The 70,332-nt window shown below is 52.3% G+C and overlaps 1 protein-coding gene and 2 long non-coding RNA genes across 3 annotated transcripts; 2 read left to right on the top strand and 1 right to left on the bottom strand.

The window, feature by feature from the left end:
- Positions 1-3,776: 3,776 nt before the first annotated feature.
- On the bottom strand, positions 3,777-9,274 carry LOC115893957. The gene is made up of 5 exons (XR_004054004.1): positions 7,412-9,274; positions 6,895-7,022; positions 6,570-6,730; positions 4,896-5,099; positions 3,777-4,068 (listed from the first exon to the last, which is right to left on the bottom strand). It is a non-coding gene; the product is annotated as an uncharacterized LOC115893957 (long non-coding RNA).
- Positions 9,275-11,044: 1,770 nt separating this feature from the next.
- Positions 11,045-12,533, top strand: CUNH9orf106 (chromosome unknown C9orf106 homolog). The gene is given in 1 exon segment (XM_010360925.2): positions 11,045-12,533. A coding segment is annotated over 1 exon segment (705 nt). The 5' UTR covers positions 11,045-11,828.
- Positions 12,534-46,265: 33,732 nt separating this feature from the next.
- LOC115893870 lies at positions 46,266-54,487 on the top strand. Its single transcript, XR_004053894.1, has 3 exons — positions 46,266-46,393; positions 50,742-50,865; positions 54,217-54,487. It is a non-coding gene; the product is annotated as an uncharacterized LOC115893870 (long non-coding RNA).
- The last annotated feature ends 15,845 nt before the right edge of the window (positions 54,488-70,332 follow it).

The following is a 70,332-nucleotide window of genomic DNA, read 5'->3' on the forward strand; positions in this document are numbered from 1 at the left end:
CAAAAAAAAAAAAGAAAAAAAAAAAAAAGAACCTTATCACAGCTGGTCCTGAGCCTGCTTTTCCACACCCTAGTCCCCTGTACCTGGTATAGTGTCGAGGCCACAGCAAGTGCACAGTTGTTTCTTGAATGAATGAAATGGCTTGTGAATCATTATTTCACTGCCTGCCTCTCCTGTTGGTCTCCAAGGACACTTCTACTGGGAATACCTCACTCAGCTCTCAGGAATCCATCCCTGGCCAATCCCCCACATGCCTGCTAGTACTCCATTCATTTGTTTACAAGTCTCTCTCTCTCACACACGCACACCCATCACTATATTCATCTACTGCTACATAACAAATAATCCCCAAACATAGAGGCTTAAAACAACAGGAAACATTTATTATCTCATTGTTCCTGTGGGTCAGAAATTCAGAAGCAGCTTAGCTGAGTGGTTCCGGCTCCGAGTCTCCTCTGAGAGTGCAGTCAGGGGCCGCAGTCATCCGAAGGTTCGACTGAGGCTGGGGGATCTGCATGCTCAGGGAAAGTGTGAAGGCAGGTAGGTGATTTGTTTCATTCCATCAGCCCAGCCCCAGTGAGTCTTTTGGGGCCAAAGGAGGGTTGGTGATGGTTTTGGAGATTTGGGGAGGAGTGGTGGCTGTGCCCAACCCTTTAGGCACTGATGAGAAAGAATATAACAATTAAAAGCTTCGGGGGAGTGCATGAAATTAATGAATAAATAAATAGACTGGGCACAGTGGCTAACACCTGTAATCCCAACACTTTGGGAGGCCAAGGCAGGAGGATCACCTGAGATCGGGAGTTCAAGACCAGCCTGATCAACATGGAGAAACCCCATCTCTACTAAAAATACAAATTTAGCCTGGCATGATGGTGCATGCCTGTAATCTCAGCTACTCAGGAAGCTGAAGCAGGAGAATCGCTTGAACCTGGGAGGCAGAGGTTGCAGTGAGCTGAGATCACGCCACTGTACTCCAGCCTGGGCAACAAGAGTGAAACTCTGTCTTAAATAAATAAGTAAATAAATAACAAATGAATGAATGAATGAATGAATGAATGAATGAATGAGAGATCTTGAGGAATTCCTTGCTTTACAGTGAAATTCTGTCTCCTTTGTGTCTTGTGTCCCAAGATGGTCTTGGGCAAACAGCATGGGACAGAGCCACTGCAGCCGTGTGCAGGGAAGCCTGGGGTGAGTGAGGTAATGACAGGTGAATTCTCCCACTGGGGGAAGTGCTCAGAAAGTGTGGGCGGGACCCACAGGCTTCTATGTCACCTGCAGGGATTTTCTATGGACTGGAACATCTTCCTGTGGCTGCGGTGGCTGCTGTTGGTGAGCGGGGTGTGTGTGGGAGGGGGCAGCCTCTCTGCTTTACCTGTGGCTCTCCAGCTGCCTTTTCTGGGGCCTGGGGGGCTCCCTCCCCCACAGCCTGGGGTCCTCACTCCCCTAGGAGAATGTAAATATCATTTTACACAATCTGAGCTCCAGGGAAACTGCCCAGACTCAGTTAATCCCTGCTTTCCTTGCTTTAAGCAACCCCGGTTTATGGAAGTCTCTGGGATTACAGTTAAGGTAAAAACACTGTTTAGCCTCCGGGTCTGCCCTGTGCATTGAGCCAACACCAGCATTGCTCAAGGCAGCCTCCTGTTTCTTCTGGTAGCATTGTGAGGTTTTGGGCAGAACGTGGCTGCACTGTGCATGGGGTGAAGTAACAGAGGGGGCCCTGAAGACACTCGAAGAACAGTGGGGGTCCTTTCAAGTGCCAGTGCTGAGCCCAGACAGATGGAAGACCTTGGACAAATTGCCCGGCACCCCTGAGCCTCAGTTTCCTCATCTGGAAAGTGGGGTGGTGATGACAGCACATCTCAGAGGGCTGGGAGGACGAAGCCGCCAAGTGACAGCTGTGATGCATCCACAGCGATGGCACAGGGGCAGCCGACCAACCCAAGAGCCGCAAAGCCATGGTGGGCCCAGCCCCTTCCTGCTCCCCAGGCAGCCAGTGAGAAGCCCTGCTGCTGAAGGGGATGGCTACGGGGACAGATCAGTCACACCATAGTGTGAGGTCTCTGTGCCTTCCAAACTCCATTCCGAGTGTTTATTGCCTCAATAATGAAGGGTGGGAACCCCAAAGACCAAACAAACAGCGGGTGAGAGAGACAGACAGGGAGACAAAAAGAGAGACAGAGAAACAGAGAGAGAGAGAGAAAGAATGGGTCTGCACCGCGGCCTGTGCTATAACGGAGACAGAGGGACCCTCTTGACTGGGGTCTCTGGCTGAGAGTGGGGAGGCCCCCTGGGGAGGTCTGTTCCAAGGTCTGAGGAAGGAGGAGAGGTGGATGGGGGCTTGGGATTAGGGAGATGGGGCAGGGCCACCATGTGTTGGCTGTGGGGCCTTGGGCAAGGAGTTAACCTCTCTGTGCCTCAGTCTTCTCCTGTATAAAATGGGTATGACAGAGAGGAATAGTCCCTCCACCCCCAAAGGGTTGCGAGGATTAAAGAAGTGAACAATTGTCGGTGCTTGTAGCAAAGCCTGGCTCTGGCAGTGGGTTTTGTATTCATGTTTGGTCAGTATATAAGAGTAAATGCTCAAGACCAGCTGGGGCACCACAGCGAGGTCCCACCTCCACAAATAATCATAATAAAAAAAAAATAAGCCGGACATGGTAACATGTGCTTGTGGTCCCAGCTACTGGGGAGGCAGGAGGATGGCTTGAGCCTCAGGAGGCTGCAGTGAGCCATGATCGCACCACTGCACTCCAGCCTGGGCGACAGAGTGAAGCACCATCTTTAGAAAAAAAAAAAGAGTAAATGTCCTCGCTACCCACAGGCTTCCCACCCATAGGCCTGCAGGCCCAGCTGCTTGTTGGAGCCGGCCTGAGGTGGAGTCAGGGGTCTTCACTTTCTTTTTTTTTTTTGAGACGGAGTCTCGCTGTGTCGCCCAGGCTGGAGTGCAGTGGCGCGATCTCAGCTCACTGCAAGCTCCGCCTCCCGGGTTCCCGCCATTCTCCCGCCTCAGCCTCCGAGTAGCTGGGACTACAGGCGCCCGCCACCGCGCCCGGCTATTTTTTTGTATTTTTAGTAGAGACGGGGTTTCACCGTGTTAGCCAGGAGGGTCTCGATCTCCTGACCTCGTGATCCACCCGCCTCGGCCTCCCAAAGTGCTGGGATTACAGGCTTGAGCCACCGCACCCGGCCACTTTCTTTATCTTCTTTCCTTCCACCCCCACCCCAGCTCCTGTTGCTCCTCCCCTTGTCCCAGAGGAAAAGGACACTGAGTGGCACCTCACCACACTTCCCCTGAGGTCCCAACACAGGTGGGTGGTGGACGCTTCCTAAGCCTCTGCTGTGCCTCCTGCTGACATGGTGAGGATGGGGCCAGGAGGCTGGGGAGAGATTTTAGGAGGCCTGAAGTCTCTGGAGATCCTTGATCTTGGGCGAGGGAGGCTGACGGTGATGGAGTCTCTTCCCCAGCAGGCCCCTCACCTCCCCTGAGGACGATCAGCCAGATCTGGGGTGTGTGTCTGCCCTCATGGGTCAGGACAGAGCCCCTGGAAGCCATCCTTCCACCAGGTTAGCTCAGACCTGACCTGGCCATATCACTGTTGGGGGTCTGATGGTCACATGGGCACCTTAGCCTCATTGAGAGAGGTGGGGTTCAAAGAGCTCTGGGACTATCTCAACCCCCAGACAAGTGAGCAAGTCTGGACCTCAGTCTCTTTTGCCCAATGTTCTGCAGATTCAGAGAAATAACAAGCATCAAGTCTATGCAGGCCAGAGTTTAATGGATGTGTCGGCCACTCAAGGGGGTGATGTTGAGGGGATAGGGGACAGTTGTACACCACTGTGCCAGGCCTGCCCTGGAGTTCCGAGCCATCTTGCTGAACACCAGCACCCACGGCTGCACGGCCCCTGCGGGTGGTGCTGTCCTTGCTTCCCAGCTTTGTGAGGGGCAGGACCTAGTTATTGCTTGTTTGTGCAGGTGTGATGCTCCTACTTAGAGAGGGTCCTCAGAACTTCCCAGTCCACTTCTCCACTGTCCTCCTGCCGGCCGTGCTGGTCAGGGTTCTGCTAGAGAAACGGAAGCAGTCAGAGGTCTATAGTAGGAGATTTATTGCAAACAATTGACTCATGTGATTGTGGGGGCTGGAGAAGCATGTCTGAAATCTGGAGGGCAGCCTGTTGGAAAGTGCAGCCAGAAATCTCCACCTGGGCACACGCTGCCGTCCACAGGCAGTGAAGCCCAGTCCTGTTCTTAAGACTTTTCACCAGACTGAATCAGGCCCACCCAGAGTATCTGAGACAACCTCCCTTTCTTTCTTTTTTATTTTGAGATGGAGTCTCGCTCTGTTGCCCAGGCTGGAGTGCAGTGGCGCGATCTTGGCTCACTGTAAGCTCCACCTCCCGGGTTCACGCCATTCTCCTGTCTCAGCCTCCCGAGTAGCTGGGACTACAGGTGCCCGCCACCTCACCTGGCTAATTTTTTGTATTTTTAGTAGAAACGGGGTTTCACCGTGTTAGCCAGGATGGTCTCGATCTCCTGACCTCGTGATCTGCCCGCCTCGGCCTCCCAAAGTGCTGGGATTACAGGCGTGAGCCACTGCACCTGGCCGACAATCTCCCTTTCTTAAAGTCAACCAATCATGGACTATTTATTTATTTTGAGACAGGGTCTTGCTCAGTCACCCAGTCTGGAGTGCAATGACGCCATCTCAGCTCACTGGAACCTCCGTCTCCAGGGTTCAAGTGATTCTCGTGCCTCAGCCTCCCGAGTAGCTGGGATTAACAGGCATGGGCCACTGTGTCTAGCAAATTTTTGTATTTTTAGTAGAGATGGGGTTTCACCATGTTGGCCAGGCTGGTCTCGAACTCCTGACCTCAAGTGATTCACCCACCTCAGCCTCCCAAAGTGCTGGGATTACAGGCGTGAGCCACCACCCCTGGCTGGAAGTCATGGACTTCAGTCGCATCTGCAGAATACCTTCCTGGCAACACAGAGATTCGTGTTTGATTCAAGGGGTGGGGACTGCAGTCTCCCCTGAGTGGACACAGGAAACTGACCGTCGCACCGTCCCTCCTCTCTCTCTGGTTTCTCGCTCCTGCCAGAATGAACACTGAGTATCAGCCACTGGCCCCACGGAGCCGGGGTAGGGGCAGGGTGGGGAGGTGAGGAGTGAAACCAGCACTGAGCTCCTGAGTCAGGCCCTACTGGACCCTCTGGACTTTCTCCCAGCTCCACCTCCCAGCCCTCTGGGATAAATTCCACCTGGGCCCCCAGCCCTCGGCCCCAGCTCCTCCTTCAGCGTGAATCCCTGGCTTGTGAAATCACAGACTGGCCTGAGCGAACCCCACGTGAGCCCAGCTTGGAGTGGGGCCAGCAGCCTCCCTTACTGCCCTCAGGGAGCTGCCAGTCTCCTGGGGGAGCTGCAGAGCCTGGAACTCAGGTCCCAGGTTTGCAGAGCGAGCTTGCAGAGACCCTCTGTTTTCCCTGATTCTTGGCTGTGCTCTGGGCCGGACTCACCGGTCAGGCCACAGCTCTTGGCTGCAGGAAACCAGCCCTGTGGTTGTTTTGTTTTGATTGCACAACCCCAGTGCAGGAGGCCAGGGTGGACATCTGCTGTTTTGGCCAGCCCAGCACCCAAGCCCCCCTTTTCTGGCAAGAGCCCCCCAGTTGCCTCATGGGGACCTCCCCCCATGTGTGCAGCCTGGGGAGTGGGCTGTCAGCCCAGATGCTCCTGTCCTGCCTGGCCAAGGGATGGGGCTTGTCTTTGTCTGTTTTCTGTTGCTTATAACAGAATACCTGAAACTGGGTAATGTATAAAGAAAAGGAATGTATTTCTTACAGTTGTGGCAGCTGAGAAGTCCCAGGTTGAGGGGCCACATTTGGTGACACCCTTCTTGCTGGTGGGAATCTGTGCAGAGTTTCCAGGTGGTGCCGGGCATCACATGGCAAGGGGGCAGAGTGGCCCATGAGCTGGCTCAGGCCTCTCTTCTTCTTCTAATAAAGCTACCAGTTTCCCTCCCATGATGACCCATTAATCCATTAACCCATTAATCCATGAATGCATTAACCCATTCCTGAGGGCAGAACCCTCATGCTCCAATCACATCTTAAAGCTCCCACCTCTCAATACTGCCCCATTGGAGACTAAGTTCTCCACGACACATGACATTTGGGGGACACGGCCGGGCGCGGTGGCTCAAGCCTGTAATCCCAGCACTTTGGGAGGCCAAGACGGGCGGATCACGAAGTCAGGAGATCGAGACCATCCTGGCTAACACCGTGAAACTCCGTCTCTACTAAAAAAATACAAAAAACTAGCCGGGCGTGGTGGCGGGCGCCTGTAGTCCCAGCTACTCTGGAGGCTGAGGCAGGAGAATGGCGTAAACCCGGGAGGCAGAGCTTGCAGTGAGCTGAGATCCGGCCATTGCACTCCAGCCTGGGCGACAGAGCGAGACTCTGTCTCAAAAAAAAAAAAAAAAGAAATTTGGGGGACACATTCAAACCACAGCAGGCCTGGTGCCCCATCTTGGTCGCCAGTCCTCCGTCCCTGAAGATAGATGCTCACCTGGCTTCATCTTGATGGCCAACCCCTGGGGTGGTCACTGAGTCTTTCCTTGCTCTGGAAGATGCCCTGGTTTCATCCCATCCTCATCGAGGCCCGCCTGGATCTTCGGCCTTTGCTTCCATTCTCTGAGCTCCCTCTTGATCTCATGATAAAGCCCCTTCCTGCTCAAGTCAAACAAAGTCAGTTTCTCTTGCTTATAACCACAGAAACCTGACTGGTTAGCCACTGAATGCCACCCCTGACTCTGCCCTAACTCACTGCATGACCCTGAGCAAGATGGCCCCTCTCTGGGCCTCAGTTTCTCCATCTGCATGGCTGAACTCACCTTCCATGCTGATGCCCCATGGCCCTGTGGCTGCTTTGGTCATCGTGGCTGACTTGGACTGGTGTGTTTGCTGCTGAGGATCGGTGGGAGCCTTCTCTGCCCTGACCCTGGAGGTCTATGGGGCGTATCTGGTTGGGGAGAGGGGATGACAACGGGGGAATCCTCAGCTTCTGTATAGTTGGGCTCGTAAGGACCAATGTCCTGCTACCAAGGCTGTTGCTTTAATAAGCAGTGGTCCACTTTTCTTTAAGCCCTTGTGCTTCAAATTTTTGGGAATCTGATAAAGGCTTTAGCTGCTTTTCCTTAGGCCAAAAAACCTTCCTCTACTCCCCTTGTTCCTTCTCTGCACACTTCATTTTCACTTTTATTATTTTTTGAGGCAGGACTTTGCTCTCTCACCCAGGCTGGAGTGCAGTGGCGTGATCACAGCCCCCTGCAGTCTTGACCTCCTGGGCTCAAGCGATTCTCCCATCTCAGCCTCCCGAGTAGCTGGGACTATAGGTGCCAGCCACCATACCTGCTAATTTTTGTTGTTGTGGTGTTTTAATAGAGACGAGGTCTCGCCATGTTGCCCAGGCTGGCATGCTTGAAGGTACAGTTTCCAGAGGAGGTGTAGGAGCAGCCTTCAGAGGCCTGTCCTGACCCTAAGATGACCAGCCTCTGGGTTTCCAGATCACAGCTTTGGCACACAGGTCAGAGGCCAGGTACACTGGGCACTTTGTTAGTGTCGCTTCATGTCAACTCATCCACCTGAAGAGAACAGCATTTGAGGTAGGGATTGCTATGTTTTCACCAAACCCTGGTTCATTGGCTTCCTCCTGGGCATGCAGCTGAACTGCATTTCCCAGCCTCCTTTGCAGTTAGGAGTGGCCACATGACCCAGCTCTGGCCTGTGCAATGGGAGCTGAAATGATGTGGCTCCTCTGCCCCTGGTTTAGCTTGGTCCACAAGCATCCTTCCATGCTATCCTCCACGCTCCCTCTTTCTTCTCCCACATGGTTACGGAGTGGAGGATAAGGCCTTAGGTGATGACAGGGTCACGGGGTGAAGGGGCCTGGGCCCCTGAGTGACCACATGGAGCAGAGCCCTTGCCCCTCCCTCCACCAGCCCCCAGGAGACTATAATGCAAGCAAGAAATAAACTTTTCTTCGGGAGCTGTTTCTTAACATTTGTTATGACTAAGTCAACGTTTTCATCATCCCCATCCAGGGGAGGTCCTTTTCCACTGAAAAGGAATCCATCTTAGGGCTCCTTTAAAATAGAGAGTTCCTCCAGTGCCTTTGGCCTAGGATCCCTGAAGCTGGAGAGTGTCTGCCTCTGGCCCCGAGCCTAGTGCCTGCCTGAACCTCAGGGCATCTTCTCTGGGGCTCTGATTTACGGTGACTCTGGGCTTCACCCCTTGCCCTCAGGTTCCCACCCCTGCTTTCCTCCTTCCTCGGGTCTGTAGTCTGTGGCCTTCCTCTTCCATCCTGTGGCCTCCCATTTACTTTGACCATTGTCTGGGGTTGAAAGACCAAGGTTCAGGGGTCAGGCGTATCTATTTTTTTCCCTTCTTCCTGACAAATTGCTCCCTGTGGGCAGGGCCCGGGCTGGCTCACTGTGAAGTTCCTCCTGCACAGTAGAGGGTTGAGCACACAGGGGCCACTCCTGGAATGCTAAGTTCTTTGCAGTTCCACAGCGTGCAAGGCCCTGAGGGAGTTGCTCCCAGGATCCCATGTTCCCTGGGGCACTTGGATTCCAGAGAGAGAAGCCGGCCTCTGCTTCCGGCTCATTTCCTAAGTGAGCCACTGCAGGTCTCCAGGAAGGTGGAGCCCAGGAGTCACAGGCAGCTGGCTCTGGCCTCTTTTCCCAGCTGCACACAGCATTCTGGTCCCTGTCCTCAGCCCCTCCACGGTTGGGAGACCAAGAGACAGGTCTAATGCCCTGCCCAACCTATCCCCACTGTGGGAAACTCCATCACCCTTCCTCCCAGGGAGGACCACTGTCCACCTTTTAAATAATTAAATTGGTCTCCAAACCACCAGTTACCAAACCCTTCTGTCCTTGGTAATCTTCCAAAAAATTTACAACAACGCTCCTTGCTGTGTGCCAGGCCCCACGCTAAGCCACTTATACCCTAGACACCAATCCCTGAGGATGGATGTCGTCAGTATCCCCATTTTACAGATGAGGAAGGTGAGGTTCAAAGGCCTCCTGCACCCCGTCGCCCCCACCCTGTACCAGCTTCGAATGCAGTGGCAGGGGGCCATGATCTTATGCCCAGGCCTGGTTCTCCCACCCCCCCCCCCCAGCAGTGGGAGACAATGCTGGGGAGGGGGCACGAGGCCGCTCCCTCCCCAGGGGGCTCCCACAGCTCCCAAGCTCACTGACACTTGGATTTCCTTCCTCTCCTCTGGCCCTCCCCTGGCTCCCCTCTGCTGTACCCCCAGCTTGTCCCACCCACCCTTGAGCTCGACCCATCTCCCTCCCCGGTTCCCACCGTCAAAAGCACCTGCTGCGGGGCTTGGCTCTGTTTGGTTTCTCCAGAGCCTGCCCAGGGAGCTCTGCCTCTCGGAGGTTGTGTGCTCACTTTGCAAAACAGCAGAAATTTATAGCCCAAGTAATTGATCACGGCGCTTCTGCCTCCCTCCATCTCTCTCGGGCTCCTAATTCCCTTCTCCCGCTCTTCTCTTTTTTCTCAGCGCGCCATCTGTGGTGTCAGGGAAAAGGAAGCCAAAAGTAGGGGGGGTGTTTCTAGTCCCAGTTCTGCCAATTATAAGTCACATGAACCTCAGTTTCCCCATCCGCAAAACGGAGAAGCTAATAATACCTGCTCACAAGTGTGCCGGGCCTGTGGATGCTGGGGCCAGGAGCAGCACCCAGACAGAGTGACTTCTGGCCCCGAGCCACCCTGTGGGGTGCGGGGTGGGGTGGGGGCCCACCTTCCCAATGGGGACACTGGGGCCAAGAGAGCTCAAGCCATTCACTCAGGGTCACAGATCTGGTAAAGAGCAGCTCTGGAGCTTGAACCAGGTGAGTTGTGCCTCGAAGCTGGAACCATTAGGTGACACTCCCCCGACGCCAGCCCCAGGGCCCATCAGAAAACAGGTGAGGCTCACCAGGCCTCCCAGACCCCTATTTCACTCCATTCTGGAGCTAACTATGGGGCAGAAGCAGAGGCCACTGGGGCAAAGCGAACACTTTGCAAACTAGAGAGCTGCGAGGATGGAAGGAAACTTCACAATCATTCCCATGGCTCTTCAGTGCCGGCCCCGCTGGATCAGACCCCTCCATTGTCTGCGAGACTCACTGGGACCTAAGAGCTTCCCTGGCCCTCAGTCGCTGCCTCTCCCTCCAGAGAAGCTGTATGACTAGGGGCCTCCCCTCTGCCAGGCCCCTACACCTGCCAGCCTCCAGGAAGGCCCACAGAACCTTCCAGAACAACTCGCAAATGATCCTGAAGAGCACTTCACTCGGCCTTCAGTGGTAGATGAGGCACCAGGCCTGGGAGGGGCGGCCCAGGTTCCTGGCCTGAGCCCTGGGGGACCCGGGGCTGGAAACTCCCCGCTGAGCCCCACTCCGGGGCGGGGCTGAGGCCACTCCTGCTCTCTTCTGTTCCGGGGGATGGGGGACGAATGCTTCCAGTGGGGAACGTGCTTGTCTTTTTCCCCTCCTCCCTCAGTCTAGCTTGTCTCTGCCTGTGCACGTCTCTCCGTCTCTCGCTGTCTCTGTGTGTGTCTTTCTCTCCAAGCCCCCAGCCCGCAGGTACGAGCTTGCTTCCTCCCATGCGGGGCCCCCAAGACCGAGCACAGCATCCAAGGTGCCCGCAGCGCCCCGGCCTCCTCCCTTCCCTGGGGGCTGCTCTGGGCAGGGCGGTCCGCAGCGGGGGCGGCGGGCACGTTCTGTTCCCCGCTTTCGGGCGGGGACCGCAGGCTCCAGCCCCGGCGGCTGCCTGCTCCCGCCTGGCTGGCGGAGATGAGAGCCGGCTGCAGGGCTGGAAGCGAGGCAGCAGCACACAGAACAAACAGAATTTTTTTTTGCAACTAGAGGGGGAAGCACAGAGCTAAAAATAAAACGAAAAGATCAGTATCTGTCAGTCTGACAGCTGATTGGCTGCTCGGAGATGCATATAATTACCAGCAACTGGCGCTGGGTAGGCAAAGCCGGGAGAAACTGCTGAGACGAGGTTAGGATTTAACCTTTAAATTCTGGAGCCATCGGAAACCGAGGGGAGGACGACGGGTGTCGGTGCTAATGAGGCTGGGGGCGGGCGGTGGGCGGTGGGCCTCCGAGTCCGGGGCAGGTCTCGGGGGCTCCCCGGGAAAGGCCCTGCGAGCCCTTGGCCCTGGCGGCCTCCGCCATCAGACTGGGAATGTCTCTGATTGGGTGGCCAGGAGGCGGTGGCCCTCCTCCCCGCCCACCTGAGGGGTGTCGTCTTCCGCGAAGTTAGGGTCTTACCTGGGAGGCAGGGAGGGAGGGGGCTGCCTGAGGCCCTGGGCCCCTCCGGGACCGGCGCACCCCGTCTCACCCACATTCCTTCGCCTTTCCCCGCCCGGTGTGGATTTCCAAAACCCATCCCCGCTCCCCTCCCTCCTTCACCCCAAGTCACCCCTGTTCCCAGCTCTGTTTCTTGCCCCACCCAGGGACGGCTTTTCTGCACCTCAGGCTTGTCGTAGGGCCCCAAGAGAGACAAAAACTGTGACAGTTGAGGGGTGTTGTGCTCTCCCTAAGCCTCAATTTCTTCATCTGTTAAAGGGAAGTGATGAAAATTGGGTCCACCTGACTGCTGGTCAAATGCCAGGGCTGCTGTGGGCCCAGCCTTATGTTGGCCCTTTCACCTGAGCCAGGAGTCAGGAAATCGGGGTTCTAGTCCAGTTGGGAATTGTCCCAGTGTGAACTGGGAATAAGAGTTCCTGCCCTCTGACCTCTCCAGGTGGCAGTGGGGACCACGTGAGATGGTGTATGTGGCCTTGAGCAATAAACCACACCTGTCCGGGGAGGTGGGCGAGGACACCTGCAGCCCCTCGAACCCACCACTTTTCTCTTCCAGGCCCTTGCCCAGGCTGTGGCCTCTGCCTGGAACCCCTTTTCTTCCCACGCAAACCCTTCCCTTCAGTGCCTGTTTCTCTGGGAAGCCCTCTCTGTTGCCCAGCCCATCCTCTTCTGCTCACTCTGGGTTTCGCACCCCATGCTTAGGCCCTGATTGCCTGCTTTGCACACAGGGCTGTGAGCTCCATGAGGGCAGGAACCACATGGCTGTTCACAGCTGTGTTGCCAGGGCCTGGCTTGGAGCCCCTCATGAAGTGAGACATCTGAATCCTCTGCTCTGTGACCCTGGCAGCCAGGTAGAGCCACCTTGGCCAGGGCACCCAGGCTTGGAGCAAGCAGCAGCTTCATGGGTGGGGAGCCACATTTCCCCAGCACATCGGCAGGCCCTAAGAGGGCATTCGCTTGGTTCTGCCCTCAGAGCACTGATGCCCAGGGGACACTGCCCTTTGTGTATGCCACCTAAGAGAGGATGCACCCGTAGAGGGGGCAGGGATACGCATGGTCCCAGGCCCTGTTGTCACCTCCTAAGAAAGTTCCCAGTTCTGTCTGTCCAGGCCTGGCCTTTGGCCTGTGCTGTCTGGGACAGTGGGTAGAGCTGCGGTGCGACCTAGAAAACCCACACTGACCTATAGGAGGCGCCGCCCAGAGCTCCTGACTGGGGTGGGTGCAAAGGAGAGGTGGGTGAGGGGGGCAGAGAGAAATCGTGTTAGTAGCTCACACGTCAATCGTCTAGCTGTGTGCCTGCCTCTCTCATGTATTTCATGGGGATTATTTCCTAGAATTCCCACAAGAGCCCCCTGCAGGTGGTGCGATTGTTATCTATGATTTGCAGATGAGGAAACTGAGGCACAGAGTAGTTTAGCAATGCACCCAGGAGCCCACAGCTAGGGAGGCCAGAGGCTGGATCCAGCCCAGTCCCTTGTCTCCTGGGACCAGGCCCAGCGCTCCCACCTCTCTGATAAGGATAAAAAGGAGGGAGTGGGAAGGGAGATATTCTAGAGGCAGCTACCATGAGACCTCCCGGCAGAGAGGCTGGAAAATGTCTTTTGTGTGTGGTACGCAAAGGAATTCCCCTTTGGTGTCTCTTTGAAAGATTTCGGGAAGATTTAAACTGCTTTTCAATGATTTGGGGATGTCAGACTGGTGTTTTTCTGAGCGTGACACCGTGATGAGACTGGCCCCCAAGGCAGCCTCGTTTTACACAGGTTATGTTAATAGAAATTCTGCAGCTGCAAAAGCAGCTTCCGCTGACTGAGCGCTCACCCCGGGGTCCATGAGCGGTCACCCCGGGGTCCATGCTAGACTCAGCCTTGACTCGGATGCCCACCCAGAGCCCCACCCGAGAAAGGGATTATTTAATCCCTGCGTTATTTCCTTACAACTGATGTCAGAATCTGCTCATCTCCAAATGCGCTGTCTCCCCCTGTTAGGAGTGAGCTTGGCGAGGGCTCCAATCTGGTCTCTCCCATTCATGGCTGAGTCCCTGGCACCCAGCATCAGCCCCGCATGGAGCAGCTAGTCAATAGAGCTTTGCTGGACACATTTCAGATGAAGAGTCTGAGGGTCAGAGAGGTCACATGGCTTGCTTGGAAGAAACATCAGATTTCTCTGTCTTAAGAGTCCACTTCTGGCTCCCACCTCACACAGCTGCTTAAGAGACCCCTCAGCCCAAGAGAGCCTCAGAGCCCGAGTCTTTCCCCGCTCTGCCCATTCTCAGGCCTTATACTAAAACCAGTGAGGCCTCTGAACTGCTGTCTGCCCCTCAACCTTTTCCTCCCTTATCTAGGAATCAGGCAGAAGTTGGCCAGAGTTAGGTCAGTCTCAGGGAAGTTGCATTCTTCTAGAGTCACTCGGTTTTGCATGACCCGATTCAAATTTTCCATGTTTGTCACTTTGATTCCCACTCTGAGAAGCTTTCTCAGTACATATAACCTTACTGTGTGATGACTGGCCTGGGTATTCATATGTGCATTTGATACCTGTTGCTTATCTCCTGGGGGACCCCTGGTTCAGGGGGGTTTAAGCAGGTGTCCTGGTGAGACTGGGGTTATAATCAGAGACTCCCAGGGTTGGAGCTTGGCGCTGCCACTGAGTGGCCTTGGGAGTCACATTTGACCTTTCTGAACCTTGAACTCCTCACTTGTGAAATGGGGACACGTGGCCAGGTGCGGTGGCTCAAGCCTGTAATCCCAGCACTTTGGGAGGCCGAGACGGGCGGATCATGAGGTCAGGAGATGGAGACCATCCTGGCTAATACGGTGAAACCCCGTCTCTACTAAAAAATACAAAAAACTAGCCAGGCGACGTGGCAGGCTCCTGTAGTCCCAGCTACTCAGGAGGCTGAGGCAGGAGAATGGAGTGAACCCGGGAGGCGGAGCTTGCAGTGAGCCGAGATCTGGCCACTGCACTCCAGCCTGGGCGACAGAGCAAGACTCCGTCTCAAAAAAAAAAAAAAGAAAAGAAATGGGGACACGTTGACCTCCTGCATGGCAAGTGTCTTGCTTGATGTCTGGCCAAAAGACCAATACCACCGTCACTCGCTGCCAGAGAGGCCCTGCACGTGGATTTTAGAGTTTGCTGGGTTTTGTTTATCCTAGGCGCATGTCCGACCATGTACAGGCTGATGGATTTTGTAGGTGCAACTACAGGCTGATGGATTGTGTAGGTGACCCTAACACAATCAATCTCTCTCCTCAAAAGACCATGAGCATGCCTGGATTCAGAGAGCACCGTGTATGGGGGGCTGGCGTGGGCACGTGTCCACAGCTGGGTCTGGCTTCTAGGGTTCCAGGCTCAGGCAGGAGGGTGGGGTCCCAGGGGGTCATCTCTCTCTCCTTAACCTGGACCCTTTGGAAGTTGGTTTCCAAATGTCCTGAATTCCCGTTCCTTAGTATGCGGCCCAGTACAGCGCTTGGCCCGGCAGCAGGAGCCTGGTTGGTGTTAGTCTGCTGGGGAATGGGAAAAAGAAGAGAAACATCAAGCTTTCCCTTAAAAACAAAAAACAAAAACAAACTCTCACATCTCCCACCGATAACACACCATCTTTATCCCTAAACTTTAAGAAATGTTGTTGCCAGGCCGGGCGCGGTGGCTCAAGCCTGTAATCCCAGCACTTTGGGAGGCCGAGACGGGTGGATCACGAGGTCAGGAGTTCGAGACCATCCTGGCTAACACGGTGAAACCCCGTCTCTACTAAAAATACAAAAAAACTAGCCGGGCGAGGTGGCGGGCGCCTGTAGTCCCAGCTACTCAGGAGGCTGAGGCAGGAGAATGGCGTAAACCCGGGAGGCGGAGCTTGCAGTGAGCTGAGATCCGGCCACTGCACTCCAGCCTGGGCGACAGAGCGAGACTTCGTCTCAAAAAAAAAAAAAAAAAGAAAAAAAGAAATGTTGTTGCCAGGCGCGGTGGCTCATGCCTGTAATCCTAGCACTTTGGGAGGCCGAGGCAGGTGGATCACCTGAGGTTGAGACTTCGAGACCAGCCTGACCAACATGGAGAAACCCCGTCTCTACTAAAAATACAAAATTAGCCAGGCATAGTGGCGCATGCCTGTAATCCCAGCTGCTCGGGAGGCTGAGGCAGGAGAATGACTTGAACCCGGGAGGCAGAGGTTGTGGTGAGCCAAGATTGTGCCATTGCACTCCAGCCTGGGCAACAAGAGCGAAACTCCATCTCAAAAAAAAAAAAAAAAAAAAAAAAAGAAGAAGAAGAAGAAGAAAAGAAAAAAAAAAGAAATGTTTTGGAAAACCATCTGCCTGAACTCCAGGCAATACCAGCACCTTCCTTGTGTCCAGCATTGCATGGGGAGTGTCAGACAGCGAGGCCCCACTTGTGGACAGGTCTGTGCTCTGCGACATGCCAGCCTCTTCCCTGCCCAGGTCATCCTCACCTCTACCCCATGAGGTGCAACTAGATGAGATTGCCACTTCCCAGATGAGGAAGATCAGGCACAGAGAGCTGAGAGGCCCGGCTGAAGTTCCCACAGTGAGAAAAGTCAGTAGCCCAACTGTGGGCCTGAGCCCCGGGTGCTCTAGTGAGCAGGATGGAGTCCTGGTCTTCGGCAAGGCTCAGCTTGGTGGGGGAGACACATCCCCAACCCCAGATAGACTTTGAGTTCTGGAAGTCGGGCACTGGGGGAGCTTTCTGGGAACAAGCGTGAACCACACATGGTCCCTGCCCTGGAGTCGCTCGTGTCTCCCAGGAGAGGGGGGACACATGCACAGACTGTGAACACATGGGCCTAAGAGGGGCCATCCAGGGCTGCAGAACTGATCCATCCCATACAAAATCACTGAAAAGACCCCCACAGACCTTGCTTAAAAATAGCAAGGGGGTGGCTCATGCCTGTAATCCCAGCACTTTGGGAGGCCGAGGTGGGTGGATCGCTTGAGGCCAGGAGTTCGAGACCAGCCTGGCCAACATGGTGAAACCCCATCTCTATAAAAATATAAAAGATTAGCGGGGCGTGGTGGTGGATGCCTGTAATCCCAGCTACTCAGGAGGCTGAGGCAGGAGAATAGCTTGAACCTGGGAGGCAGAGGTTGCATTGAGCTGAGATCACACCGCTGCACTCCAGCCCGGGCAACAGAGCGAGACTCCATCTCAAAAAAAGTCTCCTGGCGGTGTGTCCCCCTCAGAGTTCAGGTCCTTCATTGTGGATGGATGGTGCATCTTTTACATCTCAAAGTGGACTCCTTTTGAAGCCACATTTGAAACCCAGTTGACATTCCCTTTCTGAGAATGTCCTGGTTCATGGTCCTGGAGACCTCTGGACCTGGGTGTCCATCTACCAGACACATAAAAACCATTTCTAAGTACCCCTTGTGGACCAGGCTTACACCTGTAATCCCAGCACTTATGGAGGCTGAGGCAGGAGGATTGCTTGAGCCCAGGAGTTTGAGACCAGCCTGGGCAGCATGGTGAGACCCTGTTGCTACAAAGAGTAAGATGATTTGCAGGACATGGTGGTGGGCACCTGTAGTCCTAGTTACTCAGAGGCTGAGGTAGGAAGAGCACTTGAGCCCAGGAGGTTGAGGCTGCAGTGAGCCATGATTGCGCCATTGCACTCCAGCCTGGGCAACACAGCGAGATCCTGTCTCAAAAAAAAAAAGCCCTTGTGTCCCTCCCCTGCAATCCTGTGCTGTGCCCAGAGGTGGTTTCCAGTCCAGAATGGAGAAGACGCATTCCGGTTGTCATGGGCTCTGGGGACCCCACCTCCTCCAGGCTGCTGGCAGATGGAGGAAATGTGTCTGGGGCAGAGGCTGCAAGCTGAAGTTGCCAGTTGATAGCAGCACCTACTGTATCCATCTGACCTTCCAGCTCTCACCTTTAACCTTTGCACTCTCCTGACCAGTATCTCCAAGGCCTCCAACCTCCTGTGGTTGTGGGCTGGAAGTGAGAGGGGTAGGGGAGGGAAGAGGTCTGCCCGGAAGGAGCCAGGGAAGCAGCTGGGGTGGAAGCCCCACAGAGACCCCACTTCCTGGAATGCTTCTGGGCTGGCCGCACCCCCACCCTTGGTGCAGGTTTCTACAAGAAATTCAAGTGTGTCTGCGGCTGGATTCTGCCAGGCTCCCCTGCAAACCTGCAAACAAGAGCCCACATGTCCTCGAGGACAGCTTGCAAGAGAACATGGGGCAAGGAGCATCTAGTGAAAACCCAGGATAAGTGCACGAGGTGCCCCTTCCCATCCTGGGCCTCTCAGGGCAGCCTGTGGCCACCCCCATCGCCAGCAGGGCTGGGTGGGAGTGGGGAAGCAAGGACTTTATTTTAAAGAAAAGATGGGCCAGGCGTGGTGGTTCATGCCTGTAATCCCAGCACTTTGGGAGGCTGACATGGGCGGATCACGAGGTCAGGAGTTCGAGACCAGCCTGGCCAACATGGTGAAACCCTGTCTGTACTAAAGATACAAAAAAAATTAGCCAAGCATAGTAGTGCATGCCTGTAATCCCAGCTACTCTGGAGGCTGAGGCAGGAGAATCGTTTGAACCCACCCGCGAGGTGGAGGTTGCAGTGAGCTGAGATTGCACCATTGTACTCCAGCCTGGGCAACAGGGTGAGACTCTGTCTCAAAAAAAAAAAAAAAAAAAAAAAAAAGCCAGGCGTGGTGGCTCATGCCTGTAATCCCAGCACTTTGAGAGACCGAGGCAGGAGAAACATTTGGGGTCAGGAGTTGGAGACCAGCCCAGACAACATGGCGAAACCCTGTCTCTACTAAAAATACAAAAATTAGCCAGGTGTGGTGGCACGCGCCTGTAATCCCAGCTACTCAGGAGGCTGAGGCAGGAGAATCACCTGAACCCGGGAGGCAGAGGTTGCAGTGAGCAGAGATCGTACCGTTGCACTCCAGCCTGGGCGACAAGAGCAAGACTCCATCTGAAAAAAAAAAAAAAAAAAAAAAAAAAAAGAGCAGGTGCAGATAAAGAGCAGATAAATAATCCAGACAAATGCCTTCCCTTCTCTCAAATTTCTCAACTAATTCTCTCTCTGTTCCCACTGGGAAAGTCCCTCCTTCTGTTATTTGCCCCAAGGCCCATGTTTGGCCAACAAGCAAACTGCATTTGTTAAATAACATAAGCGTTCTCATTTTGGGTTAGTGAAGGGCAGAGATGATACCTGTTAACTCCCATCAGCTCCTAGCAGACTGAACAGGCACAGTGGGCTGACACCATCCCACCCAAACCAAAGAAACATGGTGGAGGAAGCCTGGGGTGGCCTGGCCCGCAGTAAAGGTGCAGTGACTGGTCAGGGACTGGGAGAAGCTGCGAATAGCATGGAGCCAGCCCCCGCACCAGAGAGCCTCTGAAGGCTTGCTTCACGGAACCCCCACTTGGGAACTGCTGGGCTAAGCCAGTTGGATGGAGGTGCAGTTCTGACCATCCCCGTGGCCACTCTCACTTCCCCTGGACAGCAGAGTATCCAGGGAGAACTCAGTGGCTATGGGATCACCCTGACTCTGCCATTTAGTAGGCTGACCTTGGGGAGATGGCCACCTCTCTCTGAGCCCTTGGGTCCCCAGGGCCTCCCTCCTGGGTTGGGAGTGCTCCGTAAGGGCCAAGTGTCTTTCATGTTGCTGTCACCTCTCTTTCAGGTCTCCTGACTTCCCACCATGTCATGCAATGATCATCTTGCTGGATTTCTGTGACGGGAGAGGGATACCATGGTAAAGAATAAACATGGAAATGGGTCTTGGGAAATTCTGCTGGAGCCCCTCTGAGGAGTGGTCTGTGATGGGACAGAGGCCCTGGAAGGGGAGGCAGGAAGGCAGGTGTGGCTGCCCCTTAGCAGGCAGGCCAACGGCACCCTGCAACCAGGGTGCATCCAAGCGCTCCCCAACCTTAATGTGCCTTGACCCGCTGTGGGGTCTCATTCAGATGCAGGTTCTGAGGGAGCAGGCCTGGGCAGGGGCTCCCAGGTACGATGGAGGCTGTGCCAGTTGGGACCACATTCTTTGTAGTAAGGATGTCACGAATTGCCTTCACCCTCAGTGCCCATGCCTGAGCCTCTGGCTGGAGGGAAGTGGGCAGGCCACTTGGTGTCTGCAGAGATGCCTCCGGAAAGGCCCGAGAGCCCCAGAATGCGCGTGCCAGGAAACACGAAGCAGCATGAGGGTAAAATGATGTTTTTAACAAAAGAAAAAACCTCTGCCTTGTAGCGTGTAGACAGATTCCTATTCCCACCCCCACGCAGCCCCAGGGACCTGAAAGAATGTGGTTTTCTGAGCACAGCCTTCCCTTGCTGAAGGGGGTGGATCCGCTCTTAAAAAGTTGCTTGTAAAATGAATTTTTCTATCAAATGCTATTTTCCAGTGGCTTGTGTTTTAATACCATGGTTTCATTCCCACTGAGAAATACCCAGCTCTGAGGCCTTGGTGTTCTGGATGCAGCAACCACGAAGGGGTGGGGGCTCAAGGGTGCAGCCCAACCCCTGTGTCTGTGTGTGGCAGAGCTGATGGGAGCTGGCACTAGGATTTGGGATTCAAAGTCTGAATCCCAAGTGCTCCCCAAATGGGCTAAAGTACCTGGCCAGACCCTGGCCCAACACCACCGATTGTAAGATGGGAGGAGGCCAGGTGCGGTGGCTCACGCCTGTGATCCCAGCACTTTGGGAGGCCAAGGTGGGCAGATCATGAGGTCAGGAGTTTGAGACCAGCCTGGCCAACATGGTGAAACCCTGTCTCTACTAAAAATACAAAAAAAAAATTTAGCTGGGCGTGGTGGTGAGTAGCTGTAATCCCAGCTACTTGGGAGGCTGAGGCAGGAGAATCACTTGAACCCAGGAGGCAGAGGTTGCAGTGAGCTGAGATCGCGCCACTGCACTCCAGCCCAGGCAACAGTGCAAGACCGCATCTCAAAAAAATATATATATAATAATAATAATAATAAGATGGGAGGGACCAGAGGTGGCCCAGGGCAAACCAGCCCCTCAACCAGAAAAGGAGCCAGGAGCCAGGGGCCCATCATGGCAGAGCAGCCATCTGGTCCTTGTATCTTATACTGTAGGTCAGACTCTGGATATTATTATTATTATTATTTTTTGAGATGGAGTCTCTCTCTGTTGCCCAGGCTGGAGTGCAGTGGTGCCATCTCAGCTCACTGCAATCTCTGCCTCCCGGGTTCAAGCGATTCTCCTGCCTCAGCCTCTTGAGTAGCTGGGATTACAGGTGCCCGCCACCACGCCCAGCTAATTTTTGTATTTTTAGTAAAGACAGGGTTTCGCCGTGTTGCCTGGGCTGGTCTTGAACTCCTGACCCCAAATGTTTCTCCCGCCTTGGCCTCCCAAAGTGCTGGGATTACAGGCATGAGCCACCATGCCCGGTCGGACTCTGGATATTAGGCTGTGAGTATTTTTGGTTATTTTTATTTATTTATTTATTTATTTAGAGATAGGGTCGGTCTTGTTCTGTTGTTCAAACTGGAGTGTAATGGCATGATCTTAGCTCACCACAGCCTTTAATTTTAGAGATAGGGTCTCACTTTGTCACCCAGGAGCCTTGAATTCCTGGGCTCAAGAAATCCTCCCGCCTTAGCCTCCCGAGGAGCTTGGACAACAGGTGTGTGCCACCATACCTGGCTTTTGTTGTTGTTGTTGGAGAAGTGGTTTTACCATGCTGCCCAGCCAGGCTGGCCTCAAGTGATCCTCTTGCCTCAGTCTCCCAAAGCGCCTGGGATTACAGGCATGAGCCACTGGGCCTGGCCTATTTTTAGTTTTATATTGGGCACAATTGTTTAAAGTATTCAAGGAATCAGTTACCATGACAGTTTGGCTCTGTGTCCCAAAGCGTGCTCTGAGGCTCTGACACCAGAGTTCCACAGTCAAAGGCCCCTGAGAAGTGCTCTGTTAAGGGAATGGCTTCCTCGCCAAGGAGCATGGGAATCTTGAACAGGAGACTGGAATCCACAGTCTTCCTCCATTCAACTGACCTTGGTTTTCCAGAACAAAGCCTGGGATCAGCATTCCAAGGAACACACTTTGGAAACAGTCTCTGGGAGGTTCTCATAACTAAAAGGTCTCTGTTTCTGAATTAGCTCCTTACCTACTGTGGAGTACAAATTATCCCAAACTTAGTGGCTTAAAATAGGCATTTTAGTATCTCAGTTTCTGTGGGTCAGGAATTCAGATGTGGCTTAGCTGGCTAGTCTCTCTTAAGGTTGCCATCAAGATATCAACTGGGGCTACGGTCATCTGAAGGCTTGATTGAGGATAGAGGATCTGTTTCCTAAATGGCTCACTGACATGGCTGACAAAAAGGCTTCAGCTCCATGCCATGCAGACTTCAGCAGGCTGCTTGAGTTTCCCCACAATATGGCGGCTGGCTTCTCAGAGTGAGTGATGCAAGAGAGTGAGACTGAAGCTGCAGTACCTTTTATGACCTAGCCTTGGACAGCATATGCAGTCATTTCCTCAGTATCCTATTGGTTATGCAAGGCCAGCCTGATTCATTGTGGAAAGGTATGAATGCCAGGAGGCAGGAATCGTTTGGAGACCATCTTGGAGGCCGACTACCATAGTAACCATCACTTTGGTACCAGGACAGATAACTTGCCTCATTCGCACAGTTGCTTTTTCTTACCATTTTGTAGACATGAGTAACATTGGGAAGTGAACCTGTTAACTTGTGATATGAAGAAAAAAGGAAGAGACCAAGAATTTATCAGCCACACCAAGCCCTGGCGGACAGTGGTACTAATAACCCAGCCTCCCTTCCTGGGTGCTCACTCTGCACCAGGTACCTCATGGGCCTCATGGTCCTATGCGACCCCTGCCCCCATACAGCAGGTTCCACTGATAATTTTGAGTCAGGTCACTCATGCCTATGAAATGCATGAAATGGGATTTTTTTGTGATGTTGGGTATGGCAACACACGCAGCTCTGCCTGATGGAAGTTGAGACAAATTCAGTAACCTGAGTGAACCCGTGTGGAGAAGATTTGAGCAGAGAGTAAACTTAGGATGGATAAATGCCCATGATAAACAAATAATAAATAGATGAGATAAAATATTTATTGCATGTATAGGATAAGGATTAAGTACGTTAACAAGACGAGGAGTCAGGGTGAGCCTGGGGAATCCCTGGTTTCGCTGGAGCCTCCTTGCTGGGAGAAGTGTCACATCTCCAGGCTGGGGCAGCGGCAGGGCTCCCTGGTTGGGAGGCCTAGTGGTGATGCCTGGAACACCTGGTGGTGAGCCCCAGAATGCCTGTGTCCTAGGCCGACCCATACTGATCATGAGCTGTGTGATCCAGGCAAGTGACTTCACGGACCTCAGTTTCCCATCTGCCAAATGGGATGATAACAGCAAACTTCACCACTTGTGATGAGGATTCGGAGAGTGAATCCTTGGCCCAGCACAAGGCCTGTAAGGTGTTTCACATGGCAGAGTTGGTGGCGGGTCACCAAGGTGGTGGTGTCCCAGGTTGAAGGAACCTTTCTAGAAATTCCATTGCCTGGAAGCATCCAATGACACGCAATGGACCCTGAGCCACAAAACAGACTGTAGTGACTGCTGGGGCCTCCCGCAGGGGTGATCCCCGAGGAGGCTGGGAGGAACTCAGCCCTTTCTTCTGCTGGGGGCATGTGCAGGCATGGAGACTGCCCGGCCCCTTCCTGTCCTGTTGTGGCATGATTTTCAACAGAGGGAGGACTCTGGGCATGTTTTCCCTCGGAAGTCTCACCAGGCTGAGCAGGACTTAGAGGAACTCCAGCTACGTTTGCTGTCCCAACGAATAGATGAGGTATAGAGAGATCAGGCCCTATGAGAGATAGAGAAAGGAAGGGAGCTTTGGTGGGGGAGATTTTGGGGTCTTTCCTGTGGGTGCCAAGGTTCTGGGGGGCTGGGTGTGCTGGCCTCCTCTCTGGACACGCTCTGTGGGCATCTTGGTTGTAAATTCCAGGCCCCCCTGCTGAGAATTCCTTCTCAGTCTTCAACGAGAGTGAAACTCCATCTCAAAAATAAAATAAAGGCCGGGCGCAGTGGCTCAAGCCTGTAACCCCAGCACTTTGGGAGGCCAAGACGGGTGGATCACGAGGTCAGGAGATTGAGACCATCCTGGCTAACACGGTGAAACCCCGTCTCTACTAAAAATACAAAAAACTAGCCGGGCGAGGTGGCGGGCGCCTGTAGTCCCAGCTACTCGGGAGGCTGAGGCAGGAGAATGGCGTGAACCCGGGAGGCGGAGCTTGCAGTGAGCTGAAGTGAGCTGAGGTCCAGCCACTGCACTCCAGCCCGAGTGGCAGAGCAAGACTCCATCTCAAAAAAAAAATAATAATAAATAAATAAATAAATAATAAAAAATAAAATAAAATAAAATAAAAAGGCGAGGAGGCTGTGGGCCTAGATGATCTCTCAGCCCCTCCCAACTGCAACACTCTGATTATTTGCTGCATTTATTGAGCTCCAGCTGTATGCAGGAGTGGTGTCTGGGAGATGGGAGGTGCTGACCCCAACCCAGGAGGAAGAGCCAACCTGAGCCTGCTGATTCTATGTGGCCTGGGATGGCACAATGGCCATGTGGGCTGCAGGAGAGCCTAATACCAGGCCCAGCTGCCATCTGAAGCGTGTCCTGTTGGGGGCACTTTGGCGTGGTTCAGGTGTTCTGGTCTTAGAGTCCATTCGGTTTGTACATGAAAATATGCTAGTGGCCTCTTTCCGTTAAGCTTCTGTTTGTTGTTGTTGTTGTTGTTGTTGTTTTGAGACACAGTTTTGCTCTTGTTACCCAAACTGGAGTAAATGGCATGATCTCTGCTCACCGCAACCTCTGCCTCCCAGATTCAAGCGATTTTCCTGCCTCAGCCTCCCAAGTAGCTGGGATTACAGGCATGTGCTAGCACGCCTGGCTAATTTTGTATTTTTAGTAGAGACGGGGTTTCTCCATTTGGTCAGGCTGGTCTTGAACTCCCAACCTCAGGTGATCCGCCTGCCTTGGCCTCCGAAAGTGCTGGGATTACAGGTGTGAGCCGCTGAGCCCAGTCTTTTTTTTTTTTTTTTTTTTTTTTTTTTGAGACAGAGTCTCGCTCTGTCACCAAGTCTGGAGTGCAGTGGCGCAATCTCGGCTCACTACAACCTCTACCTCCTGGGTTCAAGTGATTCTCCTGCCTCAGCCTCCCAAGTAGCTGGGACTACAGGTGTGCACCACCACACTGAGCTAATTTTTGTATTTTTAGTAGAGACGGGGTTTCACCATGTTGGCCAGGCTAGTCTGGATCTCCTGACCTCGTGGTCCGCCTGCCTCAGCCTCCCAAAGTGCTAGGATTACAGGCGTGAGCCACCATGCTCGGCCCAAGGTTCTGTTTTTATTCAGGCATCTTAGGGCTTAGAGGTAAACTTGATCATGTCATTCCACACATAAGCCCTTCCCTGGCTCCTCACTGACCTCAGATGATGGTCCATGCTGGGAGTGGCCTCAAGGCCTTCTGGGACCTGGCATGGGCCAAGCTCTCCCACCTGGGGGCTTTCCTCCCCTTCCTCTCTCTCCTCCAGAAACACAAATTGAAACATGCCAACGTCTCTCTTCCCTCTAGAGCCTCACACTTGCTGCCTCCTCTGCCTGGAACTCTGCCTCTGCTCTCACAGGACTCCCTAAATGTCACTTCCTCCAGGAAGCCCTCCCTGATGAGTTGAGCCACTTTAGTTTGTGCTCAGGCTCACCCTGCACGTCTTGGTTGCACTCATCACTGTAATGATCTAAAACACATGTCTGCTTATAAGACCCGAATCCCACCCCCCATGCTGGGGCCACTCTTGGATTTTCATGCCTGCTGCCAGCACCCAGGGGAAGCTCCGGAAATGTCTGCTGGGTGAGTCATGAACACGCAACCTGTTGATCCAGGTTGGTAATCAGAGGCCGGGCCTGCCAGCAAATCACCTGACCCGGTCACCCACAGCCTGGGAAGGACTGTGGCGGCCGCCGCCCAGCTCCCTCCTTCCTCCGCTTGAAGGCTCTGCCTGGAAGGAGCGAAGGGGTTAAGTGTTTCTGGAGGCCTCGTGCTGTGTCTGCTGCAGTTCCCCCTTCCGGGGCTGCAGCAACCCGAGGTTGGCGAGGAATGTTTGCAATGCAGAGCTAGGAGGAGGGCGGGCTTGCTGTAGGTGGGGGCCGAGGCAGGCCCGCAGCCAGGCTCCCCAGTTGAGCAATGGCCCTGCTGGTTCCTGTAACTCGGACCCCTCCCGCCTTTTCCCGCCCTGCCGGCTTCCTCCACCCCGGCTGGGCTGCCTGCCGGGCAGTGGGGGCAGCCTGCACTTGGTTGCAGAGGGAGGTGGAGGGACAGAGGCCCAGATAGCCTGGAGGTCAAGACTGAAAGAGAGGGGCTCCCTGAGAGACAGAGCAGGGGTGCAGTCGGCTCAGCCACCCTAGCCCAGAGAAGCGGGGCCCTTTCCAAGGTCACACAGCGAGACACAAGTGAATTGGGCCACAGCTCTTGGTCTGGCCTCTTTAGTTCCCATAACTCTAGGCTGCAACTCCCACACACAGCACGGAGGTCATATTGCCACTCAGCGGGGAAGCTTTGAACCACAGGGGACCCTCTCCCAACTGAAGGCAAAGCCCTCTCACCCCAGCGCCCTGGGTTGGCGCTAATCCCCAGGGTCTCAGCGAGGACAGTGCACCCCCTGGTCTAGGTGCACCCCCCATCCTGCCATTAACTCCCCAGCACTGTCCACTGCCCGGCCAGGTCTTGGGGACCTTGGTCACCTCTGTTCCTCGCTTCTGGGAATATGAAGTAAATGAATGAAGGCCAAACTTGAGCTGGTTCTGGAAAACCCTCTCTCCCCTCTTCCTCCGGTCTTTTCAAGGAAGGACCGAACCGGGCACGGTGGCTCATGCCTGTAATCCCAGCACTTTGGGAGGCTGAGGTAAGTGGATCACCTGAGATCAGGAGTTCGAGATCAGCTTGGCCAACATAGTGAAACCCTGTTTCTACTAAAAATACAAAAAAAATTAGCTGGGCATGGTGGCGGGCGCCTGTAATCCCAGCTATTCTGGAGGCTGAGGCAGGAGAATCGCTTGAACCCAGGAGTTGGAGGTTGCAGTGAGCTGAGATCACGCCATTGCACTCCAGCGTGAGTAACAAGAGCAAAACACCGTCTCAAAAAAAAAAAAAAAAAAAAGGACCTTCATGAGTACCACATATTCACGTGGGCTCAGACAGAAAACTCAACTCTTTCTCCCCAAGCACCCCCCTCCTTTGGGGGGAAACTGTGTCCCTTGACACTGTGGGATGAGCTCCTCCCTCTGCCGGCAGTATTTCCTTTCCGGGGGACCTCTGGGGAGGTGGCCTTGCAGTCAGGCACACCTGGCTTGAATCCCAGCAGCACCACCTTCAAGCTTCCTGGCTTTGCCACACCTCTCTGAGCCTCGGTTTCCTTATCTGTGCCTCAGAATTCAGAGAAGCCCCAATCTCACTCGGCTTAGGCTCAGGGCCAGTTGCCTTTTCCTGGCCCCACAGATGAATGGTCAGTTTGGGGGTATGCACCCATCCCTGCCCTGGGCTTTGCCCAAGACAGGCTGTGGGCAGCCCTCAGAGGCGCCAGCTTGGCCACACCTGGCTGAAATCAGCGGGTGGTGGGAGTACACAGCAGGGACCCGGCGCCCTCTAGAACACAGCTAGCAGTTCCCGTGAAAATCAAAACACCCCATTTTACAGGTAAGGAGGCTTGGGGAGGAATGGCTTGCCACACCATGCAGACATAAAGAGGGATATTCACCCAGAAAAACATACCAATAACACCAAGGGCCCTCCTACATACTGTTCTGCCACTATTTATTGAGCACTTACTACATGCCCGGCAATGAGCCAAGTGCTTTACAAGGCTGACCTATTTCAATCCAACAACATACCTAAGAGGGAGGCATATGGATCCCCTTTTACGGGAAACAGTGAGGTTGATGCATTTGCCCAAGATCACACAGCTCATGGGGAGTGGAGCCTGACTTTGAACTCGGGCTGCCTGCTTCCAGAGCCTGTGTTCTTGACCATCCTTCTCTGCACCTGGTTTAGAGATCCAGGCTCTGCATAGAGGGGCCCAGTGTTCTTGGGTGAGTTCCTTAAGCCCCAGAGTAGCAAAAGGGAAAGGAATTAGCTTCAGCGACGGGGCGGGGGTGGGCACTCAGAGAGGGGGCCCCTCTTACAGCAGGGCACACAGCCGGCTGAGCCAGGACCCACCACACTCACTCCCCGGCCCCTGGCAGCCAGTGGGTGGCTCCTCCATGGCCCGGAAGGACCCCCACGGCTGCTCCTGCAGGCAGATGGACAGACCACGGCCCCCTCCCACGGCCTGCGGGCTGTGTGGCATCGCCACCTCCTCCCGAGCAGGCTGCCTTTAAGAAACCAGAAGATTGATTTCCTGGCAGGCTTTACGCCGAGGAGCCCGTCCAAATGGTTTGCATGTCTGCATTTTTTACTGCTCCGTTTAATATGTATGCAAATGCCGGCCGGCTGCGCCCGCCGCGCGGCTGCACAGTCACACGCGGCGCCCCATTAAAGCGGCCGTCCCGGGCGCGCGCCTCATTCGAGGCGACGGGCTCCGGGCCCTGATGGATGGGGTGCGGGGACGGAGACAAATGACGGCCTTTGTAATTTCTTTCTGTCTTTTTCCGGGGGAGGGGGAACTCGCAGAGGAGATTTAAATATATGCAAAATTGTTTGTGGGCTGGGGGTGGGGCGGAAACCTGAAAGGGGCGGGGGGAGAGCAGCCGGTGTATTCCTGGTGGGAGTCGGGCTGGAGGCTGAAGGGGAGCGGGGCCCCCACAGTCACCTTCTGGCGGAGACAGCCGAGCGAGCCGCTCTGCTCCTGATAAGCAGGCCCAGTCCTCTGGGAAGCGTGGGCTTCAGCCGCAGAGAAAAGGAAAATGCTGGTTATTTTCGGCCCCGTTACACGCGGGAAGCCGGGGATGGTGGTTTTTTCCCCATCGCACCACCACTTTCTTTTCTTGGGCTTCCAGGGCTTATAACTTAATTGGTACGGTGTCATTTAAGTTTCACCTTACCCCATGAGGTGGGTCTCGGGATCACACCCATTGTGCAGATGGGGAAACTGAGGTTTGAGGGAGTGAAGTCCCTTGGGGAGGGTTGCAGAGAGAGTGGGTGGGGCTTGGGTCCCTCCAGAGCGCTGTCTTTGACCCCCACGGCCCTCTGCTGTCTCTCTGGCTCTCGGCGGTGGGGCGTCCGCGTGCCTGCCTGTGCCCCAAATCTGCCCGGACTCGCCCCGTACCATGAGCCAGCCCCCTCCTCCTGCCTGCCCCCCACGCGCGCTGGGTGACACAGGCCCACAGCCCAGCGAGCTGGGGGTCTGAGCCTCACACTTTCCAAATATTGCTTAAGCCTAAAATCCGAGATGCTGGTTTTAAAGGAATCCTTCCTAATTTCTCAGGATTTTAGGCCACGTGGCAGCTGGGGACAGAAACATTTCTGAGAGGAGGCCCCAGTCTCAAGAGAGACCCACTGGAGACCCAGAGTTACATACCGCTGTGTCCGTGTGTGTGCGCCTGTGTCCGTGTGTGCTTGGGTGTGGCACGTCATTGTGAGTGTGCTGGTGTGTGTGCACCAGTGGGAGTAGGGGAGTGTGTATTAGTGCATGTGTGAGTTTCAGTGTGTATGTGTTAGTGTGTTACAGGACAGGGGTCCTGATCCGGACCCGAAGAGAGGGTTCTTGGATCTCGTGCAAGAAAGAATTCAGGATGAGTCCACAGTGCAAAGCAAAAGCAAGTTTATAAAGAAAGGACAAGGGATTGGGCGCGGTGTGCTCACGCCTGTAATCCCAGCACTCTGGGTGGCCGAGGCGGACGGATCATCTGAGGTAAGGAGTTTGAGACCATCCTGGCCAACATATAGTGAAACCCTGTCTCTATTAAAAATACAAAAAAAAAAAAAAAAAAAAAAATAGCTAGGTGTAGTGGCACACGCTTGTAGTCTCAGCTACTTGGGAAGCTGAGGCAGGAGAATCCCTTGAATCTGGGAGGCGGAGGTTGCAGTGAGCCGAGCTCATGCCACTGCACTCCAGCCTGGGCAGAGCAAGAATCCGTCTCTCACACACACACACACAAATAAAAAGTAATAATAATAATAATAATAAAGAAAAAGAAAAAAAGGGTAGCAGTAAAAAGACAGCTACCTCCACAGACAGAGTAGGACGTTCCCGAACGTTCCCGAAAGTAAGGGGAGGAACGCATCCACCCTAGCTACATGCTTGTATATAGGGGGAGATTTGCTCTGCTACAAGGGTTTGTGTAAAGGATTAATTTTCTTAATTACTATATTTTGCAAGAATCGATATTATCTTTAAAGCAAAATTAGGAATGCCTTTGTTCTCCAGATATGGGGATATCTGGACACTCCTAAGTCTGGGTCTGTTTTAGTAAACATTATTAGTTTGTTCCCTTAACGGTAAACATCTAGAGGCTTGGAATACTTACCTTTCTGGTAATGTGGCCCAGCGGGTCCCAGCCTCGTTTTCCAGCCCTCACTCAAATGGAGTCGCTCTGGTTGGAACACCTCTGACCAGTGTGTGCCTGCGTGTCAGGGTGAGTATGGGGCTGTATGTACAGACGTGTCGGTGTGTACACGTGTGTGCCAGTGCGCATGTATGAATGTGTGTTGTCTGGCAGGAAGCTGGAGTGCGAATTTCCCTGAGGGCTTTCACTTCCTTGTGGTCCAGGCTGGGGCCTTCCCCGCTCTCCTCCCGCCCCAGAGCTGCCCCTCTAGGCAGGGAAAGCCTCTGGAATGAGGGAACAGGATATGGCTTCAGGAGGCTCCCACAAGCCCGAGGCAACCCTGAGCTTTGCATAGATGGGAAGGACTTGGATTGTTAGGGCTGGGCTGGAGCCTGGGAATCCTGGGCCGGAAGTGAGGGGCGCAGACAACTCTCTAGAGAAGCCCTCTGCGTGTGCGTGTGTCCCTCCAGATCTGTGCATGTTGAGTCACTCGGGGAAGTGGCTCTCCTCATGTAAATGTCTTCAGGATGAAGGGAGGTCCTTCTGGTGTCTGGACTTGAGCTCTGGGGGCAGAACCTGGGCTCTGGGGGCCGCTATTTGGGAAATCACCCTCCCTGCCGCCCCCTGGGCCAATGCCCTGAGGACACTGGAGGGGTCCTTGAGCCCTGGTGGGGGTAGGGTGTGTGTGTGTGTGTGAGAGAGCCAGAGAGTGTGTGTGTCTGTGAGCAGGGGTGTATGTAAATGTGTGTGAGTGAGGATGTGTATATGTGCGTTGGTGTGTGTGAGTTGTGTGTGTGTGAGGTTGTGTTGGGGTGAGGGTGAGTTGGTATGTGTGAGTGTGTGAGGTTGTGTTGGGGGTGAGGTGTGTGCGTGTGAATTGGTGTGTGTGAGGGTGTGTGCATGTGAGTTGGTGTGTGTGAGTTGTGTGTGTGTGAGATTGTGTTGGGTGGGGGCAAGGGTGTGTGCGTGGGTCTGTGTGTGCGTTGTGTATGAGGGAGGATGTGTGCATGGGAGTTGTGAGTGAGGGTGTGTGAGGGTGTGTGTGTGAAAGTGGGTGTGAGTTGGTGTGTGTGAGTTGTATATGTGTGAGGTTGTGTTGGGGGTGAGGGTGTGTGAGTTGGTGAGTTGTGTATGTGTGAGGGTGTGAGTGTGAGTTGGTGTGTGTGACTTGATGTGTATTTGAGTTAGTGTGTGTTGGTGTGCATGTGAGTTGGTGTGTATTAGTGTGAGTTGTGTATGAGTTGGTGTGTGTTGGTGTGAGTTACTGTGCATGTGAGTTGGTGTGTGTTAGTGTGAGTTGTGTATGTGAGAGTTGGTGTGTGTGTTGTGTGACTTGTGTATGTGTGAGTTGGTATGCGTGTGAGTTGGTGTGCATGTGAGTTGGTGAGTTGTGTATATATGAGTTGGTGTGTGAGTTGATGTGAGTTGTGTATGTGTGAGTTGATGTGTCAGTTGTGTATGTGTGTTGGTGTGTGAGTTGTGTATGTGTGAGTTGGTGTGCAAGTTGGTGTGCATGTAAGTTGTGTGTGTGAGTTGGTGTGAGTTGTGTATGTGTGCGTTGGTGTGCGTGCGAGTTGGTGTGAGTTGGTGTGTGTTAATGTGAGCTGTGTATGCGTGAGTTGATGTGTGTTGGTGTGTGAGTGGCTTGTGTATGTGTGAGTTGATATCCGTGTGAGTTGGTGTATGTGAATTGGTGTGTATGTGAGTTGGTGTGTGAGTTGTGTGTGTGTGTGTTGGTGTACATGTGAGTTGGTGTGTGAGTTGGCGTGTGAGTTGTGTATGTGTGAGTTGGTGTTCATGTGAGTTGGTGTGTGTGAGTCCGTGTGTGAGTTGGCATGTGAGTTGGCATGTATATGAGTTAGTGTGAGTAGTGTATGAGTTGGTGTGCAAGTTGGTGTGCACGTAAGTTGATATGTGTGTGAGCTGTGTATGTATGAGTTGGTGTGCATGTGAGTTGGTGTGTGAGTTGGTGTGTGTTAGTGTGAGTCGTGTATGCGTGAGTTGTGTGTTGGTGTGTGAGTGGCTTGTGTATGTGTGAGTTGATATCCGTGTGAGTTGGTGTATGTGAATTGGTGTGTATGTGAGTTGGTGTGTGAGTTGTGTGTGTGTGTGTTGGTGTACATGTGAGTTGGTGTGTGAGTTGGCGTGTGAGTTGTGTATGTGTGAGTTGGTGTTCATGTGAGTTGGTATGTGAGAGTCCGTGTGTGAGTTGGCGTGTGAGTTGGCGTGTATATGAGTTGGTGTGAGTTGTGTATGCATGAGTTGGTGTGCAAGTTGGTGTGCATGTAAGTTGGTATGTGTGTGAGTTGTGTATGTGTGAGTTGGTGTGTGTGTGAGTTGGTGAGTTGGTGTGTGTTAGTGTGAGTTGTGTATGCATGAATTGATGTGTGTTGGTGTGTGAGTGGCTTGTGTATGTGTGAGTTGATATGCATGTGAATTGGTATATGTGAATTGATGTGTATGTGAGTTGGTGTGTGAGTTGGCATGTGAGTTGGCGTGTGAGTTGTGTATGTGTGAGTTGGTGTGCATGTGAGTTGGTGTGTGAGTTGGTGTGTGAGTTGGCTTGTGAGCTGGTGTGTATGTGAGTTGATGTGTGAGTTGCATATGTGTGCATTGGTGTGTATGTGAGTTGGTGTGCATGTGAGTTGTGAGCGTGTGAGTTGGTGTGTATGTTAGTTGGTGCATGAGTTGTGTATGTGTGAATTGGTGTGCGTATGAGTTGGTGTGCGTGTGAGTTGTGTGTGTGTGAGGGAGGGTGTGTTTGTGGACAGGGATGTGTGCGCCTGGACTTGCCAGGAAGGTTGGGAGGGGCACATGAACCAAGGCTCTGTGACAGGCATTTCTGAGCTCCCCTGGCAGATATGACTTAGAAGGAGCTGCAGGGACTAGCACTGAAGGCCCTTCTGGCTTCCCTGGCCCAGGCCTCGGCGTCTTCCTGGCCTCATCTCTCTAGTCTCTGCAGTCCTCTGGGCTCTCCAGTCCCTCAGGGGGCTCTCCCTTGGAAGCCTGTGGAGAATGTCACCACCTCTCTCTGCCCACCCAAGTCTCCCCGGGCATGGCAGACAGGATGACCCCTCAGGCCGGCACCTCCCAGAACCCATGTCCCCACAGTGGCCCTGGGGTCCCCTCTGGCCTCACACCTGCTTCTCTTCCTCTCTTTCAAGATTTTCCAGGTGCTGGGCCCCAGAAGCCAGACTTCCTGGCATGTCGCGGTCGTCCTCACTGCTCCTTCCCTCCCTGCAGCATTCCCCAGCCCTGGCCCACCTGCCTCCCACCCCTCTTCCTGACCCAGGCTCCCAGGCACCTGGGCCTTCCCCTCGCGGCCACCTAGCTGTGTACTTTGTTTGGCTGCCGTCACCCCCAGGAAGGCGATCCCTGTGAGAACCCAAATAGCAGGTGCCCATCTGGGACCCCCGCCCACAGGCCCAGGGGAGGTTTCCTGGTCCTCGCTGTGGTGTGGCATGGCTCATTCAACCCAGGGCTCACCCTTGGTGTCCATGAAGCCCAGCCGACGGTGACCCTAAGTCCTCCCTCGACTCACCTGTGTTTGGGGATAGCCCATCCTTCCTGCAGGCTTTGTCTTGGTGTCACCCTGCCTGAGCTGGCCCCAACCACAGTAACAACAGTGATGCTGATGGGTGACTGCTGCCTGGAGCTGCTCGCATGACCATGTAGAGAAAGTTTTTTCCCTGAGGACCATCTGGAATGGACGCGTGCACTAACCCTCTCTGAATACACCCTCCCCATGGGGCCCTCTGAAGCATCCCGTAGAGCCAGCCCCTACCCAGAGACCCTGGGTCCAGAGAATGCACTGGGTGGTGAGCCTGGGGACGAATGCAGAGCCCTAGGTCTCCTCCCCAGAAGTAAGTACTGGGTTTGTGTAAATTGCTTGGTCAGGAGGGTGGGACCTGGGGTCTTCACTAGGCTTGCCCCAAACTGGGTTGAGCACATAGTAGGTGCTCACTAAATAACTGTTGAAATAAATAAGCAAGGAGGCCAGGTGTGGTGACTTATACCTGAGCTCCCAGCACTCTGGGAGGCTGAGGCGGGCAGAGCACCTGAGGTCAGGAGTTCAGGACCAGCCTGCCCAACAGGTTTAGTAATGAAACCCCGTCTCTACTTTAAAAAAAAAAAATTAGCTGGGTGCAGTGGCACACGCCTGTAACCCCAGTTGCTCGGGAGGCTGAGGCAGGAGAATCACTTGCACTTGGGAGACAGAGGTTGCGGTGAGCCAAGATCATGCCACTGCACTCCAGCTTGGGGGCAACAGAGCAAGACTCATCTCCAAAAAAAAAAAAAAAGGATGGAAGGATGGATGCAGGCATGGGTTTGGGCCACACAGTCTTGCCGGGCCTCCTGCCCATGGTCCTCCTGGGGTCCACACCCTCGCTTCCCAGCTGGCTGTGGTGCTGAGTGTCGCCTGGCTGGGTCAGGCCCTGACGCTGAGCAGGTTCACTGTGACTCTCAAAGACCTTGTTGTTGGGACTGAAACGCATCTGCACCTCCCCCTCAGTCCTCCGTCCCTCAGGGTTGGTGTTTATTCCCAAGCAAGGGGTCACCCAGAGAGCAGCCCGAAACCTCCCTTGAGTCCTGAGGAAGGGGCAGCCAGAGGCTGGTCTGGGAGGAGGTGCAGCAGGCGTTAGGAGCAGCCACTCCAAATTCAGTGACCATGTTTTTCTGAGCTGAAAAATGAAGACACAGGATGTAGCTGAGGGCTTTCTCAGGTTGGTTCATTTAATGAAGGGAAAAAAACCTTCCAAAGGTATGAAAGTTAAAACTTATTTAGTTATGTGGGGAATAGCTTGTTTTTGTGGAAGGAACCTGAGTTTCCAAAATCAAGGTTTTTCTGGGAAGGAATACTTCCATTTGGCTAATACTTGGGGGGCACCTGGACCAACCTTGTCTTTAGTGGGAAGCAAAACAGGCATGATCCTGGCCTCACAGAGCAACATAGGGAGACCGACAATCTTCCAATAATTCCACAGTTCAGAGGCCTTTTAGGAGGTAAATGATGAAGCGAGGGAGCGGGATGGGGTCGGGGAGCACATTCCAGGCAGGGAACAGCATATGCAAAGGCTCCGTGGCTGGAGGGAGAACTTCGAGTTTGAGGGACAGGAGGGCAGCCCCGAATGTGATGAGCGAGAGGGAGAGGAGGATGGAGATGTAGGTAGAGGTCAGTCCGGGCGGTGGCCAGCAGCCATGAGAGTGTGATGGGCTCTCTCTGGCAAGCAGTGGGAGCCATGGATGGTTGGACACAGGCGTGACCTGGTCATCCTGGTGGATATTGATGGTGATGAGGAGAAGGATGGTGTTGATAATCGTAGGAGGCACTGAGTTCTTACCACGTGCCAAGCACCATTTCACAGATCGAAGTGAGGGCTGGGGAGGTGAAGTGACTTATCCAGGTCACACCACTGGCGAATGGCAGAAATGGGATTCAGATCGCATCTGTCTGGCCACACAGTCCACACGCTCGTCCTGCATGTCCTGTACACACTGTACACAGAGCTGCCCTTTGTCTGGATGCGGAAGCTGAGGGACATGCAGATGACCCTGTCACCTGCCTCCCTGTGGTGCTGACTCCTCTCCGCTCTGAGGCTGGGTGGGATTGCAGGTCACAGGATTGGCTGGAGCTGGAAAAGCCCAGCTCAGTTCCTGCTGAGGTCCAGCAGGGGAAGTAGAGGTTGCAACATCAGCGGAGGCTGAGGTTCCGGAGAAGTTGGGCCCCCAGCCTGTTCACTGGGGCACAGGTCACGCTGCAGCCTCAGCCACACTAGCTTGTTTGGGGGTCGAGGACTCCCACAACATCCCCGGGTGGCACTGGACCTTCATTTCTTCATTTCCTCCTGCGGAAGCAGAACCAGGTGACTGCACTGCTGTAGATCCACCAGCGGCCTTGAAAAAACCCTTATCAGGCCGAGCGAGGTGGCTCATGACTGTAATTCCAGCACTTTGGGAGGCCAAGGCAGGCAGATCACTTGAGGTCAGGAGTTCAAGACCAGCCTAGTCAACAAGGTGAAACCCCATCTCTACCCAAAATACAAAAACTAGTCAGGTGTGGTGGCATGCATCTGTAATCCCACTACTCAGGAGGCTGAGGCAGGAGAATCGCTGGGAGACGGAGGTTGCAGTGAACCAAGATTGTGCCACTGCACTCCAGCCTGGGCGACACAGTAAGACTCTGTCTCAAAAAAAAAAAAAAGAAAAGAAAAGAAAAAGAAAAGAGAAAAGAAAAAGCTCTTATCTCCTCATTAATCATTAGGGAAATGCAGATGAAAACCTGGATGAGATGTCCCTTCCACCCATGAGCATGGCTACCATCAGGAATCAGAAAGAACAAGGGCTGGCGGGGAGGAGGTAGATAAACTGGATCTCTCGAGCATTGTTGGTGGGAATGAAAATGGCGCAGCCGCTGTGGAAAACAGCATGGCAGTTCCTCAAAAAAATTAAAAATAGAATTACCATATGATCTAGCATTTCCACTTCTGGGTATGCACCCAAACGCATTGAAAGCAAGGCCTCGAAGACATATTCATGCTCCCGTCTTCATAGCAACATCACTCACAATAGCCAGAAGGTAGAAGCAACTGAAGTGTCCTTGAATGCAGGAATAAACAAAATTTGATACGTATGTACAATGGAATATTATTTAGCCATAAAAAGGAAATTCTGACACACGCTGTAACATGGATGAACCTTGAAGACATTGTGCTAAGTAAAATAGCCTGTCACAAAAGGACAGATACAATAGGATTCCACTTATGGGAGGCTCTAAAGAAGTCACATTCGTAGAGAGAGAGAGTGGAATGGTGATGTCCAGGAAGGAGGAGTTAGTATTTCACGGGTACAGAGTTTAAGTTTTACAGGATGAAAAGAGTTCTGTGGGTGGATGGTGGTGATGGTTGCACAATAGCGTGAATGTATTTAACACTACTGAACTATACACTTAAAAATGGTTAAGATGGCACATTTTATGTGTATTTTAAAAACTTTTTATTCCCAGTTCTCTTATGTTATTGACAGTTGGCTTTCTTTTAAGTTTTTTTTTTTTTTTTCATTTTTCTTTTTCGAGACAGGGTCTCCCTCTGTCACTCAGGCTGAAGTGTTGTGAAATGACTGCAGCTCACTGCAGCCTTGAACTCCTGGGCTCAAGCAATCCTCCTACCTCAGCCTCCGGAGTAGCTACCACATCCAGCTAGTTTTTCACTTTTTTTGTGGACATAGGGTCTTACTATGTTGCTCAGGCTGGTCTAGAACTCCTGGCCTCAAGCCATTCTCCTGTCTAGGCCTCCCAAAGTGCTGGGATTACAGGTGTGAACCAACTCCTGGCCTTAAGTTACTTGCTTTTGTGAGAAATAAAAATACCAGATGGTAATTGGCATTAGAGCAGTCAAGACTCTCAGATGCCAGTGTTCCTGGACAAGTAACCTTGCCTCTCTGAGGCTCAGTCTCCTCATGGGGAAATGGGATCGTGATGGCACCTCCTTCCTGGAGCCACTGTGAGGGTCCATGGTGCCTCCAAGGTGCTCTGCCTAGCGGCCAATGTGCAGTGAGCACCGAGCCACCCCTAGGACTGGCAGGTCTTCCTTGAGCCTTTGGGGTTTGGGATTTAAGCAGCACAGGCCTTGGTCAGAGGAGAAAAAAATACCTTACCTCACCATCCACATGGGGAAACAGGGGCCTGGAAGAGTCAAAGGACTTGCCAAGGTCTCTCAGCATCTCCTGAACTGGAATGTGGTTTTCCAAGAGTCCCCTCAGGTGCTGGGCCAGGCTTCACCGGTGCCTGGGTGTGCAGCTGTATTGGTCAGCAGGGCTCCCTCTGCTGCGGTAACAAATGAACCCCACATCTGAGCGCCTTAGAACGGTCAGTTTGTATCACATTCAGCAAAGTCTGCTATGTGTCCAGGCAGTTCTTTTATTTTTTTGGAGACAAGAGTCTCTCTCTGTCACCCAGGCTGGAGTGCAGTGGTGCAATCTCAGCTCACTGCAGCCTCCGCCTCCCGGGTTCAAGTGATTCCCCTGCCTCAACCTCCCAAGTAGCTTGTATGTAGACGTGCACCACCACCCCCAGCTAATTTTTTTTTGGTGTGTGTGTGCATATATATATATTATTATTATTATTATTGTTGATTATTATTGTAGAGACCATGTTTTGCCATGTTGGCCAGGCTGGTCTTGAACTCTTGACCTCAAGTGATCCACCTGCCTTGGCCTCCCAAAGTGCAGGGATTATAGGTGTGAGCCACCACACCCAGCCCTAGGAAGGAATTTTTAATAGCGAATCATCTTCCACTGTGCACTCTTCACGTTAATCGTCAGTTCCCCTGGATGGGTGTTTAAGGCATTTCCAAAGTTCTGATATTAAAAACACGGATACAGTGAGTTTCTTTCTGCATCTCCCCTTGTTGCCATATGAATGTGTTTGTGGTATAAATTCCTAAAAATGGAATCGCTTGGTCAAAGGGTGGATGTATTTAGCAACCTGATGGCTTTCCAGGAGGCAGGTGCTGCCTCCCTGTCACGAGAAGAGCTACTGATGGAACCCGAGCTGGAGTCCCAGAGACCAGGGTGAGTTTTCTGTCCCAGGGGTTTTCAGATGGGACACTGGGGAGGAGAAGCAGAAACAGGGACTGCCCTGCCCAACTGAACTCTCTGATCCCAGTACTAATACTGGTAGCTGTGCCATCCCCGGTATACAGACAGCACCGTGCTCTAGGGAGGGTGAGTCATTGGTCCCCAGCTGCCCAGCAAGCAGCATGTGATCCCCCAGTTCCTAGTCAGGCCTGAGTCCTCTTGGGTTCGGAGATCCCAGCCCCCTGCTGTGATCCTCAGGGGTCCCTTCTTGACTGGCATCTCCCAGAGGCACTTGTGTTCCCCAGAGCTTGCTCTCCACAAGTTTCAGAAACTCACCGCCGCTTCTGGAGACTCCACTGGGTCTAGCTCTTGGCTGCTCTGGTTGCACAACCACCGCCTGCATGTTTTTCTTTTGTGATTTTCACATCTGCCTCATCTTTCTGCAAGAGCATGTTGGTATTTATACAATTTTTGTCTTGATTTTAAAATCTTCAGCCGGGCACGGTGGCTCACACACCTGTAATCCCAACACTGAGGCAGGTGGATCACGAGGTCAGGATTTCAAGACCAGCCTGGCCAAGATGGTGAAACCCCATCTCTACTAAAAATACAAAAATTAGCCTGGTGTGGTGGCAGGTGCCTGTAATCCCAGCTACTTGGGAGGCTGAGGCAGGGAATTGCTTGAACCTGAGAGGCGGAGGTTGCAGTGAGCTGAGGTTGCGCCACAGAGCTCCAGCCTGGGCAACAGAGTGAGACTCCAGCTCAAAAAAAAAAAAGAAAAAAAAATCTTTCTTGGTTGGGCAATGTTGCTATTGTTTCTGAAAAAACAATACACCCTTATTGTACCATAAATTGATGAGTTCAAGCAACACTGGAAACTACAAGAAAGAAGGTAAAAGTCGTCAACATGCCTCACCCGGAGATGACTCTGGTTAATGTCTAGGTGCACGTCCTTATGCAGAGTGTACACATTTCTCCCCACCCCCTCTAATGACAATGAAAATCTCTCCCTTTCTTGCTGAAGGTGGGGGTGTGTAAGTCACTGGAGTGGATCTGAAGGCCTGAAAAATCTCCATTCCCTCCCCTCCCAGGGTGTAAACAAACAGCCCCCCAGCACCCCTCCTGCCACTGCCAGGTTGAAAGCCACCGCTCCATCTCCGGGGAGCAGGGCTTGGTGCCCGCTAAGCAGGTGCTAATGATTCTCCCATTCCCAAAGAAAGTTCCATTTACTCCCCAAGGTTCCATTCCCCTACCTTCCAGACACCTGTTTGTGTGTTGAGTTCACACAAAGCCACGCTGGCCTCTGTCTGCTTTGTGGTTCTATCTCCACCCCCCACCCCCATCAGCAACACTTGACTTTTTCTAAGAGCAGAGCAGGCCCCAGCTTGGGTGGCCCCATTTGTCTGGGCCTCTCTGGTGATGTAGATGGTTAGTCCACCCCTGGGACGTCAGGAGCTTCCTGGGAGGACCTTCGCCTGCAGGGAAGAAAGTGCCTGGCCTTGCTTCTCAGGGAGGAGGCATGACCCAGGTGGCAGTGTGGTGGTGGAGGCTCTAGGACCAAATTGGACGCAGGTGTAGACATTTCTGTAAGGACAACAGGCACTTGGAACCCATGCAGCCCTGCTCTGGGGCCTCTTGGAGGCACAGGGCTCTGGCAAAGTGGGACAGTATCCACTGGATAGTGGCAGATGTTGCTGTCATGCCCAGTGAGGGGTGGCGGGGGTGAGTGGTGGAGGGTGTGGCAGTTTCCACGGCAGGGGCAGCTTTGCCCTGCGTGGCACCAGGGTAGCCTCCGTTAGTTGTTCCTCAGACCTGCTCCTGAGCATTTGTGAGTCTTCCTGGTGCCCGAAGAAACCCTGGGGACAGCATGACATGAAACAAGAGCAGGAAGAGGGCAAGAGCCTGTGACCCCGTCAGGGTGATTCTGTGGCTTCTTCAGGGGAGGGTAGGTGGTGCAGAAGCTTGGGTTTTGGAATCAGACAGACTGGAGGGTGTCCTAGTTGAGTCTCATACTGGCTGTGTGACCTTGGGCAAGTCACTTAAGGTCTCTGAGCCCCCATTTCCTCATCCACCCTACAGGCACAGTAGTGCCCACGTGGCGGGCTTGGATGAAAGACAGAACTCGATGCCCAGGCTTCCTTGCCTGGCAGCACTGCTTTGTTCTGTCTGCTTGCCCTGGGGGTGGTGGCCTGGGAAGAGCTGAGTTACAGAAGCTGAGGGACTTCAGGAAGCCACAGTTCTCATCCCAGGGGCTCCTAAGTCTTGACACCAGTGGGGTCCAAGCTATATTTCACGCCCGCCTTCCCATCGCAATCTTATTCTTTTTTCTTCTTGAAATGAATCTGACCTAAGTGATCAATACAGAAGGATGCCAGGGTAGGGGCTTTGAGACCCCACCTGGCCCTCTCCATTCCCCACCAGATGCCCCCTAGGGTCTATGAAACAGTTGGAAAACCCCCTGGCCACAGGCAGTGCTGGCAGCAGATAAAAGGGGGGTGTGGGGTAAGGGGAGTCATTTTCCAATGCATTCCTCACTGCGCTGGCTTAGAAGAAAGCCACTCCTCATCTCAGGTGCTTCTGAGGGTCCTGCAGGGCCTGAGGTCGCTAAGCCAGGAGGCCCACCTTTCCCCCTTCCCATAGGGTAGGAAGACGCCCCTCCCTGTGGCACAGGCCAGACCTGGCCAGAGCCCTGCTCAGTGCTGTCTGGCCACTTGACCTGGGGCAAGCCCTCCTTCTGAGCCTCTGCTGTATGGGGCAACCCTAGGGCCCTGGATCGGAGCCGGGTGTGGAGAGGACAGGAGGAGCTGTCAGGCCCCACGCACCGCCCCTGGTGCCAGTCAGTACCTGATCAGTGGTGCTTGCCATTCTTTTTTTTTTTTTTTTTTTTTTTTGAGACAGGGTCTCCCTCTGTCACTCAGGGCTGGAGTGCAGTGACACAATCTCGCCTTTCTATAGCCTCGACCTCCTGGGCTCAAGCTATCCTATGTACAGGGCGTGGCAGTTTGCAGGGGCCAGGATCCTGGTCCTCAGTCAAGGGGAGGGAGGCCTCACCGGGCCCAGTTTGCAGATAAGGAAACTGAGGCTCCTGGAAGCCAAGCCACAGACTGCGAGTGGGTGTGGCCCCTCGACCTGGCAGGCTATGACTGGGGACGGGGCTCGCTTTCCCCCATCTCCTCACACCAGTTTCAGGAACCCCGGCGGCATCCTTGCATATATACGTATGTATACATGAATATTTCTTCCTCAGCTCCTCCTTTGTGTCTGAGGCACTGTGGGGACTGTCAGAGGGGTCTGGAAGCCTCCCAAACTCTGGCAAAGATGCCCAAACAGAGCAAATTTGGCCCTAGAGAGCAGGGAGCCCACCCTGCCCCATCCCACAGAGGGGGAAACCGAGACTCTGCCAGCTGAGGGGCTTGTCCAGGCCCCCTGGGAAGCCGAGGTGGCCTCAGCCTCCAGGCCAGGCCTTCCTGAGACTTCAGTCCTCTCCTGCTCCTCCTCAGCCCCGCCTTTCCCGCAACCCCAGCGTCCCCAGTCCTCTGGAGGAAGATTTCCGTGGTCCCGGTTGGGGGTGCCAAACTGCCAGCGACAACAGCGTTTTTTAAATCCTAGACTCGCTGACTCGTGTGATTATTCTTATTTAAGGAAGGGAAAGTACTGGGAGTGGGGAGCTGGTCACCTCTGGGTGGGGGCACCTCCGGGTGGGGGCGGCCCCTGCTGCCTGCCTTGTGCCCAGCTCCAACCTGGGGAGGCGGAGGAGAGGGGAAGCAGGAGGAGGAAAGGGGGGAGGGGGATGGCAGAGGATGAATTAGGAGGATGGAGAAGGGGGAGGAAAAGGAAGGGGGAAGAGGGGGCAGAAGAGGGCGGAGGAGGAGGGAAAGAGGAGGCTGGGGTAAGGGCGGAAGAGGGGGCTGGGGTAAGGGGGGAAGAGGGGGCTGGGGTAAGGGGAGAAGAGGGTAGGAGGGAAGAAGGGGCAGGAGGAGAGGATTAAAGAGGGAGATGAGAGGGGAAGAGGAGGCTAGGGAGGACGTGGGGTGGAGGGGGTGAGGAAAGGGGTAGGGGAGGAGGATGGGGAGGAAAATGAGGGGAGCACAGAAAGGAACCCCCCGCCCCCGCCTCGGCGGCTCCCTAAGCAGATAGGAGATACATAATTTACTATGGAAATGCAAAAAGAATTGGGAAACTCTCAATTTATAAATATTTATTTTTACAAGTTTGTCCCTCCCAGCTCCCCCTTGCTGGCCCTGGTCTTTTCTCTCTGGGGCCCTCGGGGCGCAGGTCCTTCCTCTCCCGCTCCCACTCCGACCCCTCTTCCCCTCCCCGCCTTCCTTCTGCCGTCCCTTCCCCCTCGGGCGGTCTCTGTCTCCCCCAGGTCCTCTCCTTCCTTTCTCTGGCCTGTGTCTCTCCCTCGGTCTCTCCCCTGAGTGCGTCTCTGTCTCTCTTGGTGGCGGGACGGGGGCGATTTTTGAGTCTCCCCACAACGTGGGTTTCTCTCTCGCTGTCTCGCCCATCTCTCCATCTGTGTCCTCCCACTAGCCCCGCGGGCCCCCGCCTCTCCACCCGAGGACCCCAGCTCCCTCCAGAGGGTCCGGGGGCGGCAAGAGCCCCCGTAGGCTCCTGGGTCGGGGGGAGGGGTCGTTTCCCTGGCAACGGCCGGTCGGCTGGGCGGCGCGGGGATTGGGTTAAGCCCCGCCCCTTCCCCGCCCCCTCGTCCTGGCCGCGGGTTGGGGGCGCTGGGTTAGGCTTCCGAAGCACTTGGACCCGGCCGTGGGGGCGGGCGGGGGCTCCCTGGGAGGCCGGCCCGGAGGAGGGGCGGGCAGATAATCAGCCAATCAGTTAATCAATCGGCGAGTCAATACATCAATCACAGGCCCCCAGAGCGGCTGGGGTTGAGCGCTCAGGGTGTGGAAAGAGCTGAGTTCTAATCCCTGCTGGGCCTCTTCCTGGCCATGTGGCCCCAAGCCCGGAAGCCCCTGCACAGCGCCGAGCCTCGGGGTCCCCTCTGCGCAGTGGGGCTGTGGCAGCACCTGCCTGCGGGGCTGGCAGTCCTTCCTGGTGGCCTGGTGGTCCCTGCCCACCCCTCCACCTCACGGATGGGAAACGGAAGCTACTGAGAGGGGAAGTGGCCGGTGGGCACGGAAGGGATGGGGCGGGGAGCTCGGCAGCATCTGCTCGCCCAGGCCGTTTTTTTCTGAGCGGGGCTTGTGCTGAACCCATCCTTGGCAGCTCCTAGCTCAGTGCCTGACCCTGCACAGGTCCCGGCTTCAGGTGGGAGAACCCAAAATACCCCTTTGATCGCTCCTCCCAGTCCCTCTCCTCTCCTCCTGGGGTGGGGAACTGAGTCCAGGACAGGCCAGATGGATGCAGGGTTGCTTGGCTAGACCCGTGCCAACACCTCCTCTTAAGCCTTCTATATGCCTGACACATGAGCTGGGGTGGCGTGGTTGTTAGTGATGGAGGAGTCCTCAGGCAGCGTCTGCAGGGTCAGCAGCTGGAAGGGTCTCTGGATGCTTCCTGCAACTCAAAACCAGGTGTTTGTAACCAACATGCAGGTCTGCTCAGCCTTCTGACCAGCACACCTCCCAGCCCCGCCCCTCCCTCCCTCCCAAGCGGGCTGGGGGCTGGAGTGGAGGCTGATGAAGGGGCTGGTGGGAGGGCCCTCTCCAGGAGGGGCTGGGGAGTCACAGGGAAGGTGGCTATTTATAATTTCAGCAGCCCCTTTAAGCCCCGGCTCCAGGCCTGCTGCCAGGCTGGTTCTGTTTGAAGCTCCCAGCTCTAATCCTGCTGCAGTCTTGCTCTCAAATCCAGATCCTCTGGCTGCCTCCCATGCAGGGAACAAGCCCGGCCTGCGGAGCTCTCCCAGGGCTGGGGACAGCTGCAGGACTACTCTCTGTCCCCAGCCCCCTATGCTGGGCAAGCACATCACACACACACACGCGCGCACACACACACACACACACACACACACATTTCCCTGTGCAACAACAAACTCACCCTTTTTAATTTTTTTGTAGAAACAGGGGTCTCGCTATGTTGCCCAGGCTGGTCTCAAACTCCTGGCCTCAAGCCATCCTACTGCCTTGGCCTCCCAGAGCGCTGGGATTGTAGGCATGAGCCAATGTGCCTGGCCTACAAACATGCTTTGTCATAGACTGGCATTTCATGTGTGTGGCCTGTGGGCCCCCATCCCAAGGCCTGCCCTGCCCTCTGCAAGAAGGATGTTTTCAGAACTTTGTGGTCCTCCCCAAAGGTTCTAGGTTCTATGCCCCACCTCCTTAGAGCCCCAGGGCCCCAAGTGTGTTCAGAACCCAGACCAGCCTGGGAACTGACAGGAAGAAAGAGTGGAAGTTGTGGTGGGGAGGGGCTGTCGGGTCTTGAAGGAGGGGAGTTGGTTCAGACACCCAGGGCAGCCCTGTCCCGTCGGGTCCACCCAGCAGCCTCAGCCCATTCCCACTGCTGGGCTCTGTGCCCGGGCTCTCGATGTTTTACCTGCCCCTGGTAGATGTGTTCTTACTCCCATTTTACAGATGGGGAAGGTGAGGCTGGGAGTTTAGGTAACATACCCAAGGTCCCCCAGCTAGTGAGAAAGGTAGGGTTTGAGCCAAACTCTCTGGGGCTCTATGGGTCAGGCTGTCCCCCACTTCTGCACTGGCAGCCTGGGTACTTGGTAATATCCTGCCAACTTTTCCCTGCTGCTGGTCTGGGGCTTCCACGAGGCCTTCTGGGTGGCAGGGTGGCTTGCACTTCTGTGTGGCACACTACAGCGTCCAGTTCATGTGCCCTGGCCGACCGCATGTACTGGGGAGAAAGGAGAGAACAGAGACGCAGGGGAGGCCCCTCAGTCCAGCTGCACTGTTGGTAACGAGGATCTTACCAACTAGGATCTCAGAGCAGACCCAGAGATCAGGCTGTGGAGCATTTCAGGCAGCTCTAGGGGAAGGGAAGGCATAGAAAAGACTAGAGGGGTCAGCGAGGACCAGGCCCCAAGACTCTAGGAGCCCCGTGTCAGACCAGGCACCAGGGAGGGAGTTGAGGCTAGGGATTCTGCTCCAGAACTAGCTGTGTGACTTTAGGTAGGCCCTTTACCTCCTAGGCCTCACTCAGTAAAAATAAGGAGTCTGGCCAGGTGCAGTGACTCACACCTGTAATCTCAGCATTTTGGGAGGCCAAGGCAGGTAGATCACCTGAGGTTGGGAGTTTGAGACCAGCCTGACCAACATGGAGAAACCCCGTCTCTACTAAAAATACAAAAATTAGCCGGGCGTGGTGGTGGACACCTGTAATCCCAGCTACTCGGGAGGCTGAGGCAGGAGAATCGCTTGAACTCAGGAGGCAGAGGTTGCAGTGAGATGAGATCATGCCGTTGCACTCTAGCCTGGGCAACAAAAGTGAAACTCTGTCTCAAAATAAATACATGAATACAGGGGCTCAGTTCTTTAATTTTTGAGAAGCCTTCCAGGTGGTACAGTTCAGAATTCTCTGAATATTTTATTTTCCACCAAACCTCTCTTGAGCACCAGCAACGTCACAAACGCTGTGCTTGGGTGCAGTGAGCAAGAAACTATAGGAGACCCACTCTCGGGGGGCTGCATGCCTGGTCCTGGGGGAGCTGAGGTGCAAACAACCCACTCCCTGCACTAGTCCATGTGCTGCTAGAGGCATAGAGCAGCTAATATTGGCCGCCATTGACTCATCACCTGCTGTATGCTTTATCCTTTTATTGAATCTGCACAACAACCTCATGCAGTAGTTACCATTATTCTGCCACTTTACAGATTCGGAAACTGAAACCCAAAGGACTAAATGCCTGTCTGAATTCTTTCTAGCTCTGTCGCCCAGACTGGAGTGCCATGGTGTGATCATAGCTCACTGTAGCCTCAAACCTCTGGGCTGAAGCCATTCTTCCGCCTCAGCTTCCCAAGTAGCTGGGACCATAGGCGTGTGGCACTGTACCTGGCACTGTCTGAATGCATGCAGCTGGTAAGTGTGAGCCCAGGCAGATCCCAGGTGGTAGCTGTCTTCATGGTTGTTAGAAAAGGGCTTCAAAGAGTGGAGACTTTCTGTCATCTTCCCTTGCCAAGTGGAAAGGGAGGCAGAAGGGTGCTCCAGGCACATCCCGAACAGCAGTTACCTGCTGCCATGTGACAAGCCACCCCAAACAGATTGGCTCAAAATAATCATGTATTGGACTTTCTTATGATTCTGGAGTTGACTGGGCTCAGCAAGGCGGTTCATGCTTGGACTCTCTCCTGCAGGTGCAGTCACAGAATAGCAGAAGCTGGAGTCATCTAAAGGCTCCACTGGGCTGGGTGCCCAAAACAGCCTCACCTTGGTGCTTATATTCTCCCCTAGTGTATCCCAGATTTCTTGTGTTACAGCTCAGGGCTCCAAGAGGCAGGAGGCAAACTGTCTCGTGTCACTTCTGCAATCCTCCACTGATCAAAGCAGTCATATAGCCTACTCAGATTGGAGGCAAGGGGCATAGACCCTACCTCTCAATGATGGGGGTATGGAGGAATTTGTAGCCATGTTTAATCTACCACAGATGCTAATACATATTTCACAACAAAAATGGAGGTTTGTGATTAAATACATTGTGGGAAAGGTAGGATTAAAACAAAAGTGTTCTTTCCTGCAGGGCTTCTCAGAGCATTTGCAGATGTGGACAGTTGGTTTCCAATCTAGGAAAGGAGTTTACACAATTTCCCAAATGGATTTTATGAACTGATTTTGGTTTGGCTGCTAGGGGGTCCTATCTGCAGTAGGGGCTGTTGGATCTGGGAGGCTGTGGTGCTGAGGCTTCTCTGCACGCTCCACTTTGGGTGGCATTATTCATTTTTCTAGAACCTCCAGGTCCAGCTTCCAGAGGACCATGAGTGGGTATGATAAGGTTTGAAGTGGGGCCGGGCTCAGTGGCTTACACCTGTAATCCCAGCACTTTGGGAGGCTGAGGCGGGCAGATTGCCTGAGCTCAGGAGTTCAAGACAAACCTGGGCAACATGGCAAAATCCTGTCTCTACTAAAATATAAAAGATTAGGCCGGGCGCGGTGGCTCAAGCCTGTAATCCCAGCACTTTGGGAGGCCGAGACGGGCGGATCACGAGGTCAGGAGATCGAGACCATCCTGGCTAACACAGTGAAACCCCGTCTCTACTAAAAAAAAAATGCAAAAAACTAGCCGGGCGAGGTGGCGGGCGCCTGTAGTCCCAGCTACTTTGGAGGCTGAGGCGGGAGAATGGCATGAACCCGGGAGGCGGAGCTTGCAGTGAGCTGAGATCAGGCCACTGCACTCCAGCCTGGGCGACAGAGCGAGACTCCGTCTCAACAACAACAACAACAACAACAACAACAACAACAACAAAAAAAAGATTAGCCGGGTATGGTCACGTGTGCCTGTAGTCCCATCTACTTGGGAGGGTGAGGCAGGAGAACTGCTTGAACCCAGGAGGTGGAGGTTGTAGTGAGCCGAGATCATGCCACTGCCCTCCAGCCTGGGCAGAGCAAGACTCCATCTCAAAAAACAAAAAACAAAACACAAAAAAAGATAAGGTATGAAATGGCGTTCATCGCCGGCAGCTCCCACCTTCCCAGGCATCAGGGTGTGTAGGGGAACTGGCCAGATCTGCCAGCCAGGGCCACCTTCCCAAGCAGGCAGGGTCAGTGGCACCACTTCAGGTGACCAGAGCTTCTGACCACGTAGCCCTCTCTCTTCTTCTCTCCTGGCCCTGAGAAAAGGCTTCCTCCCTCCAGCCTCCTGGCACTCCCTTCTGTCCGGGCAGAGTGGGAGGTGGATGGGGGCCGGAGCAGGGGCCTTGCTGCCTGACTGTGTGACCATGCCCCAGTCCCCGTCTCAGGAGAGCCTCGGTTTCCCGCTCACTCCCATGGGGATGGTGAAGATACGTCTCACCAGTTGAGTGTGAGAACACTTTGCAAGAGAGTAGCTGGTCTTCCCCGGACATCTACTGGCTAGGCAGGCCCTGTGCCCAGCACATTCCAAGCACCGCTCATGTCATCCTCTCTGGGCCTCAGCATCCTCGTCTGTACAATGGGATGCCAATAGCATCTACTGCATAACATTCAATAAGGAGCAAACTGGGTAATGGGAGTGAAATTAGGAGACAGAGACCCAAGCCCACTCAGCCTAAAGGTATCAGCCACAAAGGTCTGTGCGTACCCCGGTCCTGGCTCCTGGCTGAGTGGCGCCCAGTGTGCAGTGCTGCGGTTGTTGGCCATGCCTGCTGCGTGTGACTGAGTCCAGGCATAGTGTGTGCCCATGTGCCACTGTGCAGGGCAGGCTGTCTGCATGCGGCCCTTCCCCAGCGAGCCGGGCAGCACTGCCTGTGAAGCCACAGTTTGGTTTGTGCCGCCACCCCCTATAGGATGCTTCCGCCTCCGTCTCCCCACTGGCACCACCCCCCAGGAGGCCGTGTCCCCAGGTTTGACGTCTCCGAACAGAGGCAGGCAGGGAAGAGCTGGCTCCCTGAGAGCAGAAATCAGGAAGGACTCTGCCACCACCCTCCTCCCCAGCCTGGACCAGTGACGCAGCCCTGGGAACAGTCTCTGAGTCTTTTAGATGGATCCCACACCCTCCAGCTATGTGTCCTTGGGCATGTGACACCAGGCCTGTTTCCGCCTCTGAAAATGACCTCTGTGACGTTTCTGTTTCTCGGGGCTGGAAAGAGGATTCCGGGATGTGCTGTCGCCACTGCTGCCTTGTGGTGCAGCTCCAGCATCCTCCACCCATCTGGGATTCCAGCCAGAGCCCTGGGGTGGGGGGACAGGGTTGCAGACACTGGGCCAGGGTCCAGGTGGGAGCGCCAAGCCTCCAGGTGAGAGGGCCGAGGACTGGCGTGGTCCATCCAGGGCACCTGCAGAGTGGGGGTCCTTGGGCTGGTTTTCTTTTCTTTTTTTTGAGACAGTCTTACTCTGTCGCCCAGGCTGGAGTGCAGTGGCACGATCTCAGCTCACTGCACCCTCCACCTCCTTGGTTCAAGCAATTTTCCTGCCTCAACCTCCCGAGTAGCTGGGTTACAGGCACACACCACCACACTCAGCTAATTTTTGTATTTTTAGTAGAGATGGGGTTTCACCATGTTGGGTCTCGAACTTCTGACCTCAAGTGATCTACCTACCTCAGGCTCCCAAAGTGCTGGGATTACAGATGTGAGCCACCACGCCCAGGCTTTGGGCTGGTTTTCTTTTTCTTTTTTTTTTTTTGGAGACGGAGTCTCGCTCTGTCGCCCAGGCTGGAGTGCAGTGGCCGGATCTCAGCTCACTGCAAGCTCCACCTCCCGGGTTTACGCCATTCTCCTGCCTCAGCCTCCCGAGTAGCTGGGACTACAGGCGCCCGCCACCTCGCCTGGCTAGTTTTTTGTATTTTTTAGTAGAGACGGGGTTTCACCGTGTTAGCCAGGATGGTCTCGATCTCCTGACCTCGTGATCCGCCCATCTCGACCTCCCAAAGTGCTAGGATTACAGGCTTGAGCCACCGCGCCCGGCCTTTGGGCTGGTTTTCTAAACCGTTCCCCCAGTGCTGCCCACAGACATCCCCACAGAGCCAGGGTGCCCCTGAGCTCCACCCTCCATCCTGGGAATTATTGCCCATGGGTGGCCACAGCCATCCTGTTTCCTCTACCTCTCTCCCCTCCCACACCCTGCAGCCACTCGTCCTCCACAAGAAAGGGTACATCTGCCCACTTCTCCCAGTGCGGGACCCCCCCCACCCCCGACTGCTCTTCCCTCCCTGGAGTGCTGCTCCAGGCTCTTCACAGGCCTGGGCTGCAGCATGGCTCCTGATGGCCGCACCCCACACAGGGTCTGTGGGTGTGATGAAGTGTCTCTCTCAGCTCACGGCCCTGCAGGGGTCTAAGTCCCCCTTACAGAGTCAACTCTATCCCTCGACTCTGAAGGCTGCAGGGGTACGGTTCCTGCCCACTCCTGCAGGTTCACACCTCTCCACCCCCACCTCTGCTCCAGCCATACAAAGTGACTTTCCAGGCCTCTGGGACCCTGCATATGCTGTTCCTGGAGCCTGAAATGCTCCCCATTGTCATCGGATCAGCTGTTCATTCTTTAGGACTCAGCCTGGGCTTCCCCTCCTCCAGAGAGCTGCCCCGACCCCTCCCAGATTCTCCCATAAGTCCCAAGGCTCTGTCACCCACGTGAGACTGTCCAGGAGGGGTCCGTGTCTAGTTTGTCTCGAATCCTTTAGCTTGGCCCCAGGCCAGGTCTCTAGTGTGGAAGGATGGCCCAGTCCCCTCATCCCGCCCCCGTGCCTCGGCCATCCCTCCCCGGGTGCCTTCACCTTCCCACCCGCCTTTCTCCACAGCGTAGCATTGTGGTAAGAACACCTGCTCTGACATCACACCGACCTGCATCCACATCCCAGCTGAGCCTCGGTTCTCACATCTGCAAAATGGGGAGAACAACAGCTGCAGCGTCCTGAGGCTGGGGTGAGGACCGAGTGAAAAATCTTTGGTGCATCTTTGGGCATCGCAGGAGTTCAATACATCTTAGCTATCGCTGTCGCTTTGTATTATCCAGCCCAGTCTGGCCCGTTGTAATCACCTCCTGACCTATGTCTAGGAGCTCACTGCTCCAAGCAGCGATTCCACAGCTGGAATCTTCTCACCGTCAGAGAACACTCCATGGCTCCCCATTGTCTTCCCCAGGACATAACACTCCAACTAATTTTCTTTTTCTTTTCAAGATGGGGTCTTGCTCCGTCGCCCAGGCTGGAGTGCGATGGCATGATCTCGGCTCTTGGGTTCAAGGGATTCTCCTGCCTCAGCCTCCTGAGTAGCTGGGATTACAGACGCCTGCCACCACGCCCAGCTAATTTTTTGTATATTCAGTAGAGACGGGGTTTCACCATGTTGGCCAGGTTGGTCTCGAACTCCTGACCTTGTGATCTGCCCACCTTGGACTCCCAAAGTGCTGGGATTACAGGTGTAATCAGTGTGCCTGGCCACTCCAGCTAATTTTCCAAGCTCTTCATCACCCGTCTTTCTGGATTTTCTGGAGAGGTCACTTTGACTGGTGGCCAAACAAAAGTCCCTCAAAGAGAAAGGAGTTTCCTTGTGGCTGGTATAGACACCCCCGCCAGTGGGCCCCTCACCTCCACCCCTGCTCCTCCACTTCCCACCCCTCCCCCAATGGGGGCTGGGCCGCCTGGGCAGGCCACTCACCTCCCAGAGCTTCTAGTTCCCTCAGCCGCACAGTGGCACTAATCCCAGTCCTTCTCGTGATGTTCCCCCTCTTAGGGATCTGTGGGGTGTGGGGATCTGGGTGGGACGGTGCCGGGTCCAGAGGGCTTAGCTTGGCGTCAGGCACATGAGGGCTGCAGGAGGCCGCCCCAGCCCCATGGCCACCCTGTCTAGTCCACAGCCCTCCACACAGGCTCTGGAGCAAAGCCAGAATCCACCCTGCTCCTTGTCTCTCAGAATTCCCCTGCCTTTTCAAGCTGAATATTACCCTGATTGTGTTGTAGGGAAAGGAAGAGAACATTTGTTCTTTTTCTTAAAAAACAAAAAACCATTTTCTTCATTTACAAAAGTAATACATGTAATTGTGGATAATTTTGAAATTAAGATAAACCAAAGAGAAAATTTCAAATGATCTGTAATTCATCACCCATCTATTGCCACGTTGAGCATTTGAGCTTCGAGTCCCTAGATTTCTTTTTTTTTTTTTTGAGACGGAGTGTCGCTGTGTCGCTCAGGCTGGAGTGCAGTAACCTGATCTCAGTTCACTGGAACCTCCACCTCCCAGGTTCAAGCAATTCTCCTGCCTCAGCTTCCCAAGTAGCTGGGATTACAGGCGCACGCTGCCATGCCCAGCTAATTTCTGTATTTTTAGTAGAGACGGGGGTTTCACCATCTTGCCCAGGCTGGTCTCGAACTCCTGACCTCAGCTGATCCACCCGCCTCGGCCTCCCAAAGTGCTGGGATTACAGGCGTGAGCCACCATGCCAGACTGCCCCTAGATGTTTTAGCAAAATGTGTGGCGCTCGCTTGCTGTACTTTGAGCACAGGAGGGGACCCTAGCGCACAGGTCCCCCTATACATATGTAACCTGATTCTTCCATTCAGCAGCAGAATGTGAACGTCTATGTCACCCAGAGGCACACACCTCACTGCAAGCTCCACTGCAAGCACACACCCAGAGGCATGTGTGCGCGTGTGCGCACGTGTGTGCGCGTGTGCATGTATGTGTGTGTGCATGTGTGTGTACGTGCGTGTGCGCGCGCGCGTGTGCGCGTGTGCATGCATATGCGTGTATGTGTGCATGCCCGTGTGTATGTATGTTGCACGTGCGTGTGTACATGTGTGTATGTATGTACGTGTGTGCATGTGTATGCGCATGCATGCATGTATGTGTATATGTATATGTGTGTGTATGTGTGCATGTGTGTGTGCTTGTGTGTGTATGTGTGTGCGTATGTGTCTGTGTGCGTGTGTGTGCGTATGTGTGTGTGCGTGTGTGTGTGCGTGTGTGTGTGTGCGCACACGTGCAGAATCACAGCCCTGTCCCAGACCGCAGACTCCACACTTCCCCAGGATCTCCAGGAGCTCTGAGGCCCAGTGTGGTTTGGGGAGCTGGTCTCCAGCCCCCTTTCCAGTGGCGGCTGAGTACCTGTCTGTGCAATGCCCCAGACTTATTTCAGCCAATCCACTATTATGGAACACAGAGGTTGTGATATCACGAACACTGCCAATACATTATATTTATTGATGGAATCATTGATAGCTAAAACCCTGGCCATAGCACAGACATTTTCTTGGAGTGAATATTAAGGAGCTTCCCTGGGTTTTTCGCCTCCCCAACACTCGCTCCCCTTCTCCTCAGAACATTCTGGAGGGGGCCAGTCACAGTAGCTCATGCCTGTAATCCCAGCACTTTGGGAGGCTGAGGCAGGTGGATCACCTGAGGTCAGGAGTTCGAGACTAGCCTGGCCAACATGGTGAAACCCTGTTTGTAACAATACAAAATTAGCCGAGCGTGGTGGCGGGCACCTGTAATAGCTACTCCGGAGGCTGAGGCAGGACAATCGCTTGAACCCGGGAGGCCAAGGTTGCAGTGAGCCAAAATCATACCATTGCACTCTAGCCTGGGCAAAAAGAGTTAAACTCTGTCTCAAAAAAAAAAAAAAAAAAAAAAGGAAAGAAAAAGAACATTCTTTCTGGAGGGGTAGGGGCCATCTTCACCCCTCTTCTGTGGATGCAGAAACTGGGGCTGGGGGCAGGGATGACATTCTCCCAAAGTCCCCCAAATCATAGCCTAGCCAGGCCCTTTCCTCTCCACCCTCTCCCTGGCCCTTGCCCTGCATGGGCTTTTTCTTTTTTTTTTTTTGTCTGGAATGTCAGCCCCTGCCTGGAGGGTGCGGGGCTGCACACACAACAGCTTCCTGCTCGCCTGGTCCCTGACCAGCGGGACCAGTTTGTCTGGGTGACAGACGAGGCATGACAGCACATGTGTGGCTGGGCCAGCTGGGACAGCCTCACTCTACTGCAGGAACCTCCAGGGGACCAGGAGTGGGGCTCCAAGGAGGTGGGTAGGATGTGGTAGAACAGTGAGAGGGGCCTCCAGGTCATGGGGGAGTGGGGCTCGGGCCCAGGGGTGCAGAGGGGACTGTGAAGGACATCGAAGGGGAAGCTCCTGGCTTCCTGCTGCCCGTGGCAGGAAACGCAGCCATGTGAGCGTGAATCCTTTTGGGGGAAGCCCTTGGCGAGGAGCAGAATGCAGTGATGGCAGCAGATTCTATTAAAAGCAATTCTCATTACGGTACCATTAATTATTAATAGGATTGGGCAAATAAAAGATGAGAAGACCCAGCTGGGCCTAACGCAAACTTTGCCTCCGAAGCAAATGGCTTTTGGTTCCCATCCAGGAGCCCCAGCCATGAACGTGCCTATTGGAAAAGTAATGACAACCTGGAGGCTGCCACGGTGGGACGGGCACCACTTGTGTCTGCTTAAAAAAGATAAAGACGGCCTGGCACAGCGGTTCACACCTGTAATCCCAAGACTTTGAGAGGCTGAGGTGGGAGGATTGCTTGAGGCCAGGAATTTGAGACCAGCCTGGGTAACACAGCAACATCCTATCTCTACCAAGAAAAAAAAAAAAAAAACCCAAAAACAAACAAGAAAGCCCAGACATTACCTGGGCACAGTGACTCAGGCTTGTAATCCCAGCTACTCAGGAGGCTGAGGCGGGAGGAGCACTCGAGCCCAGGAGTTCAAGGCTGCGATGAGCTGTGATTGCATCACTGCACTCCAGCCTGGGCAACAGAGCAAAATCTTGTCAAAAAAAAAAAAAAAAAAAAGTAAAGAAAAGGAGGTAAGCCCAAGAAAAGGCACCTGGAGGAGTGTGCAGGGGACTGTGTCTGCTCTCAGAGCTTGGCTTTTAGGCCCAGATGGCCTGGTCGTCCTTCCCATTAGGAAACATCCGTCTGCTCACCTGGCTAGGCACTGCAGACCTCGTTCTCCTCAGAGCACCTTCCTGCCTCTGCGGCTGTCAAGCCTCTAAAGAGATCCAGAGAGGCTGGGTGCGGAGGCTCACACCTGTAATCCTATCACTTTAGAGGGCCGAGGCAGGTGGATCACTTGAGGTCAAGAGTTTAAGACCAGCCTGGGTAACATGGTGAAACCCTGTCTCTACTAAAAATACAAGAAAAAAAAAAAAAGCTGGGCATGGTGGTGCGTGCCTGTAGGCCCAGCTACTCGGCAGGCTGAGCCAGAAGGATGGCTTGAACCTGGGAGGCGGAACTTGCAGTGAGCTGAGATCACGCCACTGCATTCCAGCCTGGGTGACAGAGTGAGACCCTGTCTCAAAAAAAAAAAAAAACAAAAATAAAAAACAAACAAACAAACAAAAAACAGAGAGATCTAGAGAGAACTTTCTCCATGTAGCAGCAGAAGCCATGGTGAGGACAAAGTCAATGGAGAATGTCAGGCTTGGGCTGAGGAGGCCCCAGAGACAGAGAAGCTGCCCCTCTTTCCTGCCCCCACCCTGCCTTGTCTTCACCAAACTCCTAACCTCCCTTCAAAGCCCAGCTTCTATGACCTCTTCTCCAGGCAGTGCTGCTCGGTCTCAGCTGGGGCAGCCACTGAGTATACAGACGCTGTCCCTGCTCTTGTGAAGCTGCCAGTCTAGCAGGTGACTAGCAGAGTTATATTTTTTAAAAAAACCACCGCAAGCCATGATGACAAGTGGAGACGATGCTCTGAAGCCAGGAGACGGAAGCCACGCACGATCAGGACAGGAATCCCAGCAGATCTGTTTCTTCCCCAGAACCTGGAGCAAAGCAGGTGCTCAAGAAATGTGTGTGGCCAGGCGCGGAACTGCTTGGGAGGCTGAGAGGCAGGAGGATCGTTTGAGCCCAGTGGGTCAAGGTTGCAGTGAGCCGTGAAGACACCACTGCACTCCAGCCTGGGCAACATAGCGAGATTCAAAAAAAAAAAAAAAAAGAAAAAGAAAAGAAAGAAAGAAAAGACAGACTGACAGAAAAAAAGAAATGTGTACGACGGCACGAGACCGAGGCTTCCGAGATGGAGAGACCTCTGGGGAAACAGGTTTTGCACAGCAGAGGGAGGAAGGGCTGGGACCTGAGACTGCCCCCGCTCCTTCATCCTTCCAAAATTTCCCTGGATTATTGGCTGATTGATTTCCCAACGTCCCCTATGAGGCACAGCAGTGGAGGCTTCCTTTTTTGGGACTAAATGAATATGGTGATGAATACGTCTGGGTCAACAAACACACAAAACCCAACAGCTAGGAACTTGGGGACTTCAGGATAAAATGGCATCTATGGAGAAACCCCTGATATAGCCGTTCTTATTTTTCCACTAAATACCCAGGAAGGCAGAGAAAAAGATGAAACCTCAGTTGGTTTGGAAACAGAGATGGCTGCCAAACTCATACCAGAAGCTGGGAGGGTCTCCTACTCATGGTCACGGCAGAGGACAATGTTGGAGAGAAACTTGTGACTCAGGGACCCGGGACGAAGGTAGGAAGGTGCCCAGGACCTTCCCCATCATTTGCTCCCATTCAGAGATCTGGAATCTGTATTTTTAGTAGAGACAGCGTTTTACCACATTGGCCGGGCTGGTCTTGAACTCGTGACCTCAAGTGATCTGCCCACCTCGGCCTCCCGAAGTTCTGGGATTATAGGCATAAGCTACCATGCCTGGCCGACAGTAATTACTGAAAGGAGCTGGAGAAGACGTCAGAAAACTGTGGCAGGCCAGGTGTGGTGGCTCACGCCTGTAATCCCCGACAAAACCCTGTCTCTACTAAAAATACAAAAATTAGCCAGGTGTTGTGGCACGCGCCTGTAATCCCAGCTACTTGGGAGGCTGAGGCAAGAGAATCACTCGAACCCGGGAGGCAGAGGTTGCAGTGAGCCAAGATCGTGCCACTGCACTCCAGCGTGCGTGACGGCGAGACCCTGCCTCCAAAAAAGAAAAAGAAAAAAGAAAACTGTGTGGCAATTTTGGTGGAAAGACTTAACCTCTGCAAATCAAGAGCAGGAAACCATAAACTCAGCCCAGACAGATGTTAAGAGGCAGCACAAAACTATGAAAAGGGATTTGAGTGGCGCCGCGGACTGATGAAGTGTGGTCCCTGAAGGGACATGTCTAAGTCCGAACTCCTGGTACCCGTGAATGTTAGCTTATTAGGAAAAAAGGGTCTTCGCAGGTGCCATTAAGTTAAGGATCTCAAGCTGAGCTCATCCTGGATTAACTGGGTGGGCCCTCAATCCAGTGACCTAGTGTCCTTTTAAGAAGAAAGGTCATAGACAGAAGAGCAGAAATGAAGACAGAGACAGGGATTAGCGTCATCCAGCTAAGCCAAGCAAAGCCAAGGACTGCTGGCAGCTCCTGGAAGCCAGGAGGGAAGCAAAGAATGGATTCACTCTCAGAGTCCCCAGAAGGAACCAACGCTGCCGGCACCTTGATTTCAGACTTCTGGCCTGCAATAAATACTGTGAGAGAATAAATTTCTGTTGTTGTAAGCCCTCCAGATGTAGTAATTTGTTGCAGCAGCCCAAGAACCTCATACCAACGGGGTTAGGAAGGATTGCAAGGAAAGAAAGAAAGACAGTAGCAGAACTGGCCAGGCGTGGTGGCTCACACCTGTAATCCTAACACTTTGGGAGGCTGAGACGGGTGGATCTCTTGAAGTCAGGAGTTCGAGAGCAGCCTGGTCAACATGGTGAAACCCCGACTCTACAAAAAATACAAAAATTAGTGCGGTGTGGTGGTGGGTGCCTGTAATCCCAGCTACTCGGGAGGCTGAGGCAGGAGAATTGCTTGAGTCTGGAAGGTGGAGGTTGCAGTGAGCTGAGATCGTGGCACTGCACTCCAGCCTGGGCAACAGAGTAAGACTCTGTCTCAAAAGAGAAAAAGTTATATGTATAGTATACTAGAGGCTATTACGTGAGCAGTAGCATTATGTCTTTAAAAAAGTACATATCTTTATTTTAAAAATGCTTTATTGCTAAAAAATGCCAACCATCATCTGAGCCTTCACTGAGTCATATTTTTTTTTTGCTGATGGAATGTCTTGCCTTGACGTTGATGGCTGCTAACCGATCGGTGTGGTGGTCGCCGAAGGTTGAGGTGGTTGTGGCAATTTCTTAAAAATAACATAGCAATGAAGTCTGCCGCACTGATGGACTCTTTTTTTCACAAAAGATTTCTCTGCAGTGTGCCATGATGTTTGATAGCACGTGACCCAAGGTAGAACATCTTTTAGAATTGGAGTTGGCCGGGCGCGATGGCTCACACCTGTAATCCCAGCACTTTGGGAGGCTGAGGCGGGCAGATTACAAGGTCAGGAGTTCGAGACCAGCCTGAACAACACGGTGAAACCCTGTCTCTACTAAAAATACAAAAATTAGCCGGGCGTGGTGGCGTGTGCCTGTAGTCCCAGCTACTCAGGAGGCTGAGGCAGGAGAATTGCTTGAACCCAGGAAGCAGAGGTTGCAGTGAGCTGAGATTGTGCCACTGCACTCCAACCTGGGCAACAAGTGAGACTCCATCTCAAAAAAAAAAAAAAAAAAAAAATTGGAGTCGGTCCTCTCAAACCTTGCCACTGTTCACTAAGTTTATGGAATATTCTAAATCCTTTGCTGTCATTTGAACTATGTTCACAGTATCTTAACCAGGTGAAGATTCCATCTCAAGAAACCACTTTCTTTGCTCATCCATAAGAAACAACCCATCATCCATTGAAGTGTGATAATGAGATTGTAGCAATTCAGTCCCGTCTTCAGGTTCCACTTCTAATTCTAGTTCTCTTGCTATTTCTACCACATCCGCAGTTACTTCCTCCACTGACATCTTGAACTTTTAAGTCATCCGTGAGGACTGGAATCAACTTCTTCCAAATTCCTGTTAATGCTGATATTTGACCTTCTCCCATAAATCACAAATGTTCTTAATGGCATCCAGAATGGCGAATCCTTTCCAGAAGCTTTTCAAATGTATTTACACAGATCCATCACAGAAATCACTGGCTAGGGCAGCCATAGCCTTATGAAATGTGTTTCTTAAATAATAGGACTTGAAAGTTAAAATTCCTCCTTGATCCATGGGCCACAGAATGAATGTTGTGTTATAAGACATGAAAACAACATTTATCTGCTTGAACATCTCCATCAGAGCTCTTAGATGACCAGGTGGATTGTTCAATGGGGAGTAATTTTTTCTTTCTTTTTTTTTTTCTGAGACAGAGTCTCACTCTGTCACCCAGCCTTGAGTGGAATGACATGATCTCTGCAACCTCCACCTTCTGGGTTCAACCAATTCTCCTGCCTCAGTCTCCCGAGTAGCTGGGACTAGAGGCAACTGCCACCACACCTGACTAATTTTTTTGTATTTTAAGTAGAGACAGAGTTTCACCATTTTGGCCAGGCTGGTCTCGAATTCCTGATTTCAGGTCATCCACCTGCTTTGGCCTCTCAAAGTGCTGCGATTACAGGGGTGAGTCACCCCACCTGGCCAGCAGTAATATTTTGAAAGGAATCTTTTTTTTCCTGAGCTGTAGGTCTCAACAGTGGGCTTAAAACATTCAGTAAACCACGCTGTAAACAGATGTGCCCTTGTCCAGGCTTTGTTGTTCCATTTATAGAACACAGGAAAAGTAGATTTAGCATCAGCCTCCAGGGTCCTGGGATTTTCAGGATGACACATGAGCACTGACTTCAACTGAAAGTCACCAGCTGCGTTAGCTCCTAACAAGAGAGCCAGCATGTCTTTTGAAGCTTTGAAGGCAGACACTGACACCTGCTCTCTAGCTATGAAAGTCCTGGATGGCAGCTTCCTCCACTATTAGCCGGTTTCATCTACGCTGAAAATCTGTTAGGCCGGGCCCAGTGGCTCATGCCTGTATCTCAGCACTTGGGGAGGCTGAGGCGAGCAGATCACTGGAGGTCAGGAGTTCAAGAGTTTGAGACCAGCCTGGCCAACATGGTGAAACCCTGTCTTTACTAAAAATACACAAAATTAGCCAGGTGTGGTGGCGGGTGCCTGTAATCCCAGCTACTTGGGAAGCTAAGGCAGGTGAATCGCTTGATCCATGGGCTTGCAGAATGGATGTTGTGTTATAAGACATGAAAACAACATTAATTAATGCAGTAAGCCAAGATTGCACCACTGCACTCCAGCCTGGGCATGACAGAGCAAGACTCCATGTCAAAAGGAAAAAAAAAAAAAAAAAAAGAAAATCTGTTGTTTAGGGTAGCTGCCTTCTTCAATGATCTTCGCTAAACCTTCTGGATAATCTGCAGTAGCTTCTCTGTCAGCTCTTGCTGCTTCATCTTCCACTTTCATGTTATGGAGATGGCTTCTTTCCTTAAACCTCATAAATCAACCTCTGCTAGCTTCCAACTTTTCTTCTGCAGCTTCCTCACCTCTCTCAGCCTTCATAGAACTGAAGAGAGTCAGAGCTTGATGCTGAGTTAGGCTTTGGCTTAAGACAATGTTGTGGCTGTCTCGATTTTCTATCCAGACCAAAAAAACTTTCTTGGTGTCAGCACTAACGCTGTGTCACTTTCTTATCATTCATTTGTTCACTGGAATAGCACTTTTAATTTCCTTCAAGAACTTTTGCTTTGCATTCACAACTTGGTTAACTGGTGCAAGAAGCCTAGTTTTTGGCTTATTTTGGCTTTCATTATGCCTTCTTTTTTTTTTTTTTTTTCTTTTGAGATGGCGTCTCTCTCTGTTGTCCCGGCTGGAGCTCATTGGTATGATCTCGGCTCACTGCAGCCTCCACCTCCCCAGTTCAAGCAATTCTCCTGCCTCAGCCTCCCAAGTAGCTGGGACTACAGGCATGTGCCATCACACCCAGCTAATTTTTGTATTTTTAGTAGAGACAGGGTTTCACCACATTGGCCAGGCTGGTCTTGAACTCCTGACCTCAAGTCATCCTCCCAAAGTGTTGGGATTACAGGTGTGAGCCACCATGCCGGCCCAACATGCCTTCTCCATTAAGCTGAATCATTTATAGCTTTGGATTTAAAGTGAGGAACATTCGACTCTTCCTCTCACACAAACGCTTAGAGGCCATTGTAGGGTTATGAACTGGTCTAATTTCACTCTTGTTTTGTTTCAGGGAATAGGGAGGCCTGGAGAGAGGGTATGGTTTGTGGCACCCCAAAACAATTACAATAGTAACAGCAAAGATCACCATAATAGATATAATGATAATAATAACAATGAAGTTTGAAACATTGTGAGAATTATCGAGATGTGACACAGAGACATGAAGAGAGCACATGCTCCTGGAAAGATGGTGCTGATCCACCTGTTTGATGCAGGGTTGCCACAAACCTGCGATTTGTAAGAAAGGCAGTATCTGTAAAGCACAATAGGACTAGGTGCCTCTGATAACGCGCACGGTGGCTCACACCTGTAATCCCAGCACTTTGGGAGGCCGAGGAGGGAGAAACACTTGAGGTCATGAGTTCGAGCCCAGCCTGGCCAACATGGTGAAACCCTGTCTCTACTAAAAACACAAAAAGGAGCCAGGCATGGTGGTGCACGCCTGTAGTCCCAGCTACTCAGAGGCTGAGGCAGGAGAATCGGCTGAACCCGGGAGGTGGAGGTTGCAGTGAGCTGAGATCACGCCACTGCACTCCAGCCTGGGCTAACAGAGCACCACTCTGTCTCAGAAAAAAAAAAAAAAAAGTAATATATTTAATTAAACTCTTTCTTAACATACCTCCAAACAAAGATGAAAGTAATCATGTGATTAGGAAGGCCTCAAAAATGTGTAGTGAAATGTGGGCAGAGGAGAATAAAGTCTTGAATACAACGTATCTGACCCATATGCATACCACAAGGGCTATAAAACAGTCATCAGTTCATTTAGCAAATAATTACTGAGCATCTAGTGTGTGCCAGGCCCTGGAAATAACTATGAAAACAAAACTTGCCTTCATGGAGGTTTCAGTCTAGCACAGAATGCAGACATTTGGGGGAAAAATCGCAAGATGTAAAAGGACTGCAAAAGATCTTGGGACCATGCGTGGTGTCTCATACCTGTAATCTCAGCATTTTGGGAGGTCTAGGCAGGAGGATCACTTGATCCCAGGAGGTCAAGACCAGCCTGGGCAACATAACAAGACCCTATAATACAAATTAGCCAGTCATGGTGGCAGCACACCTGAGGTCTCAGCTACTCAGGAGGCCAAGGTGGGAGGATTGCAGGAGCACAGGCGTTCAAGACCAGCCTAGGCAACATAGCGAGACCATCTCTACAAACATAATTTTTAAAATTAGCTGGGCATGGTGGTGTGCACCTGTAATCCCAGCTATTTCGGAGGCAGAGGCAGGAGAATCGCTTGAACCTGGGAGGCGGAGGTTGCAGTGAGCTGAGATCGCGCCACTGCACTGCAGCCTGCATGACAGAGCGAGACTGTCCCAAACAACAACAACAACTAGGGGGGCTGGGTGCGGTGGCTCATGCCTGTGATCCCAGCACTTTGGGAGGCCGAGGCGGGCGGATCATTTGAGTTCAGGAGTGCAAAACCAGCCTGGCCAACATGATAAAACCCTGTCTTTTAAAAATACAAAAATTAGCTGGGGGTGGTGGCATGTGCTTGTAGTCCAAGCTACTCGGGAGGCTGAGGCAGGAGAATTGCTTAAATCCGGAAAGTGGAGGTTGCAGTGAGCCGAGATCAGGCCACTGTACTCCAGCCTGGGTGACGGAGTGAGGCTCCATCTCAACAACAAAAACAACAACAACAACAATAACAACAACAACAAAACGTCTGGGGGAAGACTAAAGCAAAAAACCACAGAACAAAATGCAGAAAACAAAAGGAAGCCACTATAAGGAGATGTGGAATCATAAGATCCAGTGTGTCAATGTTAATAATAAATGTAAATGCATTACATTTTCCTAGGAAAATATCCATGACTCTCAGATTGGATAAAACAAAAACTTAGATGAAATTCTAACTATTTGGTGATTACAAGAAATAAAACCAGGCCAGGCACGGTGGCTCACACCTGTAATCCCAGCCCTTTGGGAGGCCGAGGCAGGGTGGATCATGCGGTCAGGAGTTCAAGATCAGCCTGGCCAAGATGATGAAACCCCATCTCTACTAAAAATACAAAAACTAGCCAGGCATGGTGGCAGGCGCCTGTAATCCCAGCTAGTCAGGAGGCTGAGGCAGAGAACTGCTTGAACCTGGGAGGCGGAGGTTGCAGTGAGCCGAGATCCCCCTACTGCACTCCAGCCTGGGTGACAGAGTGAGACTCCGTCTCAAAAAAAAAAAGAGAAAACCAAAGGACATAAAGAGGTTAAAAATACAAAAGACTGGGCAAAGTTATGTGAGGCAAATTCAAGTTGAATAAAAGTAAAGGCAATAATATTTACATCAGATAAAGAATCACAGGCGGCCGGGCGCGGTGGCTCAAGCCTGTAATCCCAGCACTTTGGGAGGCCGAGACGGGCGGATCACGAGGTCAGGAGATCGAGACCATCCTGGCTAACCCGGTGAAACCCCGTCTCTACTAAAAAATACAAAAAACTAGCCGGGCGAGGTGGCGGGCGCCTGTAGTCCCAGCTACTCGGGAGGCTGAGGCGGGAGAATGGCGGGAACCCGGGAGGCGGAGCTTGCAGTGAGCTGAGATCCGGCCACTGCACTCCAGCCTGGGCGACAGAGCGAGACTCCGTCTCAAAAAAAAAAAAAAAAAAAAAAAAAAAAGAATCACAGGCAAAAATCATGAGATAGGACACAAGGTCCTTTGTATTGATAGAGGGGACAAGCCACAGGAAATATCTGATTGTCATGACACTTTATGTCCTACACAGCACTGGCTCCAACCAGGGAGAGTGATGTCTTAGACACACACACAAGGTCAAAGAAAAAACTGTGGTGCAAGGAGGAGTCTTTAACATGTCCGTCTTTGACATATTTAGTCTTTTGTTTCTTGAGTCTCACTCTGTGGCCCAGGCTGGAGTGCAGTGGCGTGATCTCAGCTCACTGCAACCTCCGCCTCCTGGGTTCAAGGGATTCTCCTGCCTCAGTCTCCTGAGTAGCTGAGATTAGTCGTGTGCCTCCACTCCCGGCTAGTTTTTGTATTTTTGGTGGAGACAGGTTTCGCCACGTTGGTCAGGCTGGTCTCGAACTCCTGCCTTCTTCATATGATCCGCCCACCTCAGCCTTCCAAAGTGCTGGGATTATAGGCATGAGTCACCACACCCAGCCTCTTTTACATATTTAAATAGTACCTCCCCCACAATTTATGTAGGATCAGAATAATATAATGAATAAGATTGATTTAATAATTGAACTTAGTACCCTACAAATAAAAGGTACTCATTTCTTTGCCAGAGCCCATCAAACATTTATAAAAATTGATCATATATTAGGCCACAAAGAAAAACTCAATAGAACCCCCAAAGCAGATATAGTGAGAGCTTCATTCTTTAACCACAGTGCAATTAAGCTAGAAATTATTAACAAAAGTTTAAATTAAAAAGCCAACCATTTGAAAATTAAAAACCACTTTCGTAAATAACTTTAAATAAAACCTACATGACAAACTGTTACGCTGCAAATACCACATATCCAAACATATGGGAAAGTGGCTAAAATGTTACGAGGAGGAAATTCATAGTCAATGTTATGAATTTCTTAAATAAGAAATTATGAAAGTCAATAAATTAAGATTCAACTCGAGAAATTAGAAAAAAGAACAAAATAAAGTTAAGGAAAGGAGAAAGAAGGAATCGATAAAGATAAAAAGAAGTATCTAATATATTAGAAAAGAGAAAAACGATAGAAATAAAAATAATTATATGACTTGGTGTTTTGAAAGTCTAATAAATTAGGTAAACTTCTAGCAGATCCAAAGAAAATAAGCAGAGAGAAACAGATGCACAATAAAGGCAAAAAAGGAAATTCTAAAAATTAAATTATAATAAGCAAAGTTATAATAATAAATGTGGAAATATGAACAAATGGATATTTTAATAAGAAAATACACATAACCAAACTGATTCCACAAGTAGGAGAAAACCAAAAAAAGCTATTACTGCAGGATAAATTGGAAAGGGAGGGCTGGGCTTGGTGGCTCATGCCTGTAATCCCTACACTTCAAGAGTTCAAGGTGGGAGGATCCCTTGAGTCCAGGAGTTTGAGACCAATCTGGGCAACATAGTGAGATACCATTTCTACAAAAAATGAACACAATTAGCCAGATGTGATGGCGCACACCTGTAGTCCCAGCTACTCTGGGAGCTGAGGTGGCAGAATTGCTTGAGCCCGGGAGGTTGAGGCTGCAGTGAGCAGAGATCACACCACTGCACTCCAGTCTGGACGGCCTGGGTAACAGAGCAAGACTGTATCTCAAAATAAAATAATTAAATAAATTTTTAAAAAAGAAAAAGAAAAGAAAAGGTAGAGAAAGAGCTACTTCCTAGACTTCCTAGAGAAGTGTTGGGTCCTGACACTTTTACTAGTAAGCTCTGTTCTGTTTTGGGACACAGGAAAGATGGAAAGCCTCTCTAACCATCTTTTTTTTTTTTTTCTTTTATTGAGACAGAGTCTTGCTCTGTCGCCCAGGCTGGAGTGCAGTGGCCGGATCTCAGCTCACTGCAAGCTCCGCCTCCCAGGTTTACGCCATTCTCCTGCCTCAGCCTCCCGAGTAGCTGGGACTACAGGCACACGCCACCTCGCCTGGCTAGTTTTTTGTATTTTTTAGTAGAGACTGGGTTTCACCGTGTTAGCCAGGATGGTCTCGATCTCCTGACCTCGTGATCTGCCCGTCTCAGCCTCCCAAAGTGCTGGGATTACAGGCTTGAGCCACCGTGCCCGGCCAACCATCTTAAGAATATAGTGGCCGGGGCCGGGTGCGGTGGCTCACGCCTGTAATCCCAGCACTTTGAGAGGCCGAGACGGGCGGATCACGAGGTCAGGAGATCAAGACCATCCTGGCTAACACGGTGAAACCCTGTCTCTACTAAAAATACAAAAAATTAGCCAGGCGAGGTGGTGGGCGCCTGTAGTCCCAGCTACTCAGGAGGCTGAGGCAGAAGAATTGCTTGAACCAGGTAGGTGGAGGTTGCAGTGAGCCGAGATCACGCCACTGCACTCCAGCCTGGACAACAGAGCGAGACTCCATCTCAAAGCAAACAAATAAATAAATAATAAAATAAAAATTTAAAAGTACTGGAAACATTCTTATCAATGTCTTGAACGTGGCAAGGATGCTTCATATATGCTCTATAGTGTTATTTTGCTCTGAAAGTTCTGGACAATGCAATAAGACAAGAAACACAAATTAATGGACAACCACTAAAAAGGAGATAAATTATCCTTACTTGTGGATATTATAATTGTCCACTTGAAAATCCAAGAGAAGCAAATGAAAAACTATTAAATAATGAAAGCATTCTACTGATGTAGTCAGCTATAAAATCAACATACAAAAAACTCACAGCTTTCCCCTCCCCCTCCCTCATCTTTTTTGCTATCAGATTGATCGTGTCTCTTTATTTCTCACCTTTTCCCTTTATTGGTTTGAAAGTTACACATTCCATTTATGCCTTTTAGAGATTATCTTTAGGTTTTTATCATGCGTAAAATTCGTTTATAATCTTCAGCTGGGCAGAGTGGCTCACACCTGTAATCCCAGCACTTTGGGAGGCTGAGGCAGGCAGATCGCTTGAGGTCAGGAGTTGGAGACCAGCCTGACCAACATGGAGAAACCCCATCTCTACTAAAAATACAAAAAATTAGCTGGGTGTGGTGAGCTACTTGGGAGCCTGAGGCAGAAGAATCACTTGAGCCTGGAAGGTGGAGGTTGTGAGCCAAGATCACACCATGACACTCCAACCTGGGCAACCGGAGCAAAACTCCATCTAAAAAAAAAAAACTGACTTATAATCAATATCACTACTTTTCACCCTCCTGCTAGATAGTACAAGGTCTTGGAGTGATTTAACTCCAATCACACCTTCCAAACACCATATTATGATTGCCTAGTATTTAGTTCCACTCTCTTTCTTTCTTTCCCTTCCTTCTTTCTTTCCTTCCTTCTTTCCTTCCTTCCTTCCTTCCTTCTTTCTTTTCTTTTCTTTTCTTTTCTTTTCTTTTCTTTTCTTTTCTTTTTGAAACAGGGCCTTGCTATGTTGCCCAGGCTGGAGTGCAATAGCTATTCATGGATTGCACTCCGATACTGATTAGCACAGGAATTTTTACCTGCTCTGTTTCCAACCTAGGCCAGTTCACTCCTCTTTGGGTAACCTGGTGGCCTCCTGGGAGGTCATCATATTGACGCAGAGTTTAGCGCCAGCACCCAACTGGCATAGGCCACTTCAGCCCAGAGCTCCTGGCCTCGAATGATCCTTCTGCTCAGCCTCCTGAGTAGCTGGGACTACAGGCATGTGCTACTGTGCCCAGCAGTTCCACCTTGTTTTAATCCACCATTGGTCATTATGATTGTCGATTTTATGGTCAGCTCTCATTTAGATTTTACCCATGTTTCCATATCTCCATTCATTGCTTCTTGTGTAATGTGCTTGATACAGGGCTTGATTCCCTTCTTCCTTAGGTCATCTTTTACTAGCTCTTTCAGCAAAGAGCTGTGAGTGGTAAAGTTCCTCAGTCTTTGTCTGAAATGTCTTTATTTTGCCCTTGCTCTTGAAAGACAGTTGAGCTGAAAGACAGTTTTGGTTGACAAGTATTTTCTTTTGTCCTCTTGAAGAGGTGATTATTGCATTTTTGTCCTCTGTCATTGCTGATGGGCTTTGCTGTTTTCTTGGGCTTTGTGCCAGTGGGGAAGGAATGTATCCTGGAGTCCTGGGCTGCCTGGGTCCAAGTCCTGGCCCTGTCATTTATCATTTTGTGAATTTGTGCCTGGTTATCTACAGTCACAATTCTGCAATTTGGGTTGGGCTCAGCTGGGCAGTTCTTCTGCTAGTCTTGCCTGGGGTCTTTCACGTGGCTGCTCTCGCTTGGGGTTTGAATGATATATTCGTTTGCTAGGGCTGTCTTAACAAGATACCACAGGCTGGGTGGGTTAAAAACAGAAAACTGCTGGTCACGGTGGCTCACACCCGTAATCTCAGCACTTTGGGAGGCTGAGGCAAGAAGATCGCTTGAGCCCAGGAGTTTGAGACCAGCCTGGGCAACATGGCAAAACTCCGTCCCTACAAAAATGCAAAATATAACTTAGCCAGGAGTGGCGGCATGCACCTGTGGTCCCAGCTACTCAAGAGGCTGAGGTGGGAGAATCACTGGAGCCCCAGGAGGCAGAGGTTTGCATGAGCCATGATCACACCACTGCACTGCAACCTGGGTATCAGTAAATCAATCAATCACAGTAAGGTATTTTCTCACAATTCTAGATGATAGAAGTCCCAGGTCAAGATATTGGCATGGTTGGTTTCTTCTCTCCTTGGCTTACAGATGCCCCCTTCTTTCAGCATCTGCACATGGTGCTTGCCTGTGTCCTAATCTCTTCTCTCTTTTTTTTCTTTTGAGATGGAGTCTTGCTCTGTCACCCAGGCTGGAGTACAGTGGCGTGATCTCAGCTCACTGCAAGCTCCACTCCCTGGGTTTATGCCATTCTCCTGCCTCAGCCTCCCGGGTAGCTGGGACTACAGGCACCCGCCACCATACCCGGCTAATTTTTTTGTATTTTTAGTAGAGACGTGGTTTCACAACGTTCGCCAGGCTGGTCTCAATCTCCTGACCTCGTGATCTGCCCACCTCAGCCTCCCAAAGTGCTGGGATTACAGGCATGAGCCACCGCGCCCAGCCCTAATTTCTTCTTATAAGGACACCAGTCATATTAGATTATGACCTCGTTTTACCTTAATAACATCTTTAAAAGCCCTCTATTGGCCGGGCACAGGGGCTCACGCCTGTAATCCCAGCACTTCGGGAGGCCAAGGTGGGCGGATCACGAGGTCAGGAGATCGAGATCAGCCTGGCTAACACGGTGAAACCCCGTCTCTACTAAAAATATAAAAAAAAGAGCCGGACACAGTGGCACGTGCCTGTAATCCCAGCTACTCGGGAGGCGGAGGCAGGAGAATTGCTTGAACCCGGGAGGTAGAGGTTGCAGTGAGCTGAGATCATGCCACTGCACTCCAGCCTGGGTGACAGAGCAAGACTCCATCCCCGCCCCCCGTCCCCCCCCCCCCCCACACACAAAAAAGCCCTCTATCCAAACACAATCACATTCTGAAGTACTGGGGTTAGAACTTCAACATGTGAATTTGTGGTGAGGCAGGGGGGCAGGAGATAACGTAATTCATCCTGTAACACCTGGGGTGGAGGGTTCTAGATGAACTCACTGGTATGTCTGGCCGGTGGTGTTGGCCATCTAATGGGTGGTTCCCTTCCACCAGAATCTACACTGGGCTTCTTTTTATTTTTTGAGACACAGTCTCACTCTGTTGCCCAAGCTGGAGTATGGTGGCACAGTCACAGCTCACTGCAACCTCTGCCTCTAGGGCTCAAGTGGTCTTCCCGCCTCAGCCTCCCAAGTAGCTGGGACCACAGGTGTATGCCACCAGGTTTGACTGATTTATTTTATTTTTGGTAGAGACTATGTCTTGCCATGTTGCCAGGCTGGTCTTGAACTCCTGGACTCACGTAATCCACCTGCCTTGACCACCCAAAGTGCTTGGATTACAAGTGTGAGCCACTGTGCCCTGCCTACACGGGGCTTCTTGTGGTGTAAGTGTTTGTTGTAAGATAGCAAAGGTAGAAGCCTTGAAGCTTCCTAAGGCCTGGCTTTGGAAAAGGCATAACGTCATCTCTGCTACCCTCCATTGGTGAGATCTCAAGGCCATTCCAGATTCAAAGGGGGTAGAAAAGGACTCAGCTTCTCACTCTGTGGCAAGAGTATCATCTTAAGGAGACGGGTAGCAAAATCATGGGGAAGTGTGATTTCTTTTTTTTTTTTTTTTTTTTTTTGAGACAGTCTTGCTTTGTTGCCTAGGCTCGAGTGCAATGGCGTGATCTTGGCTCACTGCAACCTCCGCCTCCCAGGTTCAAGTGATTCTCTTGCCTCAGCCTCCCCAATAGCTGGGACTACAAGCGCCCGCAACCATGCCCAACTAATTTTTGTATTTTTAGTAGAGATAGAATTTCACCAAATTGGCCAGGCTGGTCTCAAACTCCTGACCTTGTGATCCGCCCGCTTCAGACTCCCAAAGTGCTGGGTTTACAGGCATAAGCCATTGCACCTGGCTGATTTTTTCTTTTTCTTTCTTTTCTCTTCCTTCCTTCTTTCCTTCCTTCCTTCCTTCCTTCCTTCCTTCCTTCCTTCCTTCCTTCCTTCCTTCCTTCCTTCCTTCCTTCCTTCCTTTCCTTCCTTCCTTCCTTCCTTTCTTTTTTTTTTCTCAGACAGGATCTCATTCTGTTGGTTCAGGCTAGAGTGCAG

The sequence above is a fragment of the Rhinopithecus roxellana genome, chromosome 16, assembly GCF_007565055.1.
Source record: "Rhinopithecus roxellana isolate Shanxi Qingling chromosome 16, ASM756505v1, whole genome shotgun sequence".
NCBI lineage: Eukaryota > Metazoa > Chordata > Mammalia > Primates > Cercopithecidae > Rhinopithecus > Rhinopithecus roxellana.